This window comes from Neomonachus schauinslandi, chromosome 3, assembly GCF_002201575.2.
Source record: "Neomonachus schauinslandi chromosome 3, ASM220157v2, whole genome shotgun sequence".
In the NCBI taxonomy this organism is placed as follows: domain Eukaryota; kingdom Metazoa; phylum Chordata; class Mammalia; order Carnivora; family Phocidae; genus Neomonachus; species Neomonachus schauinslandi.
In genome coordinates, this window is record NC_058405.1 from 162,136,375 (window position 1) to 162,208,463 (window position 72,089).

Here is a 72,089-nt window from a genome sequence, read left to right on the forward strand (position 1 = left end):
ATGCAATGGAAAAATGTCTCTTCAATAAATGGTGCTGGGAAAATTGGACAGCCACATGCAGAAGAATGAAACTCGACCATTCTCTAACACCGTTCACAAAGATAAACTCAAAGTGGATGAAAGACCTCAATGTGAGACAGGAATCCATCAAAATCCTAGAAGAGAACATAGGCAGTAACCTCTTTGACATCGCCCACAGCAACTTCTTTTAAGATACATCTCCAAAAGCTAGTGAAACAAAAGCAAAAATGAACTTTTGGGACTTCATAAAGATAAAAAGCTTCTGCACAGCAAAGGAAACAGTCAACAAAACAAAGAGGCAACCCACAGAATGGGAGAAGATATTTGCAAATGACACTACAGATAAAGGGCTGGTATCCAAGATCTATAAAGAACTTCTCAAACTCAACACCCCCAAAAAAAATAATCAAGTCAAAAAGTGGGCAGAAGATATGAAAAGACACTTCTCTGAAGAAGACATACAAATGGCTAACAGACGCATGAAAAAATGTTCATCACCATTAGCCATCAGGGAAATCCAAATCAAAACCACACTGAGATACCACCTTACACCAGTTAGAATGGCAAAAATGGACAGGGAAAGAAACAACAAATGTTGGCGAGGTTGTGGAGAAAGGGGAACCCTCTTACACTGTTGGTGGGAATGCAAGTTGATACAGCCACTTTGGAAAATAGTGTGGAGGCTCCCCAAAAATTTAAAAATAGAGCTACCCTATGACCCAGCAATTGCACTACTGGGTATTTACCCCAAAGACACAGATGTAGTGAAAAGAAGGGCCATATGCACCCCAATGTTCATAGCAGCAATGTCCACAATAGCCAAACTGTGGAAAGAGCCGAGATGCCCTTCAACAGATGAATGGATAAAGAAGATGTGGTCCATATATACAATGGAATATCACTCAGCCATCAGAAAAGATGAATACCAACTTTAACATCAACATGGATGGGACTGGCGGAGATTATGCTAAGTGAAATAAGTCAAGCAGAGAAAGTCAATTATCATATGGTTTCACTTATTTGTGGAACATAGAGAATGGCATGGAGGACATTAGGAGAAGGAAGGGAAAAATGGCGGGGGGGGGATTGGAGGGAGAGACGAACCTTGAGAGACTATGGACTCTGAGAAACAAACAGGGTTTTAGAGGGGAGGGGGGAGGGGGGATTGGTTAGCCTGGTGATGGGTATTAAGGAGGGCATGTACTGCATGGAGCACTGGGTGTTATACGAAAACAATGGATCGTGGATCACATCAAAAACCAATGATGTATTGTACGGTGACTAACATAACATAATAAAATTAAAAAAAAAAAAGGACATCAGATTCAAGTAAGGCAGGAACAACCATCAGTTTCTATTACATACAGTTCTGTATTGTTCGAAGATTTTTTACAACAAGCATGTATTATAATTAAGAGATAAGAAACAATAAAAAAATAAATTAGTGGGGGTGGGGGTGGGGAAACTCCACTTGAGCCATGTGGGGAGAGAGAGAGGGGTTAAAATAATAATAATAATAATGATAATGTGAACTCTATTTTAATTGTATAGTTCATTTTACTTTTCCTGCATATACATTCATTCAGCCAATGTTTGTTAAACAAGTACAATGTGCGATATAAAATAGTGAATATAAATCTAAAATGTTTTGGTGGTTTTTATTTGCCAAAATCTAAATTAAGAATTCTTTAAACAGTGAATAACATTACAACCACTCTAAATTTCCATGTGTGTAGTGATCTGTTGCTATTAGTGCTATTGCTGAAGAAATAAATAATTTTTTTTACCATAAGGAAAATAAAGAAAGTGATCCTTATGGGATTTTTAACAAATATTCTTAGTCTATTGTAATATTAAATACTTAGGAAATTATTTTTAGGCTTAAATAGTTATGTTGTACTCTTATCACAGTAACAAGAATGTTTTAAAATGGGTTTTTTTCCGACAAATATGAATTACACATTGTGTTCATAACTCTGAGTTATAGTATTTGAATTTTAATGTCTTAATAAATTTTTTTGAATTTATAGAAAAGATTGTAGTCTGCTGACCTTTTTAATATTCTGCTCTCTCATTGGCTACCTCTCTTAAACCTTTCTTCCATATTAGTAGGAATTGTTACAAGAAGAGGAGGAGTGGAAATGCCAGCCAGTCAGAGACCAGAATATTAAAAAGGTCAACATTGTACGGTTTTCTGTTATAATTCATAAAAAAATATTAAACATCCAATATTTCATCTCAGGACCAAGATGGTAATGAGGACGGAAAATGGCACAACATTAATTCATCTTCGTGACAAATACCATAATGAGAAAGGCAGAATATAAGCTATAAATATTTGGTTACCATTTTAAAAATATCTTCTATGCTTTATAACATAATGAGAGTAAATTTATACTTCCTAAAGTTGAGTCCCCTCACTAAATACTTTTCTGCCTTTTAAATTAATAGGACTCCTTTGGGACTATACTAAAATTAGTCTTTACCCCCAAGAGAGCTGCTACTACCATGAGGTTGTAATAAATAAATATTAAAGATATTCATTATGATAAAACAAATGAGTAGAAATTTTATTTTGGCCAATTTCCACTTTCCCCATTATTAAAGTCTTTGAACGTGACTAATTACAATTTTCTCACCATTTTAAATGGTTACTTCACCACTTTTATATCAACAGGATCTCCAAATACAATAGTATTCCTTCATGATTAATCCTACCACATGACAGACGTTGCATCACATGACTAATAAGAACAGAAATTAGAGATTATATATTCAGTGTCTGAGGGAACTCAGGTGGTAGATCAAATCAGGCAGTAAGCCCCAAAGGCATTCAACACAGTTTTGTGTCTTTCTCTTTCCCTGTGTATACACCTGAGGTGAGAGGGAGGAGAACAAGAGTCCTAGCAGAACTCAAATTCCAGCTGAAATTATTTTACTGAAAGGACTGATCGCAGAGTTGTGAATGGGAGTGAGGCAGCCAGAGACTAGAAACAGCAGAAATTCGTTATTGCCTTTCGGCAGAGGGCAAAGAGAGGAAATCATGTCACCAGAGGCCCGGAAGAGCTGGAATCCTGGATGAGGGGTTGGCAACAGGCGCTGTCGTCACAGAGGGATGAAGCCGCTGCCAACACAATGGTGTTAAGTAGGAAGAGAGGAGAGAAGAAATACTGCTACCTCTCCTTTCTTGTGTCCCATTGACCAAACCCAACCTAACACCAGCTATCAAGGAAGCCTCAGGGACAATCGCATCAGGGTTCAGCTCTGTGGCTCAGAGCAGGGAAAATGATGGGCAGGGGCATTAATGGATAATAAGCAACAGAGATGTTAAGGGGGATACTGAGGAAGCTTTGCTAAAGGCAGTGTTCGAGATCTCTTAACATGAAAAGGAGCACAGTGGAGGGAGGTGAGGATGGTTGGAAGAGAGAATAGACATGGGGATAGACGAAATGAAGGAAAAGGAAACTGAATATAGCTGAGTCTGTCTAGAAGTTAGTGAAGCTATTTCTTTTAGAATATCATTTGAAAAACCACCTTAAATGAATTTAAAAACAAATAAATCTGCCAAACAATTGTATAGAATATCTCCTGGCACATTCATTTTGAGATCAGAGATGATGCTGAGAGACTGTGAATTTTGCTCTTTGGTATTTTTTTTTTCTTTTCTGAGATCTTTGGACATTAAAAAAAAAAAAAAATCCCCTATGAAATCTGCCAGTCCAAGTTCTTTGATATTCAACCAGTTCTTGGTATAGTGAATACAACTAGAGTGTTGAGTGATTTGTTAACAAGAGCATAATCACTGCCTGCCTTTTTACCATAGCTTATTTACTACTAACAAATAACATCTTGCGATGCAAAAGAGTGCCTTTCGCCCACTGGTTCCTGGAGTGCTTTATGAACTAGGAATGCAGGAGTAGCTGAAATAGAGCTCTCTCTGGGGTGGAATAAGACAGCTGTTAGCCTTGCAGAAATGTTGCACAACAACCTGAGTGGAAACCAGGGAGGGTTCTCAATCTAACTGAAACTGCAAGAAGAATTTAAGTTAATGCGCTAATTGCTGAGGTTGGCATTTATTTAAAAAACCAGGGCCTTTTTCTTCACTGGTAGTGATGGGCACAGCAATGTCGTTCCATTTAATAGATCCTGTGGTTTCCATTGAAGAGATGAGGAAACTGAAGTTCATGGCACAAATTCTGCTTGAGAGAACTGGATTGGAGCGCATGCCCTTTGAGTTTCTGGGTGCTAGTTATCTTTTGAGCCACGTGGCCGACAGGAGCATCGGCTGCAAAGTAATGACTTAGTACCAACGTGAGAGAAAGAGCACACCCGTGGTGCACACATTTTTGCAGAAATCGGGCTGCTCTGGGAAGGTCGCCATGTGATCCTGACTCAACTTGACCCTACATAGTTTCTGAAGTCAGTCAAGTTCCAAGAGCCAGAGGTGGTAGAGATGCAAAACACGCCCATGCCTTCAAGAAATGGCAGATTGTGAGTCAAGGAAATTTAAACCAATTAGTTTGCAGTGGGCTCCTCTTGCCTAACACTTCTTTCATGCTGGAATGTCACATTAATTGGTTCTTAATTGAATAATGTGCTTCCAATTTTCAAAACCCAGCACAGTATAAAACAGAGGAAGTCAGATTCTTGCTCTTTGGAGTTGAAAGTCATACGGGGAAAGATACAGTTCATAAGGATGAGACCCTCATGGAGGTGGGAAACTGTCACCCAAGCACTTCTCAGCACTGTGACACACAACTCTTCTGGTTGTTAATTTTAACATAGAAAGCAGTTTAATGCTACGTGTTTGGAAGAGAGAGTGCTCCTGAGGTTGAAGATGAGGACTAAAACTTCCTCAGCTCCTTGATTTCTGGAAAACCAAGATCTCTAAATGTAACTGTGGTTAATTAGCCATTTCTTCTACAAATAAACAACTTGTTTTTAATTTGTGTATTTAAAATAAGCCATTATTTGGTGGTAGCTGGTTAAGTCCTAGATATGACAGCTTCTTATCTGCAATTAGATTTGGACCAAAAGGTCTACTTTCCACCTGAAATTAAAAACCTGTTTGTTCATGTTCTCTCTTTGGAAATGTTCCATGTACAGGCAAGTTTATTTTTTCTATTCTGAAGAAACATTATTTTTAAACAAGGGCTGTGTTCTGAATTCATATGGTGTGAAAAGTAAGATATAGAAGGAAAGTTGGTTTCTTGCAACAAATAAACCTTTTTAAAAAAAACTCGTCAAGTTTCTGAGTTATTTTTTCCTAATACGGATGTGCCTGGGGGGAGAAAAATCAAGCAGAGTTCTTTAGATCACAATACCTAAGAGTTAAGTATTCATTTTCTTTCTGTCATAGCTTTATCATACTTGCTCATCTTAAAAGTGAGAGAAGAGTTTTTCTAATTGCATGCTCAAACACGGATCATTCATCAAACTTGGGCTATTTCTGCCTCTTGCATCAGAAGTAGAAATTACATTCTTTCTCCCCCTTGCATCATGACCTGTGGTCTCAGGTAGCACTTAGCAGTGGATAGTGCAATTGGTAGAGACTTTGCTTCTTCTTTTAGGGATCCACTGGTCCCATGCTTATTGTAAAAGTAGATGGGAAAAGGGAAGCAACAGGCCATGAGACAATGCCATTTTAACCACAATCTCTCCAATTATATTGTGTGTGCTATGATGATAATATATTTTGGATCAGGAAGTAGTGATACTGTGATTTCAAAAAAACAAACCTGCGTATCACCAATAAATCAAATGCACCTATTGCTTCTCATTAATAAAGAATCCTTGTGGGATTGCCTCATTTAAAAACTGAGTCTGGAATAAAGGTCAACCAAAGGTGCATCTAAGAAATGCATAGAGATCTCAAGTGAGCTTCTTCTGAGCATCTCCAGCTGTGGAAGGCCTCTGACTCTCAGTCCTTGTGGGCAATTTACTATGCTGACACCATGATCACACAGCTTCGAGTTAATTACTCTCATTCACTCAAACACTCTCCTTTCTACTCTAACAAGACCTCCTTTAACTTCACTAGGACCAAATCTGGCATCAGAAAAGCAAGCATGGGAGCAATGCTGCCACAGGAGATGAATGTCTCCCTGGGTACAAACTCAATAATAAGTGTAACATTTGACAAAGAAGAATGCCTCTGGCAGCCCTGCTCAATCTCTCTAAGAAATTGACACTGCAGAGTACAGGAGCAAAGCCCAGATAATGACAGCTACACAAAGCTTTTGTAAGCAAAGTAATCAGGCCCTTGTCAGCTGGTGTCTCCTTCCATGATCTCTTGCCTGAACAGCTGGTAAAATCTGATCAATGGGATATTTTTCAGCATCTGTGGCAAATCATCAGTCACTACAAGGTGATGCTCAACAGCAATGACCTGAACAACAACAACAACGAAAGTGAGAAAATGGATCCTGGATTGACGAGAGAGTTGCATTTGGTGGAGTACAACTTTTGGGACCCTTTCTTCACCAGCTGCTCACCCAGCAGAATCCAGGCACTGTTTATGCAAGCAGCTACGCGCAGCTACGCTCAGCTACCTTCTGTACTATATAGGTACCTACCTGCATTTCTAGGCTGCTTCTGGATATGGGGAGAGTCCACGGAGTCTTCTTTGGGTGACTTCTTCCTCCTTCAGTTGCTTTACCTGTAAAATAGAGGTAAACGTTGCAGGTAGAAATTATTGTTATTCAATCCAATGATCCACTCAGTCCATCCATTCATTTAGAAATCTTTTGTTTTCAGTGCATACAACGGCCAGGCTCCATGTTGGCCATTGTGAGGGACTGTCACTGTGAGGGTCGCTGATGAACATGAGGAGTTTGCTGGGGGTGTGGGGTGTGTGAGGATGTTGGCAAGTCATACACATGTCACTGCTGTAGAGTGTGATGAAGTCCATAAAGTTAGTGTAAAGTATGAAGGTGTTCTAAGGAAGGATTAAGCACTTGTGACAGAAATTTATGAAAAGGACTTTACAGATGTGCAGCCGAGCAGGGGTTCAAATATCTCCTGTGCACCAGATTGAGAACCCTCAGTCCAGGCAGGGGGTTCTCAATCTGGTGCACTTCCCTCCCTGGGAATCCTGTGAGACCTCTAAGCGGTCTCTGGGAGGTGATCAGGCTCCCCTTCCACCCCAATGGGGATGGGCCTGCCTGGGTCCTGGGGCCCCAGGCCTTACTGAAATCTGACGTCGGGACCAGGTCCTCACCTGCCAAGTCTCCTGAGTCCAGCGGGAACAGCAGAGCGGGGCCAGCCCAAGGCGACCGGGGCGGGAGACTGCTGAATATTAGGCAGGGCGCGCCTTCTCCGTTAGGATCCCTCATTCCATCACCGCCCCACCGTTGCCCGCAAACTGGTGGCAACAATGGGCCAGCGGGGTTGCGTTTCCTGGTCAGGGAACCAAATGTTAACGAACCTGGACTGGATCTCCCGACAGAAGAACCAAGCGGCACCTGGAGATCTTGGAGGATCTTGGAGGTTTTTTTAACGCTGGCAGGCTTAGGGGAGAGCGGTCTCCAAAGGTCTGAGCCCAGAGCACAAACAAAGGAGGCAATTTATACACGTCTGCTTCCGCATACTTGGCACTTTTGGTGCGTTCAAGAAGCGGGTCAGGGAGAAGAACCCGGAAGAGCCCCGGGGCAAGGACTGGGACTCTCTCGCTGGCTTGGTCAGCCATCTTAGGACACAGATTTTCCTTATCAGAGCTATCTCTGAAAGAGATATTTAAATAAATATGTCAACAGGACTCCCCTTTGCATAAAATGCTTTGCTGGAAACCATCACAGCAAAAGGCAAGTTGTGGAGCCAGTGAAAAACCTAAGTGTTTATGGAGTTGGGGGGGCTCCTCTTGAAAAGAAAATGCCTATGTTCATGAAAAATAAAAGGAAAGAATCACCGGAAACCCTGATCTGCTAAGAGAATCTGGAAAAGCCATCCAGCTGCTGTGAGAGGCAAGAAGGACAGACCTGCTGCTGCGGTGGGGAAAGCCCCCAGCTTTAGACACACACACACACACACACAAAGTTGTCTCTTCCCAACTGCAGCTCAAGGCTACTTCAACTGTCAAAAGTGCTAGAGAAAAATTTGTCTCCTCCTTCCTACAGTTAATTATCGTTCGACCTGTAAATATCACTCACTCCATTGATTGTGCTGTGAGTATACTTTTTCTCTTTAAAAGGCCATTAAATCCGGTATAAAAGACCTATTAACTTTCTACTATAAATAGTCTCATAGACGCTAACTTCTTCATTGTTTGAATCAGGCACTGTAGTTCACGCAGATGAAATCCCATGCGAAGCTGTGACTATATGCCTTCTGCCGTCCACTCTCATCTTCCCCTCAGTCCTGGGAACAATAATTCAGTTTCCAAATACATTAAATGTGTTGTAAATAGTACATGCCTCCACAGCGCCACCTCAATGGACTGATCGACCTTGTTGCGGTGTCATAAATTGGAAGGCATCTAATAAAGCTGCCACAGGCAGCCAGACGTTGTTGTTCTGAGACTTACCAGGCAGTTCAGTAAAGCACCGCACCTTGCTCATTTCTCCCCCACCAGCCCTCCTCTCTTCGCTCCTGGAGATACACCATTGCTGGATCTTAACAACAAGAGGAGTTGTAAAAACAGCATTTGTGTACACTTTCCAACACACAGAGCCCATTTATGAACATTATCTTATTTGTTCCTCATCCCAGTATCATGAGCTTGCAGTGGAAGCTCTTATAAAATGATCCCAGTTTTGTAGATAAGAGAACACAGTACTACCTGTTCGAGTCATATAAAAATCTCAAGAGCTGAGGTTGGCTAAGACAAGCAAGACCTCTGGGACATGTTCTCGTGGTAGTGTACTCTCTGACCTTGACTTCCCATTCAAGCAGAACCTGAGACAGATTCCAGGTTAAGTGGTGTGGGAGATGATCCTAGGAAGTACCAGGAAGGGAGAGGGGACAGAAGACACAAAGGGAGACAGTCAAGGGTGCATTAAGGAGCAGGTACCAGTGTGGACACTTGGGACTTAATTCTGCAGGGGAGCATTGTAGATAGTGTGGGGTGATCCTCCCTGAAGGCAAGAAAGTTAGAGTATGAATGGTCCAACTCCCACCCATTATTGCCGGAACCTGTTCTTTGGGGGACTGAGGGGTTAGCTCTCTGGAACTCTGTCCAGGCTGAGAGGAATTCCCAGACTTTCAGATGCTCGCTTGCTGGAGGACATCAAGACGAGCCAGCGAAAGAGAGCGTGAGTGCACCTAGGGTGGTGCTCCTTTGTCCTCAAACTCATAGATGTCCCCCGTGGTGTTACAGTGCCAGACCTATGCAATGAGAACATACAGCTGGATTGCAGCTTTCTTTTCTATGCAGCTGCGTTCCTGACATCCCTATGATCCTCATCTTTTAACGTACTAGACACTCTCCTCCGACCTTTGAGGCTAAACACCTTCTGACACATTCCTCCCCCATTTACTGGTGGGACACCGCCTTCCCTCTTCAAAGTTTCTTCCCATATTGCAGATTTACTCCAACACATTTGTGACTGATCACTTTAAACATCTCCCTTCTTAGGAGGCAAAACAGATCAAAGTCTTCATTGAAAATGGTCAGCAAATGTGGCCCTGGGTCTATATATTGTTTGGTTTGACTTTTAAAATTATAACTAGCTGTTACAATTTTAAAGTATTACAAGATTTCACCTAAGAATTGGAATTCTCTTCTCCTGAAGCATCAGATGACCTGGCTGCCCCGACCCACGTGAAGACAACACAAGGATCTGCTCCGGGGAAGTGGAGGCTGTCCCCTCTGGACAGGGTGTCCATTCTGCAGTTACCTGCATCCCCATCACCCCTACCCCCAGCCACCTTCACTCATTCCGGCCACCTGCCTGCTTCTCCAGGCTTATGCATTTATGATGCCTGACCTTCAAGATGAGAGAGAAGATTCTTAGAAGTTGTTGTTTTTATTTGTGATCCTCTGTCAGTGTCCTTGAAGTCACACTGTCTAGTGTATAATTATTCTTAGCACTTACCTAACCTTCTAGCTCTGTAAGAGAGGAAGGGTTTTTTGAGATCTTTGTATGAGGGATGATACAGACCATTCTATCAACCTATGTCTAATTTTCATTAGAATTGTCCTAGATAGTGTTTGAACTTTAAATCCTATAAAGTAGAAACAAATCAGTGTTTGGCATAGAAATTGCCAGAAGAAGGAACGAGGAAGGCATTGAGATCATTTCATCTGGATGTGTTGACTCAGCCTTCCATTAGCTGTATGTTGGAGCCACCTGTTCATGAGCGTCTGCTGGTTGGGAAAAGCAGCTCTGAGTTTAATTAAGTTCTATGTGTGGGAGGCACGTGCTTTGCAGCCGCAGCAGTTAGATTATTAATGGGCGCCTATATTGAAGCGTTCACATTTTTGAAAGGCTCATTACAATGTAATTTTGGTTGTAAAATGTTGCTTTGCCAAGGGTGGAAGTTGTATCATGTATTATTATTAAGTTGTACCTTCTTTTTTTCAATCTTGGGGGAACTATTGGTTTGTTTATGGTAATCTTTAATATTCAGTTACTTCTCATGCTTTCTTACTTGAGGCATCTAACTCTTGAAACTGAAAAAAATAGGCTGCAGGCCTGTCAAATACCAAAAAGCTACACTGGAGTTTCCTGGGACTTGCCTGATTTTTCTTATGAAGAAAGTCAAACTGTTCATAGATTGAGTAGACTAAATGTCATGTTTTCCTTTGCTACCTCAGACCCATGATCTTACCAGCTGTACAATTTTAACCCTTCTGGAGGGAAGATTGAAGCTGTTATCTAATGAGCTAATTCTGGAATCCATACTACCATTGCCTGGTTATAGACACACAGGTAGGGCTCCAGTTGATTGTAATGGGAATCACATGATTTTTAGATTCAACGACCTAATTTAGAGTCCTAAGTTCTGTTTACTGCATATTCCAAACCGAAATCAACATACATACCTTCTACCCACATATCCTCCCAATGAAAATCATGGTCACTTCAATGACATTTTAGTTTTACCAAGTCACAGAGAATGAACCTATAGAAAAGAATATGAATAGTGAGTAATTAGTGGTTTCTTTTTTTTTTTTTAAGATTTTATTTATTTATTTATTTGAGAGAAAGAGTACAGAGGGAGAAGCAGACCCCCGCTAAGCGGAGAGCCCGATGCGGGGCTCGATCCCAGGACCCCAGGATCACAGCCCGAGCAGAAGGCAGAGGCTTAACCGACTGAGCCACCCAGGTGCCCCTAGTAATTAGTGTTTTTATATGCACTGGCAAGAGCCTCAGGGAGAAGAGGTGTTTTTCAAGCGGCACCTATTCAGAGCAGTCCTCTGCTGGGCTGGGGCTAGTCTGGTAGCCGTGGCAGGCGAGGGCTGTCACTGGCATTCACGTTGCCCACCAGCCCAGCATCTCCACGTGCCTGTTCAGACAAGCATTGCAGTAGCTGGCTAAGTATCTTGCGATGATAAAAAGACACCATTTCCTCCCATTACATTTTGCTGTATTTGATTTTTTTTTTAAGATTTTATTTATTTATTAGAGAGGGAGACAGGGAGAGAGAGCATAGAGAGAGTGGGAGAGGGAGGAGCAGACTCCCTGCTGAGCAGAGAGCCCGATGTGGGGCTTGTTCCCAAGACCCCAAGATCATGACCTGAGCCGAAGGCAGATGCTTAACTGACGGGGCCACCCAGGCGTCCCTGCTGTATTTGACTTTTTTTTTTTTAATTTTTAAATGGAATTTTTAAAAAGTTACATTTTGCCTACAGGAAGTGCTAGAACAAAGGCCAAAGGCCTCATGTGTCCTGCAAGATGACCAATCCCTTAGGCCAATCACGTCACTCCCTTGCCGGGAGACATGCATCTTCTGCACCATGGGTGGGGAAATTGACATGATTAACCCCTTGCCATGAGCTGGGATGCTGCCACCCAATCCTTTGTGTAGGCAGTTGTACCAAGTCCTATTACCATGGGAACAGAAAGGTGCCCATAGAAACCAAAACAACACAACGTATTCTCTTGTCTGCGTATCCCAAGGCCAAGGATGTTCCCACATCTTTTTGAGCCTATGGCGGAAGTCCAATCCTGCACTCTTTCCTCATTCGCAGCGTGTTCAGATGGATAGAGCTATCAGAGCTAGGGCTATACCATCTGGTGGCAAATATACCCTACCAACTTACCCCAGTCAAGCTCCCCCTCAATAATTGCTTACATATTTTCAGTTCTAACTTGTTGCTGTGAGTCAGGACCTCATCCCAATTTGCTGTTATATTTTATATTTAATCAAAATAGTAAATCCAATTCTCTGCTCCCTCCAGCTACATCTGTTTAATTGCTGAGAGAGGAAGGAAAGAAAATTCTCACCACTTATGCAAATTGTGTTGGTAATATTAAGAGGGTCAGAAAGAATAGGGGGTTAGGGAAATGCCAAGACTCTGGGCTCATAAGAATGGCCAAGACCAGTATGGTTATAATCGTAGAGGAAGGAAAACAGCCCTTGCTGAGCACCAACCATGAACTACACTCTCTGATCTGGTTCTACTTGGGCTTAAAGTTGTCTAGAGTTGGCCACAGTGAAAGAGGAGTCTGTAACCTTGAAAGGGAAGAGAGCCAGATGGTCCAGGTAGAGACCGAACTCTGAACCTTGTATACTAGAGGTTATAGTTTGTACTACCACTAGAAATTCAGGGGAAGTAAATGAGGTCATTTACTCAGGTTGAGGACATATGCAAGTCCATGAAGTGAGTAATAAAGCAAATCATGACTTGGTATTAAGGTTTCTTTGGGATCTTATCAGAGTCGTAGAGTTTTGGGGTGTAGGAAGAAGAGGGAGAGGTAAATTTTCAAAAGGCTTCCCAGTTTCCATTCTGTCTCAGGCATGAAGTATTAGCTGTAAGGACTGCCCAGTTTGTGGGTGACTGAGCCCTCAAGCTCTCTAAAATACAGTGCTCCCAAGGTGAGAACCGCAATGCTTGAGGCTCCTTAAATAACCTTCTTCAGTGCCTCAGGCTCTTGGGATATGTGTCTAAAAGAACCAGGACCTTCCACAAGGACCTCCACACACCCATGCCCGGAAGTTTTACAACCTATGGGTCTGCCATGACAGTAAATGAGTAATGGGGTTCTTCCTTCTCTCTTCCTCTCTCTGGTTTTATTTTATTTTTTTAAGATTTTATTTATTTTTGACAGAGAGAGAGAGTGTACAAGCAGGGGAAGCAGCAGGCAGAGGGAGAGGGAGAAGCAGGCTCCCCGCTGAGCAGGGAGCCCGATGTGGGGCTCGATCCCAGGACCCTGGGATCATGACCCGAGCCAAAGGCAGACGCTTAACCGACTGGACCATCCAGGCACCCCCTCTTTCTGGTTTTAAAATCAGGAAAGAACTGTTTGAGATAATCTCTTCTTCCCTTTCATCATTCCTCACTCCACACCAATCCCACTTATACCCCCCGTGGCAACTCGACCTAAGGTACTAAGGTGCATTAATTATCTCTGGGCAAGGGCAGAGGCCTAGATTTCTGTTGTGCAAAGGCTGGGTGCAGAGGGGAGGCTTTCGGTACTTGTCTGTATGTGGGAACAATGATGCTTTCAACCTTTGCCATCATCTGTTAGTATAATCCTTGCCTTCTGTGGCTAGCATGGAATCTCTTTCCCCTGGGGCTCCACCAATGTTAACACCTAGACAACTTGGAGTTGCTAGGTAATGTCCTCTAATCCACAGAAACCAAGAGGGAGCCATGGCTGGCCTCCACTTGGCACCCTTCTGAATTTGTAGTGAGCCAAGGAATCTGAGTCAAAAGATAAGAGCCTTAGCTCCAGGTGCAAAGGTGTGGCTGTTTGGCTGAGTGAGAAAGAAATGAGGTCAAAGAACGTAAGAGCTCTGTATCAGTTACATATCACTGTGCCCTCTGGACCACCTGCCTGTTTGGCAAATGCCTCGGTCCTCTCAAACTCTCCCCTCAGCGCTTCTGGAAGGACACTGTAGGCCCTGCAGTCCCCTCAGGGGGAGGCTCACATGCCACTCAGTAGGTCCTTCCTCCCTCCCCCACCCCATCACTGTGGATTTTAACCATTTCTCTTTCCTCCTTTAAAAACTGCAGTGCATGGGGCACCTGGGTGGCTCAGTCGGTTAAGCATCTGCCTTCTGCTCAGGTCATGATCCTAGAGTCCTGGGATCGAACCCCACATCAGGCTCCCTGCTCAGTGGAGAGTCTGCTTCTCCCTCTGCCTCTGTCCCCTACTTGTGTACATGCTCTCTCTCTCTCAAATAAATAAATAAAATGTTTAAAAAAAATTTTTTTAAAGAAAAACTGCAGTGCAGATGAAGGCATGACTTTCACCACCCTCTTCAGCTATTCAGCAATCACCACCCTTTGCCCCTACCTTCATTAAGGGCAGCACTCAGCTCGCTGTCTTGCTCGCCAGCTCCACCCAGGCCTTTGTTCATCCTAAGGCCTCATTCAAGACCTGGCATATCTGGGTTTAGGTGTCCCTGTCTCCACCACTTTCTTCCACCTGCCTTGGGCATCTCTTCCCTTGGTTGTGTTCTGACCTAAATTTCCACTTGTTTTACCTCTCCATCTTAGACACCATTCCCTGTCCTTCTACCACTCCTCCCTGTTCTTTTGAACCCTCATGGCAACAATACATTCATATAATGGAAACCTCCAATCTGTTATTTTTAGCTATCCATATTCCCCTATCCTGGCCTTCACTCTCCAATTTATCCAGGTAAATCCCGAGGTCTTCTGCTGAATCATTCTCTTGCAAACAGCAACTTCTGCCTGCTTCGCCTTGGTCATACTAGAAGGAGAACACTTCAACCACCTCTCTTCCTTGGATGTAGACCTGGCCAGCTCGGTGGGACTGGAAAATAGTAAACACATACGCTCGCTACTTTCTCTTCTAATTTGTGGCCCCCCAGTTTTACCCAGAAATAACATTGCTTTGCTTAGGGAGCATAGATCATCGCTTGAGACCATTAAACTTTGTCCTCCTCTTTGACTTCTCCATACAGTTGGCTGATGTCTTTCCCCATTCACAAAATAAATACCACGTGAACCAACCACCCTCCTCCTCCCACTATCAAATATAGAAACCTGAATGCTTCCTTCTGTCGTAAAGGAAAATGGTGTCTTTGCTTATAGCCAAGTGGCCTTCCACCCCTGGGGCCCTGCTACCCATCTCCTCTCACTTCTACCACACACCACTCCTTAGTTACTGTTTCTCTCTCTCTCTTTCTCTGCTTGATCACACAAACATGCCTTAGGAGAGGCTCTTTAATTTTTGGAAAGGTGATGCAATATTGTGAATTATAAGAAATACATATTTGATCTTCAGATGACCAAAATAATATTTCTCTATGTTTTCGGTCTCCCTCCACCATTCCTGGTTCACAGCTCCTAAAACCATTGGAATTTCCTGTGGTAAGGATTTTTTTTATGTTAATGAGGTGGTTTTTGGACCCCATCCAAGGACCTGGGCTGGTTGCCTAGAGGACCAACCATGGGATGAGAGGGTTGGAACTTTTCAGTCCTACCTCCCCACTCCCCACCTGTTTCCTCTGGAAGAGGGAAGATGGGTTAGAGGTTAAATCAGCCAATGGCCAATGATTTAGCCAATCGTGTCTATACAATGAAGCCTCCATCAAAACCCAAAAGGTGGGGCGCCTGGGTGGCTTAGTCGTTAAGTGTCTGCCTTCGGCTCGGGTCATGATCCCAGGGTCCTGGGATCGAGCCCCACATCAGGCTCCCTGCTCCACGGGAGGCCTGCTTCTCCCTCTCCCACTCCTCCTGCTTGTGTTCCCTCTCTCGCTGTGTCTCTCTTTGTCAAATAAATAAATAAAATCTTAAATAAATAAATAAATAAATAACCCCAAAAGGGCTGGGTTCAGAGAGCTTCTGTGCTGGTGGACATGTGCAGAGCAAGGAGACTGGCTCACCTGGAGAGGACAGGGAAGCTCCAGGTCTTTTCCACAGATCTTGCCCGGTACATCTCTTTCATTGGATTGTTAACCTGTATCCTTTATCATATCCTTTAATAAACTGGTCAACACAAGTGTTTCCCTGAGTTCTGTGAGCCTCTCTAGCAAATGTAAAGAATCTAAGGAGGAGGTTGCTAGAGCCTCTGTAGCTGGTAGCTCAGCAGCCAAGGTCACAGCCTGGGGCTCGAGGCTGGTGTCTGAAGTGGGAGATTGTGGCAGAACCCTTAACCTGTGGAATCTGATGCCATCTCCTTATTTCCAGGTAGATAGTGTCAGAATATAGTTGAGTTCTTGGATACCAGCAGAGAACTGCTTGGTGTTGTGGGAGAGGGGAACACCCCCAATGTTGGTGTTGGGTCTGGGAACCCTCAAAGGGTTGGTGTCAGTGAAGTGATGCATTTATATCATTCAAATTTTGGAAGATATAAAAAGGCATACAAAGTAGAGTCTCCCTTTCCCAGTGCATCAGATTACCCTCCTCTCTTCCCTACGGATGGTCAGCTTTTGCACATGCTGGTGTATCCTAGTTGAAATATTCCATGCATATGTGTAGCTACATACAAATATGTAGATTCCTTCTCCCCTTTTAAAAACAAAGCATGCCACACATATTTTTCTACGTTCACCTTTTTCACTTAACAGCACATGTTGGAGGTCATTCCACCTTTGTTCATACAGAGCTTCCTCATTCTGTTTTACAGCTGTAACATTCCATTGTATACATGTATCATAACTTATTTAACCAGTTCGGTATTGAATCTCTTGTTAAAAATGAAGAAAAACTGCAGCCTTTTATGATCTCACATTCCCCCTCCAGCCACGTCCATTTCTCTTCTTCTCTTTGCACTCAGACTCCTCAAATACGTTGCTACGCATGCTACACTATATTTGATCTCTCTTGCATTCTTCACCTAACTTCATTCTGTACTGAAATTGTTCTTGGGCTGGTTACCAAATTCAATGACTATTTCTTTGACTTTGTCTAACTTGAATTCTCACAAGCAATGTTGATCACTTGCCCCCTCTTATTTCCAAACACCATACACACTCATAGCTTTCCATCTTCCAGATTATACCCTTTCTGGAGCTCTCTATCCACCTTTACTTTTTGAAGTACTTTAGGTCTTCTTGTCTATCTACCCACTCTCCCTCGATGTACTCATCCTGAACTTTGGCTTTAAATCCACATACTGATGGTCTCCATAACTTTAGGTCTTCTTGTCTATCTACCCATTCTCCCTAGATGAACTCATCCTGAACTTTGGCTTTAAATCCACATACTGACGGTCTCCATATTTATATTTCAAACACAGGTTTCTCTGAACTCCATATGCAGCTGCCTAGTTAACATCTTTACTTGGATGTTAAATAGGAGTCTCAACCTAGTCTCAAAAACAAAGTTCTTGATCCCTTCTCCCTCCCCCTTCCTCCCTTCCTCCTCCTATTCTCCCTCCCTAAGCCTGTTGCTGAGTCAGACTTCCCATCGCAGTACACAGCACCACTGTCCATCATCACTCAAGCCAAAAACCTATAAGCCATCCCTAATTCTGCTCTGCCAGCTCTTCAGTCCATGTCCTAGTCCTGTTAATTCTACATGGAAACCTACCCTAGGATTTCTACTTCTCTTCCTATTACTTGCCACACTGAGCTACTATCCTCTCTCCCTAGACTGCCCCAATAACCTCCTGGGGTCTCTCTATTCCAGCTCTTGCCCCCTCCAATCCATTTTCCTCAAGGAGCCAAAGTAATGTCTTAAAAATGGTAATGGGATCAAGTAGATCACATCAAATCACTTTCCTGCTCAAAACCTTCCAATGACTTTCTTTTGCACTTAGAAGAAAATCCAAATTACTTATGATGGCCAGAAAGATCCCACAGGAATAGGCCAAGGGCTCTCTAACTGCCTTTATTCTCCTAATTCCAGCTCCAACCACATTGGCCTCTTTTCATTCCCCCCCAACTCACTGTTCCCTCTGCCTGGAATGCTCTTCCTTTCCACTGAGTGTTACCAGCTCATTTTCGTCCTTTGAATCACAGCCCCAATGTCACCACCTCAAAGAGGTCCTCCCTGACTGCTTCCTCTCCCACCCCTGAGCGCCCTTGGCAACACCCTGATTATTGCCTTCCTATGAAGTATTACACTGCAGCATTACCTCATGTATTTATTTACTATTTATTTCCATCTCCCCCACTAGGACATAAGCTCAAGGGGGCAGGACCTAGTGGTTGTCTTTAGCATCTAGCTCCTGGCATCTTGCCCGGAATTTCCTGGAATCTCAATAGTTCTTTGGAGACAAAATTATTTCCTAAATTATAAAGTTACTAAAAGAATTTGGTCAAGTGTTCTGATTTTACCAAAAATCTCATAAATAGTATAGATTTTCATCCTACTTAAAATTTTTTTTGTTTTTTTTTAAAGGTACCAAAATATTTAAGATTAAGACAATAAAATACATTCAGACGTTGTTAAAAAGGGATAGATTTTGCTTCATGTAACAGCTTCATTTTTGGAAACTCCTTAATTTTACCTGTCCTACAATTTCACAGAGCAATTTTAATTTTTAAAGCTCTTGACTCTTGGTTTCACTTATATGTAGAACATAAGGAATAGAATGGTGGACATTAGGAGAAGGAAGGGAAAAATGAAGGGCGGGGGGAATCAGAAGGGGAGAGGAACCACAAGAGACTATGGACTCCGGGAAACAAACAGTGTTTCAGAGGGGAGGGGGGTGGGGTGAAGGGTTAGCCCGGTGATGGGTATTGAGGAGGGCACGTTCTGCATGGAGCACTGGGTGTTATGCACAAACAATGAATCAAGGAACACTGCATCAGAAACTAATGAAGTACTGTGTGGTGACTAACATAACATAACAATAATAAAAAAGAAAATCTCCTGACTCTTTTCTAGTTTAGTTATTTCTGTATGCAGTAATGAAAGAAAGCATTAAATACATTTCATTATGTGATAGGCATATTATTTCTCTGAAAAAGCTCAGAATTCGCAGGAAAAAATATCATTTCGGGGAGTTGTACGGCCAACAGGGTCAGAGGCAAAATTGGTAGAAGTGACACCCAGGACGCTGTATCTCATCCTCAGAGGTGCAGCTATTGTGGGCACGCACAAAGATTTTTAACTTATTTTAAGAAAACTATTGCTCTCCCGGGATTATCAATGTCCAAATCGCGCCTTCCAACCACTTTCTCTCCACCCCTTGTCTGTTCCCATAAAATGTGGTGCCTTCTCCCCAGAGCTTTCTTAATGCAAAGTCATGCATACATATTGGACTTCAGATAAATAAATCCCTGCCTATTCACGGTTTGCTTTTTGTATCACAAAGCTCCCGCTGACCAGCCGGCGCACACAGAGCCTCTAAGGCTTCCGTGGCTTGATTTATGTTGCAGTCTCTTAATTCATACGTATGATGCCACCACTGTATATTATAGGGGCAGGGCCATCTCTTCTATAAATTATGAAATCAGTTGGAAGGCTTGATGGCCTGTTAGTGAATGCGGGCTCCGTGAGCATTAATCTCACACCGGGCAGTCAACAAAGTGCGGGCGTCAGGCCAACCCACCAGCCCTGGAGCCTTTTCGACTGCAAGTCAGGTTCACGGAGTTGAACAAGTGTGGAAGATGGATCGCAGAGCCGCCCACCAGGCTGTGGTAGGATGCAAAGGACAGTGGTGGCTTTAGACTGAAGAAACTTGAGAAAGCCTCCGTGGAATATCCCCAAGTAGGCGAGGACAGTGGGGAAGCTGCAGGAAAGGGGCATCCGAGAGAGAGCGGCCAGGACATCACAAAAGGGGCACCCAGTGGCAAAGCGGCTCCAGCCTACAAAGAATAAGGATCTGGGAGATAGAAACCAGTTGACTAAGGATGCACAGGCTGAACACATGGGACCCAGAGGGGTGTGTGGGTCTGTGCGTGCATGCGCACAGAGACACATACCAGAAACCAGGCTAGCTTCCTTCCACAGTCACCCATTTGTCAGAGGTGTCATTATTTTTAAAGTCCTCTATAAATCTTAGAATTACATTTTAGGGACGCCTGGGTGGCTCAGTCGTTAAGCGTCAGCCTTCGGCTCGGGTCATGATCCCGGGGTCCTGGGATCGAGCCCCGCATCGGGCTCCCTGCTCCGCGGGAAGCCTGCTTCTCCCTCTCCCACTCCCCCTGCTTGTGTTCCCTCTCTCGCTGTGTCTCTCTCTGTCAAATAAATAAATAAAATCTTTTAAAAAAAAGAATTACATTTTAAATTTTCCTATACAAATAATACATGGCCTTTGCCCCTCCCCCAAATCTCTCTCTTTCCCCCTCTCTCTCTCTTACACACGCACACACACAATTGTCCCCAAGTGTATAGTGTAAAACGTGGAATGTCGAGTCTCCATATACACCTCCCAACCCTATTCCCTAGATGTAACCACCATGAACTGAAGGTTTCAAGTTCTTTCTAACCTTCTTTGAAGCTTTCCCGAATCAAGTTCAGCTTCGTTCTCTTTCTGCAAGAAAACAACATGCTTGGAACTCACCCCCTCATGAGTGAGGGGAGTAGCTCTCCAGGCTCATTCTCTGCACTCACCACCCCACCCCCCAGCCAATACTAGACTCCTTCCCGGAGCCCTGTTTGCTCTTAGGAAAACCGCAGTGGTTCTCCCCAGTGCCTACCACATGGCGTGCAGACCTGTCATCCGTTCTCAGCCCTCCTTATCCAACCACATTCCCTCCAGAGTCTTCCATCCAGCAAGAGCTGTCCCCCACATTCACCTTATCCATTCTGCCCTTGGTTTCTGCCCAGGCCCTCCTCTGCCTGGTGCACTGTCACTGTGTCCTCCGCCCACCTATCTCCCCTCCCTTGTTTGTTCGTCTCTTTCTTCCTATTCTTCAATGGCCACCTCACACTCTACTTCTTCTGCAGAGCATACCTGCTCCTCCAGCCCAGCAGCTCTCTCTTTTCCCTAAATACCTATTGAATCACATGGCTTAGCATGTATTGTTTTCTAATTATGTGTGGGGTGTTAATTTTCTCTCTTCCAATTAAAAGGAAATCTCCTGAGGTTAGGCAACTCACCTAAACAGTTCTGTTGGTCCCACAGAACCTGGTCTCATGTTGAACATTGAACAATTGGGAAAAGTCACAGTGTTCAGGAAATGACCAGACAACAGAGAAAGTTTGCTTTTCACGTACTTATCTCCCCCACTATTTTGTACGCAGGGCCAGCTTTCACTTTTTTGCTTTTGGTTTATGACCCTATAATCATTCCCTTTTATGTGGTCATTAAGATAGAGGTGAAATTACCTTCAGGGCAAGGCAACTAATAGGATCGGTGGATTAATTGCACTCTTCCTTTCAGGGATAAGAATGTGTGTGTGTGTGTGTGTGTGTGTGTGTGTGTGTCCTAGAAATTTGGAAAGATGCTTTCACTCTCAAAAAAGCCAGCCCTTGGAGGTACAGCAGGTAGTTAAGCCCTACCTACGATGTGAGACCCACTTGATTTTAACTTTAAACATTTAATCCATATGCCATTTTAACAACTTGTGAAATGCTTTCTTTTTTCTCATTTTAGTGGAGAAGAAAATTTTAAAGTAAAGGGTAAATCTACTGGTGTATGACATATGGAGGTCAAGATCTTACATAGATTTTCAGCATTAAAGCAGAACGAGTAGACTGCAGGATTACAAAGAAAACAAATTCAGAGCAGTAACCTTTTGAGAACTGCCAAATTGCTGGCAAGATGAAAATGGGGTTGCATTTGAGAAATTATGCAGCGTTGTGCTTTGCTTCTTGGAGAAATATACAGCACAGAGAAGTATATGTGTTTTCGTTTGAAACTATTTTTAATATTCATAATGACACCAACTGAAGCAAATCTGACTATGTGTAGAACATGCAGTAAATGGTAAGTGGTCGTCGTGAGGAGGGGGGAAGTTACATGGAAACAGAGGCTCGGGTGAACCAAGTATATTTTTGAAATATCAGACACATTCAGCCTGGATGCTGAAGATCACTGTGCAGGGTGAGAAAGAAGTCGAAAATTTGCCCAGAAAAAGTCTGAAATCATAACACACAGAGGGCCGGATTCTCAGAAATAGGGAGGAAGGGGATATATAGAAGAAAATGTCTCTCTGCATATCATAAATATAGCAAAATTTCCAGTATATGCTGCTATTTTACTTCTTTATTTTGGCAGACCGTTTGTGACTAGTGATGGGTGGGGCTGTTCTTGCATGTATGTTGCAGCCAAGTATGATGAATGCTCAGACTATTTTTCCTGACCTTACATGAATTTATTTCTGTTTTTTTTTTTCTCCCTCATGTGCCTTTTCCTGGTGTTTTCTCTCAGACGGGGTTTCTGGGCAGCTCCATCCAGGATCATATCAGAGATATATGGAGTAATTCCATTTAGATATAAAATAGACCCATTTCTGAAATGTGTTCCCTTATTTCCTTCATTTATTTTGACATACACAAGAGAGCAAGCCAATGAGAATTTAAGTAACCTAAGATTAATAAAGAAGCAAACACATACTAATAAAGATTTAACTCCTACATCCATCACTTTTTTCCAGGCTTTAAACAAATGTTACTAGGTTTTTCCATAGTTCAATCAGTGTATCAGATCTTTGAGTCTATTTTATTTTCAGATTTATTTTCCTACTCATATATTTCTACATATTGATAAAGCACACACATTTCTTATTTATAATACCTATTTGATATTCTGTGTTCTTAACATACCATAGTTTGTTTAGCTGTTTCCCTTTGGTACTGCATCTGAGTTATTGTCAAATTTTTACTATTACATACACCAGTGATTCAACCATCTTTGTAAGATATCACTTATTTATTTCTTCTTTAGATTTTTTTTAATTTTATTTATTTATTTGACAGAGAGAGACAAGCAAGAAAAGGAACACAAGCAGCGGGAGTGGGAGAGGGAGAAGCTGGCCTCCCACCGAGCAGGGAGCCCCCGATATGGGGTTCGGTCCCAGGACCCTGGGATCATGACCTGAGCCGAAGGCAGACGTTTAGGGACTGAGCCACCCAGGCGCCCCTCTTCTTTAGATTATTTTTAAGGTATTTACAAAACTGGAATTCCTGCATGAAAAGGAAGTGAACTATGGTTCCAAAACTCCCATAACCTCCATCCAAATTGTCCTCCTGGAAGTTTCCATCAATTTGTTGTGCCAACAGCCACTGAAAGTGTGTCGTTTTCCAATACCCCCTATAAAATTGAACTTTCTCACATTTAGTCGTTTTTGCTAATTTGAGAAATTCATTGAATGACCTTTTATTTATATTTCTCTAATTTCAAAAAAGGCTGATTTTTTTTTAAAGATTTTATTTATTTGACAGAGAAAGACACAGCGAGAGAGGGAACACAAAACGGGGAGTGGGAGAGGGAGAAGCAGACTCCCCGCCGAGCAGGGAGCCCGATGCAGGACTCGATCCCGGGACTCCAGGATCATGACCTGAGCCGAAGGCAGTCGCTTAACCAACTGAGCCACCCAGGCGCCCAAAAAAGGCTGATTTTTTAATGTAATTATGTATAGACTGTATTTCTTCATATACCATGTCTGTTCATCTCTTTTGAACATTTACTCACTTATATGTTTGTATGAATTTTTGTATGTTTTTATAATAGAAACGGTAGAGAACAGGGGTTGAGAGCATGGCTCTGAGGCCAAACTCCCGCATTTGAATTCAGTCTCCTCCACTATCAGCAAGTAAACTGCAGCAAGTTAATCAATCATCCTGTGTCTCAATTTTCTCCTCTGTAGAATGGTAATGATAATAGCATCTACCTCACCAAGTTCCTTTGAAGTTTAAACGGGTCTTTACATGTAAAGTGCTAGAACAGCAGCAGGCAGATAGTAAGTCTGTGTAAATGTTTGTTTACTATTATAAATAAGCCTTTGAGTTAAAGTACTTTTAACTTATTATTCCATTATTTTTCCATTCTGTTACTTTCATTCTGATGTTTATTCTATGACATTTAATTGAATATAAAAAAAATCCCAGTATGCCTTTTTATTGCTAGAAGCAGTGTCATTTTATAACCACTCCTTGATGATTTGGATTTTGTTGACTGCATGGTATTAGAATCTGGCTTCAAGTGAGGGCAATATTCAAAATACTTTATAATTGTTTTAGAAAACAATCGAAATATTTAATAATTCACAACATTTAACAATGATTAACAATTGTTTCAGGAGTCAATCAAAATATTTAACAGTGATAGAAGTGAATCAACCAAGGGGCACCTGGGTGGCTCTGTTGGTTAAGTGTCTGCCTTCAGTTCAGGTCACGATCCCAGGGTCCTGGGATCGAGCCCCGCATCGGGCTCCCTGCTCAGCGGGGAGCCTGCTTCTCCCTCTCCCTCTACCGCTCCCCCTACTTGTGCTCTCTCTCTCTCTCTTTCTCTGAAATAAATAAATAAAATCTTAAAAAAAATAAATTAATCAACTAGAGCAAGGCACCCACCAATCCGAACAGAGCTCACCAAATCAGAAGTTGGCATCAGCCTGTGAGAATCTACTAGATAAATGTTATCTGTGTGCTCCAGGAAACTCTTTTCTGTACTGTTAGGCCATTGTTCAGTTAACACGCATTTGATAGCAAATCCTTTCCAAACCATGGTATTACTTCTGATTTGCAATGCCGTCATTTCTCCTTTTAAGAGGGATATTTAGGTGTAATTGCGTTCAAAACACCTGTCCTTCACCTTTTACTTCTAGTTACTTAAAATATCTAGCTACAGCTACTTTCATTAGTACCATACTAATTGCGACATAACGTCAGGGATAAGCGAAGTTCAGCTTGTGATGGAGACTTCACATGGAATATTCATTGTATGCAAACCACTTAAGCCACACAATACAGATTAAGAGATTGCTAAATCACAGTGCTAAAATTTGCCAATAAAATGTGAGGAAGACAGTAAGAAATCGTACTTTCCACACATTATAATACATATCGAGATGTTTGGAGCCCTTGGCTGTTGGGAATGAGGTTGTTACTTGCCTTCGTGTAGGCATGGCTACAGCTCCTCGGTTATCCAAAGGGTATTGACGAGCGGATAGAGTACACTCTGTCGATGGGTGCTGCAGAATCCTATCATTGCAAGTGTCTACTCCATTGATATTTGCTATTTTTTTTTCCTCAGAGAAGTGAAGATATAATTATAAGCTGTCTCTTTGGCTTATATATGCTTTGTACCCCCATTTCTTTTTCCACCTCCTAGTTCTCAAGTTGCAGGAACCGCTTCTTAGTAGCAGCCCAGTGTGCTGCTGGGCATGGCACTCCGAAAAAGGTAAATAAAAAGAGAGCTGCAGGGCTCCTGGGTGGCTCAGATGGTTAAGCATCTGCCTTCGGCTCAGGTCATGATCCCGGAGTCCCGGGATCGAGCCCCACGTCTGGCTCCTGACTCGGCGGGGAGTCTGCTTCTCCCTTGCCCTCTGCCTCTCCCCTGCTCATGCTCTCGCTCTCTCTCTGTATCACTCTGTTTCAAATGAATAAATAAAATCTTTAAAAAAAAAAAAAAGAGAGCTGCATTTTCCAATCATATTAGCACAGCTCCCAGGGGTACATCTTACGAGGAATATTATGACTTTGTTCATCACATTTTCTTCATTCTGTCTCTCCCCTTTCAAATTTTAACTGATGCATTTCATTGTGTGTGCATTTTCCTAACACTTTTGAATTTATCTGTTGGGAATACAGGGTGGCCCGTACTGGTAGAGAGACACCCCCTAGTATGCTGAGAGGCAGCCTAATAAAGTTGGCACATGATACGTGAGATCAAATACATGCAAAAGTTACCTTAAGAGATATGGCCCAGGCTAAAAGCGGCAAGATCAGGCCTTGACAATGGCTGATCAACGGGGTTAAGATATTCTAAAAGCATGTGTCAATCCTGTGGAATCAGCAACTTGGAAATCCGGAAAGTGAGTGTGAGGAGCAACATGTCAGGGTTCGTGTTAGTCATCTGGGGGGGAGGTGCCCACTGAGCAGAGTGAAAGGGTATTAGATGCGTCCCCAAGGAGCAGAGGAGTATATTAGGTAAAACCAAAGCAGAAGCCTGTGTTCAAATCCCAATGCCACCACTTACCAGTGACTTAACGCCTCTGGACTGGTTTTCTCATCTGGAAAATGGAGATGATGATACTACTACTTACCTCCTGGGTACTGAAATAAGGTCGTATATAAAAGCATTTAGAACGCTGGCACATGCATAAGGAGTATAGAAGTTGATACTGAGTAGAGCCTTTAGACTGTACCCAATATGTAGCAAGTACTCGATGTTAGCTGTTATTTTGATGATACTGATAATAAATGTCATGGTGCTTTAATAACATAATCACAAAAGGGACCCCCTAATTATCAAGTGTCTTCCCATGCAGACTTGCCTAGTGGAGAGCATGTGCTGATCTAAGAAAATGACTATCCAGTTCAATGATGTGGTTCGAGCTGTCATGGAAATTAATCTTCTGCTGTCGACATCATTTTATTATGAATTTGATTAGCATGACTCCTTCTGAGGAAATAACAATGATCTGCTTTGTGGAACTGCAATGCTGAAAGCCAGCCTTTATTTTTTTTATTTTTTTTTTTTAAGATTTTATTTATTTATTTGACAGAGAGAAACACACTGAGAGAGGGAACACAAGCAGGGGGAGTGGGAGAGGGAGAAGCAGGCTTCCCGCTGAGCAAGGAGCCCAATGCGGGGCTCGATCCCAGGACCCTGGGATCATGACCTGAGCCGAACGCAGACGCCCAACGACTGAGCCACCCAGGCGCCCAAAGCCAGCCTTTAGATAGAGGTGAATCCATTAAGGTACCACCCCTTTGCAGCCTTCTGCCTGAGTGACAGGAAGACTGCAGCACGTCACAATCACATCCTCTGGGAAACCACTCATGACATGACACCTGTTGAGCTTGCATGAGAAAGTTGTAGCAGAGACAAAAAGTTTAGTTGACTTGTGAGCCCTACCCCCCTCCCCGCTCCTCCGGCCAGCACTTGTGGACCATGAGAGTCTCAAGCTACACTGTAACTGTGAACCTGAAAATCAGAAACACCTACAGAATTATGTGTAGCCAAAGAGCTTGTCTGTTAGCATTAGTTGCTACTCAAGGAACTACATATTCCAGCAGAGATGGGGCATCCACAAGAATTTTGTTCTACTGATAGTATTTAAATAATTTATTTTGTGTATCATCTGTTACATTCACCTAGTGGCAATGCTTTGACAAGCATGGCAGTTAAATATCTGCCAAGCACTCCGCGGGTGGCAGGGCATCTGACCAAAGGTCACGGAGTCTGCTGGAGGTTTGCTGGAAGAGTGAGGCAGGCCTTTACTGAAACTTTGGCTGGAAGCCCCCACTGGGCAGATACATTTTCTATGGTCTTATTCGTTTAAAATTTAATAATATTCCAGCATTTATTGCTTCAACCACAAGCTCCCCATAGCAAAGGGGGAAAAAAAGTAAAGACCTTCCCTCTTGCTTTAACCTGTAGTACTTTTATAGAATGCTATTGTCTGAAACCAAATGCCAGGACAATGATGCTGGAACTGGGTGAAAGCTACTGGCTGGACTCCAGGGCAAGGGCTGAACAGCAACCTCGCTCCTCCATCCCAGAGCCCAGGCCCATGCATGAGTAATGGGAATCGGCTCCGGGGGCTGAAGATGCTGTCATGATCCAGAGAGCCAGGGTGCTGTCCTCATCCCAGGTATAGCAACACCCGGCGTTCTTCCCAACCCTTGAAGATAAATAGTAGGTCCCCTATTGAAACTTTTTTGCTCTCTAGTGAAATATCCATAATTCATTCATCATTCCTCTTAAGAGATGGTTTGGATGCCATCATGAGCTTGGTAAGATTCACCCAGAAGACCCTTCAGGAGGGCCAGATCCTCTGTAGGTTTTAATCCTCAAATATGACCCATAGCTTTTAAGCTATCTTGGGCCTAGCCGAGATCATATAAGAGCTGCTATGGATTCTCAGACCAAGACCAGACCCTAGACCCAGAAAACATGGGATCTTGACCTCAGGAACTGAAGGGAGGGCTGTATTGCTTCAGCTCACCTATCAAAGGTGTCAGGTGACTACCTTTCTATGTTGGCTCCAGAAGGTTCTCAGAAAGGGATCCATGTGCTTGTATGACCCAGCTTTGATAAAACAGTCAAAATTCGCCTTGAACTTGTCATTCTTGGGACAGAGCAAAGTCTTAAGAACATTTTTTTTTTAACTGTCAAAATACAGGAGTTAAACTTAAGAGGCTAATAAAAATAAGAAAAGAGTAATAAAACTGTCAACTCCTCTTTTCTCTCCAAGCTGTATTTAGGAAAAATTATATTTGTTCTCTTATGGAAAGAAAAGACTGTCAGTTTTAAGGGCCCAAGCAAACAAGAAATAGGGCATGTTAATTGAAAGAATTATTGTAATCAAAGTCTGAGTGCAAAATTACATCCTTCATAATTTTACACTTAAGTGAAGTGTATTTCTGTCCATGCCTGGAAAGAAAGAATTTTCCTCATGTCTGACATATCAAATACCAAAAACCTTGCCATGCAGTAACCAGAGAATAAAGTTGGATGGTTTTAAAAGCTTTTTTATTGTCGTGAACACAAGGATGTGAAAAATGCATTGTCATTCCTTTATGGAGGCATCTAGGTGTGCGATCATTGATCAACACCGCAGAAAGTGTGACTGGAGACAACAAAGCAGAGAAAAAGAAATGCTATAGTTCTAAAAAAGTTTAAATATATACATATGTATTTATATTTCTACATACATATTTCAGAATTCAAGTACTGTGACCTAAAATATTCTTACAAAATAAATATCAGCTAAATGAATCCAGGCACAACTTGATGAAAGTCACTATACCATATGCATTTATGACACAAGCAAAACTAGGGGTCAGAAGAATATGACACTGATGCTTAATCATTTTTAACGCCTCTTTCTTCAAAAGTCAGTGGTAGATACAATCTAAATCTAATATGAGGACTGCTTAGGATCCGTCCTTCAAGCATTAGGCCCGATTAATACAATAAAGGACAGAGCTCTCGAATGAGCCAAGTGGAAGAGGAGGGCCAGGAGCCTTAATTCAACTCTGCTCTACTGATCGGTGCATATCGAGCATCACGTGGCCGATGTTCCAACTGATCCTGAATCATTTCTCTGTAACAGCAAGCAGCTTTTCCTGAGCCATCCCTACACTTTCCCTCTGTTTCTTTTCTTTCTTTCTTTTTTTTTAAAGATTTTATTTATTTGTTGGAAAGAGAGAGAGAGAGCACGAGCAGGGGGAACAGCAGGCAGAGGGGGAGGGAGAAGCAGGCTCCCCGCTGAGCAGGGAGCCCGATGCGGGGCTCGATCCCAGGACCCCGGGATCATGACCTGAGCCGAAGGCAGACACTTAAGCGACTGAGCCACCCAGGCGTCCCTCCCTCAGTTTCTTTTATGACAAATGGCTTCTTAAAATTAAAAATACAGAGATGGTATTGTAATCAGAACGTAACAAGAATGTGCCGTTTCTCAGGGTCAAGCTAAACCCTCTTGAAGTCAGTGTTCCTCAAAGTGGGGTTCCAGACCACTGACGTGGGGATTCCCTGAAGGGTACCTTGCTTACCAGCAGGATTCCTAATTCCTATGCAAGACCTAATGAATCAGTCTTTCCCAATATGGGGCCTGGGCCTGGGCCTTTTCCATAAGCCCGGCAGGTGATGCTCTTACACACTAAATCTTGAGAAATAACCCTTAAAGGAATTGCACTTGGGACTTGAACTTAATTAGCCTTATATAAATCAGAGGTTCACTGGTGCACAATAGAATCCCTTGGGGAGGTTTAAAGCCACACAACCATGACTGCTCCTCAGCCCCAGAATGTCTCATTTGGATGGCCTTAGGTGAGGCCTGGGAAGGAGCAATTTTTTTTTTAAGTTACACATGTTATTTTAATATACAACTAAGATAGGATGTTCATAAGCAGTGTTATTCACAATAGCCAAAGGTAGAAAACAACACAAGTGTCTTTCAACAAATGAATGGATAAACAAATTGTGGTATATACATACAGTGATAAACCTTTTAGCCATAAAAAGGGAGTGAAATCCTGATATATATATTACAGTATGGATGAACCTTGAAAATATTATGTTGGGTGAAATAAGTCAGACAAAACAGGACAAATATTGCATGAGTCCACTTATATGAGGTATCCAGAAGAGACAAATTCATAGAGACAGGAAGTAGAAGAGAGATTACCAGCACCTGGAGGCAGAGGGAAATGGAGAATTAGTGGCCACTAGTTACAGACTTTCTGTTTGAGGTGATAGGGAAGTTTTGGAAATATATAATAGTGATAGCTACACAGCATTGTGAATGTCTAATGCCACTAAATTGTACACTTAAAAATGGTTGCACTTGTAAACTTCATGTTATGTATATTTCACCACAATAAAAAAGTTTTTAAAAGGCAAAAACATGGGGCACCTGGGTTGCTCAGTTGGTTAAGCGACTGCTTTCTGTTCAGGTCACGATCCCAGAGTCCCAGGATCGAGTACAGCATCGGGCTCCCTGATCAGCGGGGAGTCTGCTTCTCCCTCTGACCCTATCCCCTCTTGTGCTCTCTCTCTCTCACTCTCTCTCTTTCTCAAATAAATAAAATAAAATCTTTTTTAAAAAGGCAAAAACATATCTATGATCTTAACTAGGATTGAAAACCTTTGTACCTAACGCATGCAGGTGAAGCAAACAGCCTGCCACAGGAAAAAATTGAGCTTCTCACTCCATTAATAAAAGGCGTTTACCAACTCCCCATTGACCCTTGAAAAAAGGGGAAGTCCTTAGCATAGCCTAAAAGCCCTCCATGATTTGGCCATGGACTACCCACCCAATCTCATTTCTGATCACCACCCTCCATCCTTTGCTTCAGCAACAACTCCAAACTGAATGACAAGTAATTGTCTGACTATACCATTTGGGAGCACACATCCATGTTTTTCCCACATGCTGTTCTTCCTTTCTGCAAATCATCTCCTTGCCAGAGACCGCTGGTCCAACTCACCAATTAAGGCCGTGATGTCAACCCTGGCTGCATATTAAAATTTCCTACAGAGCCTTTTAAAACTAAGCATGCCTGGGCCACTCCTTAGACCAATGAAATCAGTCAATGTCAGGAGTGGGAACTGAGCATCAGTCATTGTCTTAAATGCTCCCCAGGTGATTCTAATGTATGAGTGTGACTGAGAACCACTTCTTTGTTACTCAATGTGTGGTCCGCTGACCAGCAGCCTTGACATCATCTTGGAGCTTGTTAGAAATGCAGAATCTCAGGACTCATCTTAGACCCACTGATACAGAATCCTCACTGTAACAAGATCTGCAGGTGATTTCTTTGCTCATTAAAATTTGAGAAACTCTCTTAAAGCTCATCTCAGGACTTTAAGTAGCCTTTCCGGGCCACTCTGCCCTGTTGACCACTTGTGCCTAGAACTTACTTCTATATGTGCATTTCTCTTATTGTACTAAGATTTTGAGATCTTGTAGACAACATTTTATCTTTATATTTCCAGTAGCTAGCAGGATATCTAACTTCCATAAATAATTACTTGAATTATATTAAATTTTAAAAGCAACAACCTTATCATCAGCATTTCAAAAATAATGATAACACCCCAAAACCAAAGACTAAGGCATAACAGAGTAAAAGAGCCCACTGATGGAGCAACTATTATGGGCCAAGACCTTCAAACATGGAACGTGCACCCTTAGAAGAGCCCCACGGGATAAGTGTTAGCATCTCAGTTTTATAGATAGAGTCACTGGAGCTCAGAGATGAGAAGAAAGTTGGTCGCGAGCTGGTGCGTGATAGGGATTTGAATCTAGCTCTGCCTTGTTCCACAGCCAGTTGTTCTGAGCTGCTAGCAATTTAAAAAAAAACAGCTCATGTTTCAGAACATCCTGAGTATACCTCTATTCTCTCCTGTATTCCTCTCCCTACCTGCCCTCATCATCTCTTCTTATCAGTGAGTGTGACCTTCCTTTAGCCAAATTCCTCTCCCCACTGGCTCTTTTCTCTCAGTCTTTATTTTCCTCCCCTTCAATGACTTACCTTGTCCCTCCACAGGGATTGAAGTACATTTTGGACTCTTGTTTTAGTTGTTAAATGTATTTTCTCTTTCTAAAATTCACTATCAGGTCAATTAAATTCCTCAGTAAGTAGTTAAGATTTCTGGTAAGTCCTCTTCTGATAGGACGTGAAGTAGGTTATAGATTTAAATACGATCTGAAGCTAATTTTAACTGAAAGTAAGAAACTTCACCGTTGCTTCTCTTTGGCTTGATTTTATGCAACAGATAGAAATTATAAGTCTAAATTCAGTTGCTTTTTGTTGGAAAGTAAGGCTCCAAGGAAAACTCTTATCTTTCTTTACCCTTCAACAGAAAAGGAACACAACTCGGCTTCACTTCTTTTTCTTCCGTGGATCAAACTCCAGCTTGGGTGGAAACATTTATTTGAGAAACTAAATGGTTTATTATTTATCTAGGTGTCATGTGTAAATATCCATCTTCACTGAAAACTATAACAAATTTTGCAATCTAATCCACAAATACATATTTTTCTTTGAAAGAATTAAAAAAAATAGAACATTTCAAAAACTTCCTAAGAAAAAACAATGGCAACATTCAGTTAAGCAAAATGTCAAGGCTGAAAACCCCCAAATTTAATATAGAACAATAATTCCTTTGCTGGAATAGAATTTGAACAGAAAAGAAATAGCACTGTGATATATAGCCTGGGATACCCAAATAAAGATTACCACGATATTTTATGATAGCACTGTAAGGCCAAATGAAATAAAATTACTGCAGGGGTGAGTTTCCACAATGTCAAAATAACAAACCAGCTATGGCAATTCAACCCCAAACAGCATTACATATGATGTGCAATATACCCTCTTCGGGTGTCTTCTCCCCTACACTTCTTGGTGAGAACTGTATCCACTGTGAAGAGTCGGCCATCACCGTAGGGGGACCAACATTCCTCGTGTGTACAGAACTCCCCCAGTGTTAGCTCTTCCCCCTGCCCTAAAACCCCCTCAGTCCCGGGCAAACTGTAATCTTTGGCCACCCCACCTGGCAGTCATGTTTGTGCCTGACCACACCCTCTCATTTGCATGTTCAGGGGTGATAGTCTGACTGAAACTGAGTCAGATGCATACTCTCGCCTGGTAAATCTTTCTTTGCTGCAGCAGGTTTGGACTGGAAGAGATGTAAACCAGGTCCAGAGGAGCCAGGCCACTGCAAGATAGAGCTGGTTGTATGTCCTCTACTACGCCTCACATCTATGTGCGGTATCCTTCACATTGTAGATGTTAGGATTCTCTATGCTCATTTAACACCTTTTTTAGCAGTAAAAAGTTTTCTGACTGCAAAATCAATATATTATGACAATTTTCTGACTGATGGCATTCGAGCGTATTGAGGAAGGAAGCCTATTTCTAATGACACACAAGTACCATATGGGCTGGTGGCTTTGCTGGAGGCGACTGTGTTCGGTGATACGCATTAGGGGAATCCAAGAATGCCACTCTGTGAAGAGAAGGGAAGACAAAAGAAGCCATGCAGCACAAGCAAAGGGCAGAGCCCTCGCGTGTAAAGGCAGGGGAGTCAGCCCCAGCTCCTCATTCTAGTCTTCTGCTCCTGAGCCTGACTACCTCCTTAGGAAGGTACTCAGACACCTGATAATAAAATCTTCCTTTTTGTTTACATCGAATGAATGAATTCTAAAACTTAGAATCAACAGAGCTAATTCCATGATTTGCATCCAAAAGTTAAAGATGTGAAAATAAAGCAACCATGTTATCTGACAAAATTGCTCATTTTATTTATTCTCTGAAATGATCAGACATTTTAATAAAAATAATTCATCCTCTCTATGTAGACAGCCTCTGCAAAAAAAAATTATTAGAGAAATCATAACTGGGAAGAACATTTTAAGTGTATGTTGCCAATACACTTAGCAAATAATAATAAAGACATCTGGGAGTACAGTATTAATAGTAAGTACCCTTTGGATGTCTGTAAATAGATATTATTAAGTTTTAGTAATCTAACAAATTCTGTATGAGGACTTAGCCTGATGGGTAAAGATGTTGTTACTGGCAAAGAGATTAAAAACGAGCATCAAATTTGTTTATCTCTCCCTTTTAGGGATGGGCATATAATGCCATCCTTGGAATAGTGAAATGCAGTCTTCAATTAAATCCTTGATAAGAAACTGCAGAATATCCATTCCACTTCAAATTCTTCTTCTAATTGTAAGTCTTGATATTTTTCAAAGCATATTGTTTGTGTCAATCACATGTAATATCTAGAGTCTATCACATGAAATGTAATTCAGTCGTGGGATTACAAGGTTTCTGTTCTGTAGCATCACTAATAATGGTAATACTATGCATTTCTAGGGGGCTTTTCTTTAAAAGTAGTTTGGAGAATTGTCTTGTTGACTTGCACCTTGAGATAGAGGCAGCACCAATGTTGTGCATAGGAAAAAGAGATCTTTCTAATGTGTTCTAAAGAAAGCCACTTTCTTCAAACCTTTACTTACCAACATTATACATTCTGTAGCAAAACAAAATGAGCTCTGCATCTCCTGGCATAATTGAAAAGCTTATTTTTAAATGCCATATGTTACTATGATTCATGCTGTGTTTTTAATGATTATCGCACATGCAAGCAAAATGCTATATTAGCTTTATATTCATGTAATTCCTGATAATCACAAATACACACAATGAAAGACAGGAACAATATCAGGGTGCCAGAGATGCAAAGAATCTCAAAAAGTTCTCTAATCTTGCATCTCATCTTTATAGACGATTGAACTTAAGTCATCCAAGACAAATGGTAGCATTTCCTTTTCAATTTAATAAGTGCTTTATGGAAGTCCACAATGCCACCCAAACTACAGAGAATAAAAGAAAAGTTGGACCTGATTCTATCCCATTTTTAAGGAATATACAATATTTTTTTTGAAAAGGTATAAAATAAATAGAAAATAAACAATAGTATGTATATCTTGGGATGCATACAGTAAAGGCTCTCAAATTTTAGCATACATCAGAATCCCTTGGCAGGTTTGTGAAAACACAGATTTCTGGGCTCCTACCTCCCATTTCTGCTTCAGTAGGTCTGGGGCGGGACTCAAGAATTTGCATTTTCAAAAGCTTCCAAAGGATGCTGATGTTGCTGGTTCCCAGACCTTATTCTGGGACCCAAGGCAGTAAAATATAGGGCTTAAAAAGGCAGGCTATGGAGTTCAAGTGAAGAATTTGAATTCCACCTGCATAATATTGCATAAGTTGTTCATCCTCATTGCCTCAGTTTATTTGCCTGTAAAATGGAAACAAGTATTTTTATGGGAATTAAATGAGATAATGCTTGTAAAGCAATAGCACAGTGCCTGGCACATAGTAAGCACACAACAAGTGTTCATTATTAAGGCTATTTTAGATAAGTAGTTCCTAAGTACTAGTTAGGAACTAACTACCCGTTCTCAAACCAGTACTGGTATGTGAAACACAGACACACACACACACACATACACACACACACTACTACTACTACTCCTACTCTATGGTAGTATGAAGTTATAAAATGTCTTTTCTTAGGAACCATTTTTCTGTTATCCTAGGATAACATATTTCCTAATTTTTGGTCCTGACATATATTTATGTATATGAAAATAATGGTAATAGGAACTGGCATTTTCTTATTTGAATAATAAAAGCTTGATAATAGCACAACTGTTACCCTCCCCCACTATAATTTGAGGTTGAAATAGGAAAAAATAAAGGAGAGGTAGGATTGGGGGCTTCCCAAGAGGGCCACCATGACTGTGTCATCCAGAGTATAATACTAGGAAGCCCACAAATCTCCGAAAGAAGAAAAGGAGTTCATATAGGACTGATGCTGAGTTGTGGCAAGAGTAGCAGACATAGGAAGGGGTCAGGAGGGCACTGTGCAAGAATGGAGTGCACAAAACACAGTGCTGGCTCTGACCCACTCAGTGTAACAAGGCAAGGAACTGAGAAGTGCCTGGGTGGCCTCCATGTGACCTCCCCTAATAGGTCAATATACAGCACAATACACACATCCGTGTTGCCATGGCAACTTTAAGGCAACCGTATCTCAGGGTCTAACCTGAGAAGTCAGAGACTAGATCCTGCCCTGACCACCTGACTGATGATTTTTCTGACAGAGGGTTCAATAAAGCAGGACTTCAACTCGAAATTCATTCTATTCTGCCAGAGTGGGGATGCAGGTTATCCCCTGGGGTTAAAGGATAGGCCCTGGGTGGCAGTCAAATGTTTCTGTCCTTGCTATCCCGGTCCATATCTAACCATCAGGCAAAAGACACACCATGAGAAGCTCTCAAAGGTAAAATATAATTTCTGTCGATATTTTGGTGTAATTGTTTTGGCTCTAATTAACCACATTCTCATGCTATTAGACTAGAAAAAACAATTCTAAGCAAAGATTTTGAAGAAATATTTTGTTAAGGTCCATTCAAACCTCTTTAGGTGGAGGTCAGGAATTGGAATCAGGGAGATGGTAGGATTCAGGAGAGGGGTAAAAGTTAGTGATATCTTTGGGGCTCACTATAATAGGTAATAACCAACTGTTTTGATGATTCAATGTTTTGAGCAAAGAAATATCTACCCAAACCAGCCATAACAAAAGGACCTGCTGCATGATAGACAGTGTCAGTAACTAAGGGTCATTGAAAAGCATTGTCTTAGGGGATGGGAAAAAAATATCTGCAAACCATATATCTCAGAAGGGGTTAATATTCAAAATATATAAGCAATTCATCTAACTCAATAGCAAAAACACAAGTAACCCAATTAAAGAATGGGCAAAGGACTTGAATAGATAATTCTTCAACATACAAATGACCAACAGGTGTATAAGAAGGTAATCAACATCACTAATCGGCAGGGAAATGCAAATCAAAACTACAATGAGATATCACTTTACACCTGTCATAATGGCTATTAGTAAAAAAAAATAGTAAGCGTTGGCAGTGATGGGGAGAAAAGGGAATCCTGGTACACTGTTGGTGGGAATGCAAATTGGTGCAGCTATTATTCAAAACAGTGTGGAAGTTTTAAAAATATTTTAAAAAGGAACTGTTGGGGCACCTGGGTGGCTCAGTCAGTTAAGCATCTGCCTTCAGCTCAGGTCATGATCTTGGAGTCCTGGGATTGAGCCCCACATCAGGCTCCCTGCTCAGAACGGAGTCTGCTTCTCCCTCTCCCTCTGTCCCCCTACCCTCCACTCAGGCTCTCTCTCTCTTGCTCTTTCTCTTTCTCAAATAAATAAATAAAATCTTGAGGAAAAAAAGGAACTGCCATATGATCTAGCATTCAGGAATTTGAAATCAGAATCTGGAAGAGATACTTGGACTCCATGTTCACGGCAGCATGATTCAAAATAGCCAAGATATAGAAACAATCGAAATGCTCAGCTACAAAACAAAAGGAGGGCGTGCCTGGATGACTCAGTCAATTGAGCACTTCACTCTTGATTTACGTTTAGGTCACAATCTCAGGGTTGTGAGACCGAGGCCCATGTTGGGCTCCTCCACGGGTGTGGAGCCTGCTTGAGATTTTCTCTCTCCCTCTCCCTCTGCCCTCCCCTCTCTCTCAAATAAATAACCAAATAAATGCCCATCTACAGATGAATGGGTAAAGAAAATATGGTAGGTATATACAGTGGAATATTATTCAGCCTTTAAAAAGAAGGAAATCCTGCCAATTGCAGGAAGATGGAGGGGCCTGGAGGACATAAGCCAGTCCCAGAAGAACAAATACTGAACGATCTCACTTATATGTGGAATCTAAAATAGTCAAATTCATAGAAGCAGGGAGTAGAATGGAGGTTATCAGAGGCTGGGGGGAGGGAGGAATGGACAGGTGATGGTCAAGGGGTCCAGAGTCAGTTGTGCAAGATCAATTCTGGACATCTACTCTACAGCATAATGCCTAAAGCTAACAATAATACCTTATTGTATATTTAATATTTGCTAAGGTGGCACATCTTATGTTAAGTGTTCTTACTATAAAAAAGAAAATATTAGGAGGGGGAGAAAACTTTGAGAGGTAAATGGGTATGTCTCCGACCTTAATGATAATGATGGTGTATATGTATCACCAAACAAGTTGTATACATCATATACATATAGTTTCTTACATGTCAATCATACTTCAAAAACGTGGTTAAAAAAAAAAAAGAAAAAGAATGAGCGAAAAGCATGGTCTCGGTTTGAGTTTCTCCAAAAGCCAACCCTGAGACAAAGATCTCGGTGCAAGTAGTTTGTTTGGGAGATGACCCAGGAAGCATGGCGAGAGCGTGGAGAAGGGGGACAAAGAAAGGAGGGGAGCCAATCAACTTAATTTACTGCAAGGGCAACTGGGGCTCAGGCCTGCTGGGCACCTATTGAGGAACTGTGTGGAACACACCTCAGAACTGTTCCCTCACAGTAGCTGAGTTTGTATCCACCACCATCGCAGCCGGGAGAATGCACCCGGCACACCAGCTAATTGGCTAAGGGCCTGTGGCCAAGCTTTGAAATCCCTGGCCTCATTTGAGCTGGGGCCACACCACCCACGGCCCCACTCCCACCAATGACTGCGTATGGCCAGGATACTAAGCAGACATGTTCCCGAGAGACAGGAGACTCCTTTCTTGGGGACTTCAGCGCAAGGACTTCCTGTGGGCTTTGCTAAACCTTCCCTAGGCTTCATTGCCCTGTAGGATACATCCACCCAACTTTCTCGTCATCTACTCTGACAGGGTCAGACTTGTATCCTGGACTCACAGTTTTCTCAGCCTTCCCTGGGCCCCTCCCTCTTTCTTCCCACAGAGCATTTCCCCTACATGCCTTTTTAATACCCCCTTAGCATCTGCTTCCTGGAAATCCGAACCAAACACATGCACAGCTGCCCATCCTTCCCTGATTGACGGTCACTCCTGGGGGAACTAACTTTCCAGCATTCCCAGTCTGCCCTGTGCACTGGCTCCAGCAGCTCCCAGGACCAGCAGACCCCCTCAGGCCGGGAGAGGCAGGAAGCATCCTGGCAGGGCACTGTCAGTTTGTGGCCCCTGGCTGAGCAGAGGGGCAAGGCATCCATAGTGGCCATACCTGCTCCTAGCATTATGGTTTGGCTATCTGCTCGAGTATGCATATAGATTGTTGTGCTCTATACACATGGCCAGGAGATAAAAAGGACTTTAGGCAGTAATATTTCCAGGCCTCTGTTAGGAAAAAAAAATATTCTCCACAATAAGGGTTACTCTGCTTTTCCTCTCTCAAGGTATCTAGAGTTTGTTTCATTTTCTTCCTGCTACTTCTCTTCTGACTTCCCAATTTGATTGCTTGTTATTGATTAAAATGGGAATGTTTTATGCTCAGAACATTTACATCTTCTGGTAACAAAAAGACATAAAAAGACTCTGAAGAGGAGCTCTTAGCAACGAGTCTTAGAGCAGGCATTTAATAGTGTTTGTTTTCGTCCTACTTAGTCCCCTGGGGATAAAGGGCCATATGTATAATACGTAAGGTGCTGAGAGTCATATTCCTTGTGTGGTCATAAACAGAATCAAAATGATATAATTATATGAAAGCACTGCTATAAACTGTAAAGGGCAAAGAGGAGTTACTTTGAGATCTTTGTAATTCATTATTGCACTGGCTCAGGTGAGCCGTGGGTCAAGGCAAATCCTCAGAAGCAGGACACTTGCAACGAGGAAAAGCTTCCTAGAACATGGTTAGTATATAATATAATATGTCCTACCAAATGTGTGTTCGACTCTATCGGCTTACTTTAAACACAACTTAAAGCTCCTTCATGATATTCAGACAATAAAAGCAATTTTTAGCTATTGAGAAAACATTCTGTTCCATATGTTAGACAACGTAACATGTGTTGTAATTCCAGCCTCCCTGAATGTTCTACATTTATTTGTAATTTAGTAGAATCAGTCTTCCGCCTTTGGGATATTAGAGTGCAATTTCACGCGTACCATTAAAAACATAGTTGATCTATTCTACAGCCTGCCTTAGCTGCAAATGTTGAGAAATTATTGACGCTGCACAATAAAGATGAAGAAACATGAAACCTTAAGAAAAATGAAGAATCTAATTTAAAAGAATGGAAAAGGCAGAGATAAAAATCAGGACAGTGACTGATCCAGCCCGATGCACTAATACATCTTTTATACTTTCTCAAGCTGAATAATGGGGAGGTAGGTCAGAATTTGCATTGGTGTGAATCACTCAGATCAAGAGATAGGAAGAAGGAGATACATACATTATCTGGTCAATTTTACCAGATACAGTTCAATTGCTCAATGGTTCATCTGTCTTTTCCGAGCCAGATTTGAACAAAGGTGACCCTCAGAACTCGTTACAAAATCTTGTTATTTGAAAAACATTTTATTTTTGTATTTTCTTGAGACAGCCTCAAAGATTAATGTCTAAAATAAACTTGGCTGTTGAAAAATTTTAAAGATACAATCAGAAAAGTAATTCAACATGTCCCCAATGCTTTTAACTCCAGTGATGAAATTCTAATCTGCAGCAAACTTGGAAAAAGCAACAACAATACTCTTGGGTTTTCATACCTCCTTATGTATGTCTTTCAGTCAACAATTTTAGCTCCAATTTCATCCAAGGCAAATTAGATTAAACTTCACTAGAATTTTGTAGGCACATTCCTTCTCCCCTTATCATCCCAAGGAGTATGGTTGGCAAAAATTAAAATATTAAAGATGTCACAGATTTATTAGAACAAAGCAATGCTATATAAGCAAAAACAAAAAGGGGATGAGGGATGCTTAACGAAGAGGCAGTTCTATTCCTTCTGGGCTATGCTGTTCATTTGATAATGACCTTTCTTAACCTCAACTTATTAGCTGTAAAATGAGAGGGTTCAACTACCCTTGAGTTCTAAAATCCTATGTTTGTGTACATTCATCTTGTCCTGTAACTGCTTATTATCTGTGTCATCGTTAGATTTTTTTTATTCTTATAGCTAGCCCAATACCTAATACACAGGAGGGACTCAAGAAATATTTATCCGGTGAACGAACAATCATATGTAAATAAATATAAATCTCTCCCTCTCTCTACTCAAGTGGATATGTTCACAGAGGCTATATATTCATGGACTAAAGGTGATACCTCGTCTAACTGCTGGTCACAGATATCCAACATGCCCGAAAGCTCAGGAAACAGCATGACAACATGAAATAAAAGGCCTATGTGGGTGTCTGGGTATCTGGGTATTCGATCCTTTCCTTACATCGGCAACAAAGTAAGGGACAGATAGAAAAATAACATAAGAATTAAATGCTTCCATGTTTCTGGGGCAGAAATTCTTCCTACTGAGTATTAATTTACAATACTTTAAAACTTGAAGGACTAACTCATTCCATTGAATTCATCAAATATTTAGAAATAGTACAATGCTCCCTAGGAAAGAACTGTTTAGATGCTATGTCTTCAATATTTAATTTGACATCTTGTTGTAGCATCAGAATATTGTGCTAAGCTACCACCATGTGCTCTTCTGGAATCATAAATTGACAATGGCATTGAGCAGCCCAGATGAATTTCCAAGTTTTATAAGTGTCTATGGAAAATGACACTGAAGTCTCACAAAAATATATATATTCTAAACTAGGAAAGGAATACTGGCCATATGCTAAATTAAAATATTTGGCCATATTTGGGGGCCCTCATGCATTATAAAATTTTTTTTCAAACATGAGTGAGAAAGCCTCACACAAGGTATCAAAATGTGATAAAAATACTATTGAGGCTATGTCACCTAAAGCCAGAGCAGTGAAACTATTCTGTATAAAACCATAATGGTGGACACATGACATTATGCATTTGGCAAAACCCATTGAACTGTATGGCACAAAGGGTGAATCCTAATGGAAGCTATGGACATTAGTTAACAATAGCCAATCGTGGCTTATGAGTTGTGATAAATGTACTACACTAATTCAATATGCTCAAAGAGGGGAAACTGTGGGTGAGGGAGAGAGGGAGTATACGGGAGCTCTATCCATCTTCAAATTTCTGTAAACCTAAAACTGCTCTAAAATTAAAATTTATTAATAAAAACACACACACACAAAACCACTGTTGGAGCTATTCCATCTAAATCCATCAGCTCAGCAAATTGCTCTATTAACAATGAACATAATGGTTCATTTATGACATGAGAGGTGATTATACCCAAAGATGATGATGATTGAAGATGTAGTATTTTGATATGAAAAGTCCTTTACTGGATCCAGACCCTGAATATAGATTAGAAGGAGTCTTTATAAAGACCTACACTAATCTTTAAGGAGAGTTCTTCTCATTTTGTACCTTATACTTAGCTCTGCCAAATTCTACATAACTAAAAAATAAGATCAGAAGAATATGCCCACAGTCCATGTCTTATCAGATGATATTTGGGAAGTTATAAAACAAACAAAACATTATCATAATAATAAAGCAAAATGTCAGAGAACAAAAAGCTAAAAGGAGCCCAGGAAAAGATCCATTTCAACCCCCTCTTCCTAGGTAAGAAAAAATAAGGCACAAACACAAGACCCTTGTGATCTGAAAAGCTCTATGGAAAAAAATTAATCTCTGGTCAAATTATAGGGATACTGGAGTTATTTCCCGAGCAAGTGATTAATATTTAACTTGTGATCGCTATGAAGTTTATACCTAATTGTAGTTCCATTTTCATTTGGCTGCAAGAAAGCTTAGCACAAAATTTGTGGCACATTTTCATCAAATGTGTAGGTTGAACCTTACTCCTGCCTAATCTTGCTTTCTGATGCATCTACGCAATTTTTTGACTTGGTTGTTATCTTGCTGTATTGAGTGTGATGCAGATGACCTTAAACAGTCCCTCTCCCAGCTCATTTCCTAATTCCCTTCACTCCAATCAGGAATAAATGTGTGGATTAAAAGAAAACATTTCAAAAAATGGTGATCAAATAGAAATTATTTTAGAATAGTGCTATTCATCTTACATGACCCAGAAGGAGGTCCATGTGGCTTTTCATCAAGGAGTTAGATGTGGCCAGGAGTGTTATCTTGCAAAAAGTAGGATCAGAGTGATGCCAATTGTGGAATATTTATTCCTCTTGAAATGAAAGGAGGGGGCATATACCCCCAGGTTGTGCACAAGATGATCTATTGGGCCATGGAAGGAAAATACTATAATTTTTATTTAAGCTCTACCATTAATTTAATACAAGGATGACCATGGCAACATTCATTTGGTCCATATATCAAGATTGGTATCAAAGAAGGATTCATGAGGAATAATGAGAAGAAAGTGGGAGTTCCACAATGCATTCTTCATTCTTACTGCAGTTTATATAAGCCCTGCTAATTCACTAACCCTCACAAAAGGGACAACATCTATAATGTATGCAGTCTATTTATATTGACAAGAAAAAGACCCAAGATCCAAGAGCAAATGGGCCAAAGATATGAATAGGCAATTACCAAACAGTGAAGTCCAAATGGCAAATAAGACATAAGAAAGAAGCTTAAAATCACAAACAAGTGATTGGAATGCGAACTGAAGCAACAATGAGAAACCATGCATTGGTTTGACAAAGGAATAAAAAAGTACCATAACACCTTGGGCAAAAGAATATTCTTCTGCATTGCAAGTGGAAATGGCAACTCTTATAGGCAAAAGGCAGGAAATTATTTATAATGCGATTCCACATTCATAAACTAACACCAAAAACACCCCTCTATGTGGATATGTTTAGTACACATGTGTTTAGTTGTATACGAGCATGGAGAGACATATGGCAGGATATATTTATTGGATTGGTAACATAAGTAACATTTTGGGGTGAGGAGATCTATTGTGGATAGAGTAGGAAAAAGAAGGAGATCAAAAATATGAAGAAAAAAATTACGCAGAAAATGGCATGTATGACATGAACACGTTTGGAATTTTTGCATAATTTTATAAAAAGTAACTTAAAAATAAAAATAAAATGGAAAATAAAACTTCTTAAAACTTTCAAAAGCACAGTGTATATTTGCTCTGGAGACCAGCCATTTAGATGTTATTCAGAATAGGGCAGCTTATTTCTTTGTTGATTTTCTCCAAGTAGCAGACATCTTCCGGAAGAGTGACCATCCTCCACAGGCCAGGGTAAGAGGTTAGACCCTCACCCACATTGCAAATGCATTTTATAAAAATCATTAAGCCCTTCTGGTATTGAATTTAAGGTATGAATAAAGTACATGGATAGTCCGGCTACCAGGGTCATTCCTACCACCTAACACCAACACCAAAACTGGGTTCAAATGCCTTGAATGATAGTTGTAAAGATCTCTTGAGTTTTGTAGTCTCACCTCTCATCAGGGGTAATAGTCTCTTCTAGAGTTTTGCTGAGTGTTCGTACAATCTCCAGAGCTGCCTCCCAAAGATCCTAGTTCTGTCCCATGCAACAAAACAGAACAAATCCTCTAGCACTCTTGCGCTATAACTCTTCACAGAGCTGGAGACAGCAAAACTATTTTCACTGGTCTTTCTTGCTCTGGACCAAAGAGCCCCAGATGCTTAAATGATGCTTCACTATGTTTCCAGCTGTGGTCTGACCTATCCAGAAAACAGCAGGGAGAGAGTGACTACTTCCATAAATGCAGCCCAGGACTACTCAAACATTGATTTTTTTTTTTTTTTTTTAAGAATCACATTTTTAGCTCAATTTGAAGTTGTGATCAGTTGCAGTTATTTTTAAATTAACTGCTCCCATATTAGCAATTGAACTTGTGTGATTGAAGTATCTAAAGTAATAACTGTTTTAAACTTTTCTTATTGATTTTGGCCTAGAATTCCAAACTATTGTGATCGCTTTACATACCAACTCTGCTATCCATTTTATTAGCTGGTGTCTTGCTGCATAATCAAACACCCCAAATTTTAGCAGCTTAAAAGGACAATTAACATGTATAATCTCAGAGAGTTTCGGTGGGTCAGGAATTTGAGAGCAGCTTAGGTAGGTGGTTCTGGCTCAGGATCTTTCATGGGGTTGTCAAGATGTCAGCCAACAGGGCACTTGGGTGGCTCAGTCGTTAAATGTCTGCCTTCAGCTCGGGTCATGATCCCAGGGTCCTGGGATCGAGCCCCACATCGGGCTCCCTGCTCGGCAGGAAGCCTGCTTCTCCCTCTCCCGCTCCCCCTGCTTGTGTTCCTGCTCTCGCTATCTCTCTCTCTGTCAAATAAATAAATAAAATCTTTAAAAAAAAAAATTTGTCAGCCAGCACTGCAGTCCTCTGAAGACCTCAGTGACTGGAGGATCCACTTCTAGGCTGGCTTAGTCACATGACAAGTAGTTGGTGCTAGTTGTTGGCAGAAGTCTTCAGGCCGTGTGGACCTCTCCAGAAGGCTAACTGAGAGTCCTCCTGCTTGGTGGCTGGCTGACCCCACAGTGAGTGAACCAAGCAAGGAGGAAGCTGCAGTGATTTGATGTGTCTTAGAAGCCACACAATCATTCTACCAAATCCTATAGAGAGAACTGTCTTCACCTTTTGAAGGGAGAGGCATCAGAGAATTATGGACATATTTCAAGCCACCATAGTTGATTTATCTGCAAACAGAAAAAAAAGGAGGAAAGGTGTGAAAAGACCACTGAACAGGCTTGGTTTTGAATACTGCCTCTGCTACTTAGTAGCTCTATGAACTTGGGAATGTTATTACCCTCTCTGAGCCTATTTTCTCATCTGTGAAATGGAAATAGTTCTAGTATATACCTCTCTTCAGGCTATAGTGACAGTTAAAGGAGATGAAACATGCAAAATATCTGGTACAGCATCTGCTGTATAGTAGGTGTTCACCAACCTGCTGTTATTTCTTCCATGAATTCATAAAAATGTTAAAAGACAGAATACTGGTTTGAACAAAAGCCTGGTTTGAACAAAAGGCTGCTTTGCCATGCGCCATAGAAGGTCATTGGTGTAAGATTGTGGAACCCCATCTTTCCATGGCTGGGGTCCTGGGCATAAAGAAATATGACAGAAACCTGGTAATCAAAACTAGGTAATTAAATGAGATAAAAGGCATGAAAGCCAGATAAAAAGATATACCCTGAATTTCCATACTGAGTGATTTTTGTGTGTACCAAGTAATTTATGTTTTAAATCCTAAATGTCCTTTACATTTTTGCTGAAAAAGAATTATCTTTGAAAGTAGAATATTGAAAAGTCATTTATGTTCTTTAAACACATAAAAAACTAGCATAAAATAACGTGATGATTTTAGACATGGCAAGTATTTTATTATCTTTAGCACTCATTAAGATACATAAGAGCTGCTATAATCCCTAAATTATATGAGACATTTGGTAGCATAAGTTTAGTGTTCTTTTTTTTTAATATGAAAAAAATGTAAGCAAGGGTATTGAATAAAATAAACTGATAATTGAGCTTTATAGAATCAAAATGAAAAATCTAAATTTATATATCCTATCACTAGTTTTCCTCACTTCCATAGAGTGATTTGCATTTCCAAAGTTCCATTTTGAACATGAACTAATGCTTACAAATTCCAGGACACAGAGACTATTACGATCTCCATTTTATAGATGGAGAAGTTGAGACCCTAAGACCAACGACATCCCAGTTCCTCAGGAAATTAGAATTTGGGGTCCGTTCAGAAATATGGCTTGTGTCCTGCCATGTTGACTGGGAAGATAATATAATGGCAAGCATTGTGAAGTAATTTTGTATACTCTCAGCCACTTGACAAATGGAAATGAAGACAATAACTCTCGCATGCTTTGCAATACCCGAACTTACAGGCTATTATCTAACAAACAGTTTCTTCTTAAAAAAAAAGGCTCTGCCACCAGATTTATGAAGTCTTCCTTGAATATATGAAAATATAGCTTGTATTCCAACCCAGGTAAAAGTGCTGTGATTTTCTTCTATGCAAGACCAATTTTAAGAGAGTCCGAGTCTACTTCAGAGGTATGACAGAGGCCTGCTAGCCCTCTTGGTTTTCATACACTCTCTCTTATTCATTTATGGCTTGCCATTTACTGTTGTAACAGATCATCAGGCACTCATGACAATATTTGGCAGTTCACAGTTCACAGCAGCAATGTGCGCTGAGTGATGGGGTTTACAGTATCTGCATGGTTATGATTATAAAATTGTGCATGGGCCAGGGAAAGAAAATAGCCCAGCAGATTATATTTCAATGCACCCATTAGAGGATCAGCATGAGACACCATCAGTAGCACAGGAATTCATCAACTTCACAGGCACCCAAGCAGTGTTAAAAGCTTTAACTTTACTAGAAATATAACAAGTAATAAAAACAGACAAGACCTGAAATGGTCTAATGGACCTAGCACAAATGTGGCAGAAGATTAGTAACACTAAATTTTTCAGGCATCGAAACTTTCCCCAAATTCAGTAAGCAGTTTCTCAAAATTCGGGGCCTTCAGTACAAATCTTTGGTTCAGCATAAATGGGTTCCTAGACAGACAAACAGCCTTGGTCTATAGAGTCGCACTGAGGTCATATTCTTAAAAACTGTGTTCAAGGTCTTACCTGAATGCATTTTACCTTAATGCACTGCTGTAAATTTTTTTCAATCTATTTGTCACCTTTTTAGCTACTATTGATGAAAGTATTTTCTTTCTTATAGATCACACTTGAATCTAGGGGCATCTTCCAGGGTCTTCTAGAACTTTCTTTTCTTAATTACAATGAATTTGAGATATATAGAAAGCTATAAAAATAATATAATAAATTCTATCTCACTCACCATCCAATAAAAGAATTATATATATTGTCAATACATTTGACATCCTCTGTAAACTCTTCCCCAAATGCACTCTACCTTTACTCTCAGTAATAAGCCTTCTGCTGAATTGGGCATTCATTATTCCTAATGCCCAGCGAATGTATACATAGTGAAGAGCGAGTGTATCGATACACCATATCTATTTACTATATGTGTATCTCTAAGCAATATTTACTATTATTTTGCACGTTTTTAAGCTTTATTCAAATGGAATCACTTAAGCGTGCTATAGGTATACTTTTGCAATTTGCTCTCTTGCTCAACATTATTTTTGTAAGACTCATTCATGTTGATACCTGTGGAGTGAGTTCATTCATTTTCATCATTATATAGCATTCCTTTGTATGGTTATATCACAATTTATTTATCCATTCCCCTAAAGATGTTTTCTATTAAACAGCTTGTGATTATCACATAAACTACAAGCAAATTTTTGTAATTTACAGTCTGTGCTAAAGTCATTGAAGAAAGTGAATATGTGGATATCAGTGGGATATGTCCCTGGTGGTAGACTCTGAAGCACTCATACTACCTGCTTTTGAATGTTTGGGGTTACACCTTTTTTTTTTTTTTTTTGGCCAAGCATATGATACCTGCGATCATCAGACTTATTTTCTATTACTGTTATTATTATTTTGTTCTGGTAGCCTATGTGTCAAAGGCCAGTTGAATTGCCTTTTTCTTCTATAGATTCTTAACACCTAATTTAGTTCCTTATTATATCTATAAACATTCGTGAGTGGGCTTCATTTGAGAGTAGCATTAATGCTTCATGAACACATTCCTCTTGACCAAAGATAGCTGTAGAAAGGGAAGGAAGCTCCCTCTCCACAGCATAAACCTTAACAAGTACAATGGCCTGAAATATGAGGGAAGAGGAGACCAAGACCAAAGGTGAAAGATTATAGGTGAATGGTCTGGATCTAGTTTTCTTCCAATACGTCAAACATTGGCAATTACATTATGTTTCAATATTTTAGTATTATAGAAAGTGACGATACTATTGTAATCTGCCTTCTCTTAGGTGTTTCAAAGTTAAAACACAGCAAGTGGGTAGGCAAATGGCAAGGGAATAGTATACATAAAAAATATTTAGTTAGAGACCGAGAATAGCCATTATTCTAATTTACAATAAATAACTTAAACAAGAGTGATACAACTGATGCATAGCTACATAGCCATAAATGATTCCTGTTCAACAAGTTACTCATTTGCAATAAAATGCATTTGCAATCAATAGGTGAAGTACACATTATCTTACAACGCCTCTGGGAGGACAGAGAAAAAAATGGAAAGCAAGAATCAACAAACCATGGTATATATGATGATTGCTGCTACCCTATTTCTTTCCCACATTTTTTTAAAAAGATAAATTATTCTATTTTGTATGAAACAATTTTGTATTACAAAAGTACTACAAGATCATTTTGGAAAACTTAAGTTATCCCAAAAAAATTACAAATAAAAACATAAAGGGGCACCTGGGTGGCTCAGTAAGTTGGGCAACCGGCTCAGGTCATGATCTCCCAGTCCTGTGATGGAGCCCCAAGTTGGGCTCTGTGTTCAGCGAGGAGTCTGCCTCAGAATTCTTTCTCTCTCTCCCTCACGTTCTGCCCCTCCCGCCTGCTCATACATGTGCCCTCTCTCTCTCTCAAATAAATAAATAAATCTTAAAAAAATAACAAAAATTCAATACGAATTTTATTTTTTAGATAACCACTGTTAATGTTTTATTTTATATGCATTCTCTTATCTATGTATATATACATTTTTAATAAAACATGAATATGTTACAATTTTAAAGCTATTTTATGACCTTTTCCATTATGTAATATATCATGCATATTTTTCGTCAACATTATTCTTCTTTACCCTCATTTATAATGGCTCCATCTTATTCCACCTTTTGGATGGGCTGTAAGTTATTTACCATGCCTCTGTATTTGAACATTTGTTTCTAATTGTTTACCTTTATCAGCAATGCTGAAGTAAGTATCCTAACTGATAAATCTTTGTATACATTCATGATGATTCCCCTAGGATAAATGCTTAGAAATGTAATAGCTGAGTAGAAAGCTACACACACATATAATATTCTTCCTATGTGCCACCAAATTGATGTCCAAAGACGTCAGACTCTCACCGCCACAGTTTGAGAATGTTCATTCCCTCAAACAATAGTTTTAGTGCATTGCCTCAATGACCCCATGTCTCTACTACTCCCTGTATCCCTTGCCATGTGACTTTGCAGCCACCTTCTGCTTTGGCTATAGCATAATTCCCTTCTCTTGACTTCGACCATGTGAATTTTCTCTGGCCAATGGGACAGTGGCGGTAATGATGCATGGACAATCTTCAAAAGCGCTTACGTGCTTAGGGTTGCTCTCTTTTGCCCCTGTCATCACCATGAAAGGTATTGTCCACTGGTCTCCAAAAGAGAAGAGAGACAAGAACAGCAAAACCACCCTTTAGGCAGCCACAAAGTGTGTGACTGAGTCTAGCAGAGATCAGAAAATCCACTCAATTGAGCCCAGTCACGATTAGCCAAACACCCAACTGAGCTGAACACTTGTGAAAAATAATAAATGGTAAATTCTTGTTACACTTAGCCACTGGATTTTGGGAGTGGTTTGTTATACAGCAATAGCTAACTGATATGTGCTACTTTCCCTACAAATGGAATTTGAATAAAACTTTACAGATTACAAAGTAGTTCCATTATGTCTCATCATTAACACAATTTTCTAGATCAGAAAACCAGAGTTCAGAAACATTATGATTTGCCCAAGCTTTCCTAGTTATTAAGTGGTAGAGTCAGGGTTCAAACAAAGATCTTATAACCGTAGCTTTTCTCTATTCCAAACTTTTTCTGTAAAAAATCCAGTTAGTAAATTATTTTACTTTTTGCAGGCCAAATGGTCTCTTGTTGCAACTATTCAACTCTGCCATTTTGGCACATAAGCAGCCATAGACAACACATAAATGAATGGCCATGGCTGTGTTCCAATAAAACTTTATTTACAAAAAACTATCTCGGCCACCTCACAGAGAATAACTGTGGCTGGCACTTCCACCCCTCAACTTATGGTTAACTACTTCCCATCAGTGCTAAGGAAGGTGCCAAAAGTTTGGCATCTTGTCTTCCAAAGTGTGCAGATCACCTATCTAAATTATACATATATCCCTAATTACTAGTATACTAATTACTTAATAAACAACTAGAATACTAATTACTTAATATGCTAGGCAGTACACAAATTACTAGTATACTAATTACCTAATTATATATATATACATACACATATATATACCTAAATACTAGTATCTATCTAAATACCATGTATATGCTATATCTATACTAAATATGAAATAACTAGCTAGCTAGATTGATAGATATACATCCATATGTATAAAGATTTCACAGATTCAGAAGTGACAAAGATTCATCTTGTTCAATTTCATTTCAATTTCATTTGAAAACTGAAGCTACCAGGAAACCACAGTCAAAAAACAGCTAGTGGTAATATACGTCCTTGAAAGCAATCACAGGTCAAAGGCCCACTGGTACAAAAGAGATGACGGCTGGAAAAATGTATAAACGGCTGCTGGTCAATCATGAAAATAGAAAATAACCAAGAAGAATCCATCAAAATAGGTGATGTGTGAAAATGAGAATTTCCCAACTTGGTTCACAAAGGAGCGATTTGAAATGAAAACCCATGAATGCATGAATGAATGAATGAGTGATTGAAGAGGTGCTCAGGGAGCTAATGTCAACCCAGCTCGATCTCAGTAAAGGTTAATTGAGACAAGGCAGCTGTCTCATCTGCTGGGGGGTAGAGCCCATATTGAGAGGCTTGGCAGCGGTGATATTTTGCACAATTTAAAAGTGAACAGAGTACTTTTCAGTGATCTCTAGTTTTAGAAGATCTCAGCTATGGGCCACACAGTGTAGATAGGAGCCGGGGTCTCACAGATCTTAGGACTGACTGCAGCTCGGCCCTTTACTAGGCGGGTGCCTTTAGGGGAGGTACTTAGCACCTCTTCCCCACCTTGAGTCTCTATTAAATAATTTGTAAATGAACACAGTAATAGATGCTGTCTCATAGGACATCTTCTTTATCCACTCATCTGTCAGTGGACATCTGGGTTCTTTCTATAGTTTGGCTATTGTGGACATTGCTGCTACAAACATTGGGGTGCATGTGCCCCTTCGAATCACTATGTTTGTATCCTTTGGATAAATACCTAGTAGTGCAATTGCTGGGTCATAGGGTAGCACTAATTTTAACTTTTTGAGTAACCTCCATACCAGTTTGCATTCCTACCAACAGTGTAAGAGCTTCCCCTTTCTCTGCATCCTCGCCAATATCTGTTGTTTCCTGAGTTGTTAATTTTAGCCATTCTGAGTGGTGTGAGGTGGTATCTTATTGTGGTTTTGATTTGTATTTACCTGATGCTGAGTGATGTTTTGCATTTTTTCATGTGGATGTTGGCCATTTGTATGTCTTCTTTGGAGAAATCAGACAGAGAGAATTATGAATGTTGTTCAGTTGCTACAATAATAAATTACAATCACTGGACTGTAATCTTCTTGAGGGTAAGAATTAAAGACCACACCTATACCTAGCACAGCCCTTGAAGTTCAGTCATGGTTTGATGAATATTTGTTGATTTATAGATTATAATAAAGAAAATCTTGAGTTTAGCAAAGAAAAAATTTAATTTAATAATTCAGTGTTTGAAGAGGGGAAGCAATCTAGTCTCTGGTCTTCTTATGGTCAAGTTCCACATTTTCAAGGCTCCATCGAGTTTATATGGTGTTATTGTTAGGAGTTCAGGAATGAGTCTAATATGAGTTTGCATTTCCATTCAGCCCCAATTTATTGACTGTGAGACCTGAAGTAAGTGATTTATCATTTCTTTGGGATGTTTCTTTGTGTGGAAAATGTTTGGTTTAAGGGTAAAGAGCATCAGCTTTGCAGCTGGACTGTCTGGGTCCAAATCTGGGCTTTGCCACCAGTTAGCTGCATGATGGTGAACAACTTAGTTTGAGTTACACACAAAGCAGACCCTGCAACAAAGACTTGGGTGCAGGTAACTAATTTGGGAAGCAATCCCAAGAAGCACAAGTGAATGAGTGGGAAGAGAGGTGCCAGGAAGGGGGGAAAATACCCTTAACATGTGCTAATGGGCAGGATACTGCTGGGTAGGGCCCAGCTTCCATAAGGTAGTATGAAGAGCAAGTCTCGGAGTTGTTTCACTAAGGGAAGGGGAAGCTGAGATATTCATGCACCAGCTTGTGAACTTCATCTTTTATTGAAATGTATTTGACATATAGCAAAGTGTAAATTTAAGGTTACAGTATGTTGATATGATACATTTATATATTGTAATAATAATTGCCATTGTAGCAGACAGTTAGCACCTCTATCACATAACTATTATTCGTTATTTCTCTTTGGTACATCATTAAGATCTAGTCTCTTAGCAGGTTTGATGATTATAATACAATGTTGTTGTCTATATTCATATACTGTACATTAGATCACCAGGACATATTTATCTACTAGTTTCAACTTTGTGCCCTTAAACAACATCTCTGCTACTCTGCCACTCCTGAGTTCCTCAAAGCTACCATTTTACTCTCTGTTTTTATGAGTTTAGCTTTTTTAGATTCCACATACAAGTCATACATTATTTGTCTTTCTCTGTCTAACTTACCTTGCTTAACATAATGGCCTCAAGTTCCATTTATGTTGTTGCAAATGGCAGTATTTCCTTCTTTCTCATGACTAAATAATAGTCCATTGTAGAAATACATCACATCTCCTTTAACCGTTCACCTATTGGTGGGCACTTAGGTTGTTTCCACATCTTGGCTATTGGGCATAATGCTGCAATAAACATGGGAGTGGAGACATCTCTTCAGTATCCTATTTTTATTTCCAGAAGTGGAACTATTGGATCACATGGTGAACTTCATTGATTGTGCATTGTCCTGGCAGGGATGAAACACTCTGCTCTTCTATGTTGCTCTACCTACAGGCTGGAGGAAGCTCCCATGGCTCTGGAGAAAACCCCATGGCAGAGAACCTGAGACTGTGGGCACATAAAGCCAGGAGCTGTCTCTGCACAGAAAATGGCCAGGGGCTGCTGAGGTAACATTGCAGCTTCGGGTGAGCTGTGGGGATATGAGGCAGGGCATGGACAGTGTCTGCTGCATACTCTACACCTTTTTGTTTTTGTTTTTGTCTGGATATTAGAAACAAAAATAGAATCTATAGAGGAGACTTTATAAATGACAACTAGATGCAACACATGGTCTTTGATTAGATCTGAGATTTTTTAAATATAGCTATAAAGGACATTATTAGGATGATTGAGAAAATTTAAATATGGTCTGCCTATTAGGTAACGTTATTGTATCACTATTAAAATTTGTGGGTATGATAATGACATTGTGGCTATTTAGGAGATGATCCCTGTTCTTAGGAGACACACGCTGGTGTATTTATGGGTAAAGTGGAATGATGTCGGCAACTTCCAGTTGTTTCAGAGAAAGATTACACACACACACATGCATATGCAGAGAGAAAGCACATGTGGCAAAATTTTAATGATTAGCTAATCTAGGGAAGAGTACACAGGTGGGCATTATACTATTCTTGCATGACTTTTATGTAGGCTTCCTCTTTTTCAAAATAGAGTATGAAAAATGTAAACAGTCGAATCTGTCTCCTAGAACTGCTGCGGGGATACACTGAGAGCTAAGAGCAAAGACGTGGTTCAGGCTGCCTGGGCTCAAACGATGCCTCTCCCACCCGCCAGCTAGGTGGTCTTAGGCAAAGGAACTTTGGGTGCACAAATATCCTCACCTGCCGCCTGGAACTAATAAAAATACCTTCTTCGTGAGAGGGTTGTGAGGATCAAATGGGATCATGCATACAGAGCACTGAGAACAGTGCCTGGCCTATGGTGACTATATAGCCAATATTATATGTCATCATCTCCATGATCGTCATGGCTACAGGTGACCATACACCCTAGTTTCCTATTGTTCCCTCAGGGGAGTCCCATTTGGGCAATAAAGGACATGATCATCCTATCATTCTCTCATTTAAGTGCTAGAGGGCCATTAAATAAAATTACATAGAATAGTAATGCCTTTAGAGCTGGTGCTGGTCCCTTCCTCATCTTCCCCTGGACCCTCACCCTATCTAGGTTAGGAGTGGGCCAGTGTGGACTAGGTAGCAGGCTGGGAGCCACTGAGGAGATGAAAGCACAGTGGGATCCGGCACCAGGTATGATAAGTAGGGACAGATGCCCAACAAAAGTCAGAGAAGGGGGATCCAGCCATGGGACAACAGGTCCCGGGAGAACCAAAAATATGCCAGACCTCTAGGCAGACCCCAGGCATATGGTGCAGGAGGAAAGTTGGGGCTTCGTTACTGGAAATGTGACCAGAAGGTAAGGGTTGGTCGAAGAAGAGCAAGGCAGCTAGTGCAGCTCATGGAAAGCCAGAGAAGAACCAGAGAAGAGTTACCACCATGTTTAAGTTCCCAAGGCTGACATGAGCCCTGCCTAGTGCCTTGGGCGGGGGGCGGGCAGGTTGTTCCAAAAGCTGGTGTAGCGTATTCCAGAGGCAGTGTGGTGAAGGAGTGAACACTCAAGTCAGGCAAACTAACTTTCAGTCCTAGCTCTGCTGTAATTGATGAGAGACTTTCGGCAGCTGGCATTCACTCTCTAAGCCTTGATTTCCTGACTATAAAAATGAAACATCTATCCCAGGTTCCTTCTAACCCTGTAGAGAGAGTGGTTAAGAGCACAGATTCTAGAATCGGACAAAACTGGTTTCACACCATAGCTATGTGATAATGGGCAAATCGCTGGACCCCTTTAAGCCTTGATTTCCTCTCTTGTTACATGGAAGAAGCAATCATACTGATACCTTAGAGATGTTATCAAGTTAAAAGAGGTAAAGCATCGGTTAAGCACCTATAATAGAGAACCTCTTATAATATTTAGAATCAGGTTCAAATGCAAGTAACTGAAACACCCCAAATAGCGATGACTTAAAAAGATAGAAGCTTATTTCTCTCCAATATTCAAGAAGTCTGCAGGGGTCAGACCAGGGTTGTATGACATTCCACTGTGTTGGGGACTCAAGGGCTCTCCATCTTGTCACTCTGTGCTGAATGGCTGCCTTTCCCAAGGTCAGTCAGTGGTCCAGGATGGATGCCGGAAAATGTTATCTTTATTTTGAGTGGCCATCAATTAAAAACCCGGGGATTTATGGGGCGCAAACAAAACAACAAAAACCAGGAGATTTATTATTATGGAAAAAGAAATAGATCTTGAGAACAATTAGTAGTCTCTGTCACAACCCTCAGTAAGTGTTAATTGCTATTTGTATTATTATTGTAGTATTGTATATGTTTGTATATGTATATGCAGTATTTTGTATATGTTTGTTATTAATGTTCCAATGATTCTACACGTAGGAATCAAATAGCTCTAGCAGCTCAAATTAAAGGGGTTAAAGATAATGGTCAAGGAGATTGTTATTAAAACTGATTTCCATTAGAGTTTTACTTTTACCTCAGATATTAGAGAGTTTAAAGATAGAGAAATAAGTGTCACTCTGGCACTTGATTTCATATTCATAACAATGTTGAAAAAAATGGATTATGTCCTAAAATGATTGAGAAACTGGTTTGGCTGATAAACTAAAGATGATAAAGAAGAGAAATCAAACAACCATAAGGCTCCTAAATATCTGGGAATAGTACATATATTTTAATAGCACAAGATGGAAATCAATTCCAATTTCAAATGAAGAATATATATGTGCTGGAATTAAATGCTTTTAAAAGGTTTATGTTCCATTTTGGCTCTAAGAGGAAGAAAAACATCAAGAAGAGTATGTGATATATGAACAGCTATATTAAAAAATAGGAATCCATCCTTCAGTGTGGATTTTTTTTAATTGGCACCATATAGGCCAATAAGACACATGAAGCATAATAAACTAGACTTTAGAAAACTGAGAAATAAACAATAAAAATACATTTTTAAATGATGGCAAAGTGTGGAATGTATATATCCAGATTTCCTTCTCTCAAGCTATGTTCAATGTTATTTGAAACTTTCATTTGCTAACATGTGCGTGAAAACCTAAACACAAGATGGAAACTCTGATAGCAAAAGTCTCCAGAGATGGAGCTTATCTCTAAACTTTATTTTTTACCTTTTATTTTCCTAATCTTTAATCATCATGATATAATTTTTCAGTGCGTTCAATAATAATTTCTCATCAATCTCTTCTTCCGTGGGATCTGGCTGAATATTTGCAGGAAGCCACTCCGTTCTATGCGGTCACATGCCCCCTACACAGTCAACCTGGCAAGATATCCACCCTCCCCCCCCCCCCCCCCCCCCCCCCCCGGAGAACAGGGAGCACAGGGGGAGAGCAGCATGATTGACTGAGGCCATCCATCCGCCTCAGAAGTTCTCTCCCAACTGTGCTTCCATGTGAAGGTGCTTTTCAGTATAGATCACCTAGGGGTCTCATGTGCAAATCTAACTTTTCTCCCTTAAATTCCACTGGAAGAGCTAAAATAGGATGTAGCATCTGCAAGGCAGAGATCCTAGTTACGTCCTCTAATTCAATCATTTCAAGCTCATTTTGCAAAAATACCCAGCTACCATTTATGTCTATGTGATGTTAAATATCTATTTGGAAAGTGGAAAATGTATATAAATGAGTTGAGTACTGAGCCTCATCACCTGTTAGGAGTCAAACATTTGGTGTCTGCCTTGAGCAGATAGAGTGCATGGTCCTGCTTGACCCTGTGCTCCTGTGACAGCCCATTTCAACCAAACCTTCTCTTTCCTGGTTTCCTCTGCTTGTCAGTTCAACACAGTCTACACACACACCTCTAACAGATTCGTATCTCAAGTGCTTTCTGTCATGCTAGATCTTTTAATTTCAGATTTCCTTTGTTTTTTAATGGCTTGTATTTTAATATCCATAGATGGCCTTGCTGCCTTTTCCACTATTTTCTCTTCCTTTTACTGATTTTTTTCCTCCCTCTTTTTCACCTTTTGGCTCTGTCCTTCTCAGGTCTCTGTCCCTTTGCACTCATCCCTCCCCCCCCCCCCCCCCCCCAACACCCGGTGTCGTCTACTTCTTCGGTAAATACAAGATTAGTAATAATCTCTCTTGCATTGTTTTTCCTTAATTTCAGGGCAAACTGTTGAAGCACGTGCCTTGTCATTTGATTCCTCTGCAGCTGGCAGAACTCAAGGGACATGGGCCGCAGTCTGTCCCATAGGAGGAGATGAGCCGTGGTCCTATTTTGTAGAAGGGGTAATAAGAGGCCAGAATTATTTTCAGAAGAAAAAGAGGGAGTGCTTTTGCATGGGGAGGAAAAGCATCTTCCCAGATAATTTCATTTTCTCCTCCTATATTGAAATGTTGAGTTGTGGGTATCAGTCAAGGTTCTGGCAGGAAGCAGGGGTCAAACTTAACAGAGGTCACTGAAAAGGGTTTGGTTAAGGCACTTTCTACAAAGGTATAGGTGTGGTTGAGGGAACTCACCAAGGAGTGGTGAAGCATCCTGAGACTGGAAAACAGTGGGAAGCCATTACCACCCTAGGCCTAAAGAGGCAAGGTGTAGAAAGAGTTACTCAAGTTGGAGAAATCTGTACCAGCAGGAGAGAGTCTCCTGAAGGAAGCTGTACTCTTTGTTGCAGACACCAAGCCCAACTAGAGTAACCTAAGAGAAAGACGCTGACAAAGGAAATGAGGAAGTAAATACACTGACCTCTTTCTCCTCCTGCTCTCCAATCTCCTGCTGGCCCTTCCATTGGCCAAACCCAACAAGAAGCCAGGGGCAATGAAGATGAAGTAAGCTTGGAGGATAGTTCTGGAGTGCAAAGAATATGTGCTACAATAATCTAGTTTTTGTCAGTTTGACTTGAGTGTGTAGGTCTATGCAATGACACTAATGATGTGAAAATATTGATGAGAATGAGGACAAATACGATGATTGTAGTAGTATTGGTTGACAGTAGTAGTGGTGATATCACCTTACTTTCATAAAATACTTTATACTTCCAACATGCCCCACACACATATCTGATTGGCCTGGAGTAGATGGACAAACTATGAAGTGCTGAGACTGTTCTGTGAATAACCATGTCTTGGCTTAATTGTTGGTCTATTAAGGGGAATCTTTTATTCACTTATTTATTTTTGAGGTGGGGGGCAGAGGGAGACAGAGAATCTTAAGCAGGCTCCATGCCCAGTGTGGACCCCAACGTGGGGCTTGATCTCACAACCCTGAGATCCTGACCTGAACTTAAATCAAGAGTCAGATGCTTAACTGACTGAGCCACCCAGGCACCCCTTATTCACTTATTTTAATAATATATGTTGAAAGCCTACTATGTGCCACACTCTGTATTAGCTGTGAGCAAGAGAAAAGATCTCTTTTCCCCTTGAGTCTATACCCTATACCTAGCTTTGAATTTTAGACAGCTTCCCTGGTGAAAAGCAGATCTGGCTCGAGTAATATCACCATACAGATCTCTTGCTCAAATTTAGGGTTTGGTATGAGGTCTGCAAGGATGCTCTAGGAGCTTGGTCTACCTTATACGTTTGGATTCTACTGAAACCTCAGTTGGATTTCCAGTTCCTTGTCTTATCTTGTTTGATGTTGAATGATGGGAAATGTGGAAACACCAAGTTAAAAGCAAATAGAGTCATTGTATTCTCATATCAATCCCTGGCAAAGAACAGTAGCATGATTGTTTTGTTTTATTTCCTGTGTTCAATTTGTTAAAGACCTATGCTATCTCTCCACTGAGGAACTGGTGAAATAAAAAGAACATGGGATGTACAGCCAGAAGATCAGAGTTTTGAGACCTGAATCTGCCACAGATTAGCTCTGGGATGTCAGACAAGTCATTTGCTTTTTCTGAGCCTTCACTTCTTCATCTATAAAATAGGAGTAGTAATCAAGAGATCCAGATGGTTACGTGTATTAAATGAAGTAATATATGTGAAAGTTTTTTTTAAAACTACAAAGGCTTACCCAAATTTTAGTAATTATTATAAGAATTGGCTCATGAATTCAATGAAATGTTCAAATATTTTGCTATTAAAAATCTGGATGTTGAGAAAATCCACTTAATTTTAGTTTTCATCTAAATATTTGGTATCATGCTGTCATAACCATAAGTACTTTTATAAAATTTCTGTACAGATGCATTTCCCTATAAATGAAATGCTTTCAATATATAAAATTATTATTTCTCAGTGCCTTGGTGTGAACATAACTGGTTTTCTTTGTGAATTTAGCTTCAACTTCTGCCATGGGCTCTCCTTATCTGAATTCCTTCCCTTTTTGTACTGTGAAGCAAAAGGATTTCAGCATATGCTTACCCTACTAACCTGCTTTCCTGTAGAACCTTCCAGAGGCTGTGGTTTTGGACTAAATAGGTATGAATGTACACATCCTGGCCCCACCACTTTCTAGCCATGTGACCTTGAGACAGTACTTAACCTCTTTAAGGCTCAATTTCCTCACCTGCAAAACGGAGGATAGTTGTCTATTCTTTATTCAGCCCTAACCCCCAAACAAAGCTCTCTTCCCTGGGAGTCCAACCTTCTCCAGATAGCACCAGTAAGACTCATGTGGGACTAGCCAATAGGAGATCAGCATGCGGAGGAGAGAGAGGTTGGAAGAGTTCTTAATCTTCTCCGGTTTCTCAGTGTTGCAGATCTGACAGGGGCCATATGCCTCCAAAACCACCTTTGGCAGTGACTCTTCCTCCATGTGCTAGCCATCCCTGAGCTCTGGTAACACTGTTCCTTCCTCTTCTCCTTCTGTCTTAGGGCAGCTCACCCTTTAGCTAGTTCCCGGTACCTCCCCACCCCTATCAGTTCTGTGACCCTACCCACACCCCTGTAAATAGTCTCTTCACTAAACTGTCTTCTTGATCCTATCTGCATGAACTTTCCATATCCTGCTGGGTACTAGGTACTTTCTAGGACTGTGGGTTAAGCAAATAATGTACATAAAGACTTAGAATAGGGACTGAGGTATCAGAGCTCAATAAACATCAGCAATTATCATCTTTCTCTCCACCTGTCCCTGAAGGCTGTATTCTGACTTGCTTTCCATCTCAGCTTAGAACTCTTTCAGCTTTCCTTCAGCTTACCTCTACCCCATGCCTAGCCTGGTTCCCACTCTTACCTCGGCCCAGCTGCTTAGACCCCTTTTTCTAGATGACCCAGTAGGGAGATTGGACAAGATCAAACATTCTTAAAAACAACTTATTCACACTGCTAAACAAAATCAATCTAAAAAATTACCCACATAATTAGAAAATACATTGAGTGACCATATCATTAACTCTCATTCATGAATTATAGCTTTAGCATATGTAAACAGCAGAGTAATTTGTGGGGAAATAGATGAAAAAGTAATTGTTAACCTCTTAACAGGAGATCCACCCTCAGTAAATCATAAAGGGAGGAACGGACTGAGATAATAACACAGACTAGTAATGGTAATAGTAGTAAATTTTAGTATATCAGATTAATTGAAGAGGCTCATAAAATACCAATGAAGTCCAGTTTTAAAAATAGTTATTAGATGTTTGAGGCTTTTCATAGATGGATAGACAAATATAAAATGTTCATTTGGACAGGGTGTTAAATCTGCCTTTAAAAAATAGTAAAGAAGTTTAGGATGTTATAGAGAAATAGAACAAAAATAACTTTCTTTTTTTTTTTTTAAACTAAAGAGTTAATGTTTCAGTGAAATTATTTCTAAACATGTGTGGTATGATTTTAGGGATGACTTCCATAGAGACATTCGGGTACTGTACCATTCTAGGTGTGGTCAAGAAAACAGCCACCTGAAGCTGTGGGAAAGAGGAGCTGGAAGCCTACAATTAAAGGTCTCAAGGAACAGTCACAAACCACACTCTGAAGGATTGGCATGGGTGTCATTATCAGAACACTCAGGAGAGTCTAGAAGTCCTAGAGCATCTAGCCACCAAAGTAGCACCATAAACAGCAATGCAGGCCACAGAGAAGAACCATAAACTGCAAAGGGCCACATGGAAGAAGCTGCCATATCTGATCCTCATTAACAAACTGTAACCCGAATAGGGGTGCTTGGGTGGTTCAGTCCATTAAGCGTCTGCCTTCGGCTCAGGTCATGATCTCAGGGTCCTGGGATTGAGCCCCATGTCAGGCTTCCTGCTCAGCGGGGAATCTGCTTCTCCCTCTGCCTCTGCCCCTCCCCCCAGCTCATGCTCTCTCTCTCTCTCTCTCTCTCAAACAAATAAATAAAATCTTTAAAAACAAACTGTAACCCAAAACCATGCTAAGAAGGAGGTCCTGGGAAATATACTCCCCATACTTCCAAGGGAGTGGTGATGGTAGTGATGAGTCAACAGCAGACAATCCACCCGAAGTACCACGAGGCATCATCCTAGGTACTTGAGACACTGTTTTATTTAATCCTAATGAGAATCATATGCAATAGGTATAGGTACTCCCATTTTACAGATAAGTACACAGAGAGTCAGAGAGATGTAGTAATTTGCACATAGTTGTACAAAGAAACAAGATTTATACTCACATTGTCTAGCTTTCCATAACATTCTCCTTCCTTATATAAATTATGAAAGACCATGCTCCTTTTATCTGAAGAATCCAAATCACTATCAGCATAAGAATAATACTTTCTATGATAGAGAATAACGTATATAAGAATGATAAGTTGGGTTAGGTTGAACGAGTTTGCAAATGAATGACAATAATTTCCAAGTTCTCTTTTTGCAGATTATTACCCACTGTGATCTCAAACCCTGTAGAGCCTCAGAGTGCAAAATAAATCCTACTCCCTTGACTTGACTTAGTACTGTGTCCTAGTGAAATAATGCCTTATTTTTCAGCTGCAGGAAGGTGATTTGGTTCTCTCAATGGAGAAGAGCAATGAATAAAAATTAGGCCAGCAGAAGTCAACCATCAGGAAATCTAAGGCTGGCAAAGAGTGAGGGTGTGCTCTTAATCAGAACCAGGATTTGATTTCCACCTGCTTACCCCAAGGTCCACTCAGGAACAGATTCAAACACTGGGACTTGCTCCAGAATTTAACTAGTCATTCAGAACCAGAATTTTTTCAAATAGTATGAATCTCCCCAAGCAGCTGCAACCCAGACATTCATTCTCAAACTGTATGTTTTTGCTGTGAGGAAAATGTGGGGAAGAAAAAGGATGCCAATTTCTCCTTGGTACTCACAGAAATATCTGAGTGGAAATGTGCAAAGGCTAAACACAGAGTATAAGCTGGCCAGGAAAGCATATTAATTCAAAGAAAAGATGAGAGATTGAGAGACTGAGGGTCAAGTGGACAGGAGTAGGAGGGGTGAAGAGTGTATGAATCATGGTTAGAGGAGAATCTCAGAGACTAAGGTTTGAGAGGGAGCAGTTGTAAATGAAGTGGAGGTGAGTGACTAAGTGTCAAAGGTCAAGTTCAGTAGAAGGCTACCAGCAACTAGGAAAATCAGGAATGGTATGGACGGTCAAGGAATGTTGATGGTGAAGTAACTGGGATCCTATGTTATTAACCACACCCTTACCAAGACCTTCCATTCTTTGGTTCCCCTAACTCCTCCTGCCCACCTTGCTAATTCTCAGCTTGCTGTTCCAAGAAAACCATATAACCCCGTTTGTGGATTCCATTGGAAATGCAGTTTTTGAACTCTATTGAGACCCCGGTAATGCTGAGCAATCTTCAGGTAAACCTAGTTGATTCACATTGTTATTTAAAGGAATGGCTCTTTCAACTCAAAGCCACCTCCTCTTCCTGCAGGCACCCTCATTCTGAATTGAAAACCTTATCTCCAACATCACAGAAAAAAATAGAAGCAATCAGGTGGGAATTTCCTTAAAATCTCCACCCTCTTTTATATTCAGACTCATCCATCACTTTATCTGTCCTTACCTGGGTCCATTGTTTGCTAATCTAACTTCCATCCAACCCCTCTTAAGAATATGCTCCAAGAATTAGCACCCCAGGCTTTGTATCAATAATATCAGCTTTCCTGCTGGCTCTTTCACTGGGGCCTATAAACACAGAGAAGTCTTCCTCACCTTAAAACAAATAGTTCCTTGCCCATCATGACCAATTCACCTGCCACCACATCTTTTTCTTTAACAGCCACGTTCTATGAAGCCTCACTTGTTTCTCCATTCCTCACCATTCACTCCACAATTCATTAAAACATGCAACAAATATTTGTGACAGCTCAAATCTGCTTTATGTACCTACTGCTAAACTGAAATTCTACCTAAAAAGACCACTGCTAACTTACTTGCCAAGTTCAGTCTTCATCCATTCTGGTCCCTTCTAGAACTTTGTTACCACACGTCTCCTCATTGGAATGCCCTCCTGTTTTAGCCTGAAAGGCATGTCCCTCTTGGTGAACTTCTACTTCTCTATCCATTTATTCATAGTCTCCTTGGAGATTCCTCTCCTTCCTTCTCCTTAAATGTTGATTCTCCCAGGATCCATCTTCAATCTTGCTCCCTCCTTTTTTTATACACCTTCTCTCATCAGTTACATCAAATCCTGTGAATTCTACTATTTTCCTGATTCCAAAATCTATATTCAGCCTCAGTATTTCCTCTGAGCCAATTTCTCAGTTGCCTGCTAAACATTTTCCATCCGTTTGCCCTGCAAGCATTTCAAACTCAACACATTCAAAACAGAACTCATTAATTTCCCCTATATCAGATCCTCTTTTGTGAAATTCCTCCCCAGAAAGGAGGAGAGGGAAGGAGATTGGATAAATTGAACAAATTAAGAGAGTCTACAACATGAGGAAGAGGAAGGGAGGAGAGAAAAGGGTTAGCACAAATTATAACCAACATTTATTGCCTGTTTCTTATAGGTCAGGTGCTGTGTTGGGCAGTTTTCACAGATAACTTATTTGATTTTTATCGTTTATTATTTCACAAGAAAATAAGGCAAATAATGGCTTCCCAGCCATGCCCATGTCCTAATCCATGGAACCTGTGAATGTGTTACCTTTTATGGCAAAATGGACTTTGTAGGTGTGATTAAGTTAAGGATCTCAAGAGAGGAAGATTATCCTGGATTATCTGAGTGGGCGCAATGTAATCAGAGGGTCCTTATAAGAAGGAGGCAGGAGGGTCAGAGGCAGAGAAGGGGAGGTGAAAATGGAGGCAGAGGTTGAAGTGATGAAGTGCTGAGCCAAGGAATGTGGGACCTCTTAGAAGTTGCAAAAGGATAGGAAGGAATTTTCCCCTACTATCTCCAGAAGAAATATAGTCCAGCCAGTACCTTGAATTTTGTCGTGAAGAGTGATTTCAGACCTTTGACCCTCAGACTGTAAACTAAAAACCTGTGTTGTTTGAAACCACTAAGTTTGTGGTAATTTATGATAGCATTATGGATACTGTCATTAGACCCAGTTACACAAAAGGAAATTGAAACCTAGGGCATTGAAATAGCTGCTCTAAGGTCACATAACTAGTAAGTGGCAGAACTGGGATTCGAACTCAGGTGGTTTTGGCTAACCACCCCATGGTCTTAATTCAATGCTGAACCCAAAGGGGTTGTCTAAACTAATGATCCAAACATGGTAGGAGTCCAAAAGCAGACACTGAGAGCTAAGCATGAGTGAGGGAAATAAAAGCAAGGTGAGGTGGTTCAAGAGCGACCTTGTATAAACAGCCCTGTTGCCCGGCATGGACTCAAGCTCACTCAGTGTTTGTAGTGCTAGGAGGGCTAGCTTTGTTTACAAGATAGGGCCCGGGTGGACTCTTGTTTTTCTCTCAATTTAGAGCATCCCCACTAGCCAGTGCGCAAGTTAGAAACTTTGGATTTCTTTGTTCCACCATCTTAATGAGCACGTTCTTTGTGCTAGATGATGTACCAGATCCCAGAGACACGAACTGAAGTCATCAGTGTTCTTGCCTCCTTTCTACACTCTCTCCCATAGTCAACATTTCTTCTTCTGGCCTGCTCTGCGACAAAATTTATGTATCTACTATTGTACAATTCATTACCATTGAGCTACCTGATTGTAGCAAGCAAAATTAAATGTGAGACTGATTCTCCAGGAGCTGAGGGCTTGGGGAGATGGGTATTCCTCTATACTGTTGGCAGAGTATAATTTGACAATATACATAAAGAGCCCTGAACTGTTTATAAAAGGTGATACTCAGTAATTCCATTCCTAGCACTTCTAAGAAAATAATCATATTGACATATGAGGGTAGTTGCTTCAATATTATGTATAATAGTAAAGAAATAGAAATAATCTAAATGCTAACATTAATAGAACGGGTACACAAATCTTGGTGAACCCAAAAGATGGAAATCTATGCAGCCACTAAAAAAATAATGTTTTAAAATAATATTTAGTGACATAGGTGAAATGCGCATAATATCTTGTTAAATATAAAAAAGTAGAACCCAAATGATACAGATATTATGTAAATAGTGGTTGGCTTTGGGTAACAGAATTATGGGTTGCTCTTATTTTCTTATATGTACTTTTTTGTATGTTAGAGTTGTTCTATATGAACATATATTATTTTTTTAAAGATTTTATTTATTTATTTCAGAGAGAGAGCATGCATGGGGGGAGGAGTGGAGGGGGACGGAGAGGGAGGAGGGGAAAGAATCTCAAGCAGAGTCCCTGCTGAGACCATGACCTGAGCGAAACCAAGAGTTAGATGCTCAACCAGCTGAGCCACCCAGGTGCCCTAAACATATATTACTTTTATAATCAAGAGAGAGAAAACCAGTCAATATTATTTAAAAAGAATGGTAGAGGAGTATGTTTGTGACAATGAGTCTGTGTTTACTTTCCTAGGTCCTTTGCCACCCTTGGAGAAACCCACCAGGGACTGCATCACTAAGGCTTCCTTGCCCATGTTTTCAAGTTGGATTCAGCTAATAAGAACCCCTGGCAAATGGAGAAGAGAAGAAGAGAGATCGGCTATCTCTAGAAGCTGGCAGCCGCCCTCTCATCTTGCATCTTCAGGCCTCTAGCCAGTGGGCTTCTTGCTTGTTAAATTTCTCAACAACATTCCTGGTCAGCTCCCTTCACCCTGCCCACATCTGCAAGAGGCCCTACATTAAACTCTTTTCAGTGAACCCCATGAGTGTACCATCTGTCTCCCGCCAGGCCCCTGGCTGGTCCCACGTTTAAGGTGAGGATACAACAGCTGCAGGATGCAAAGAGGGTGGCATAAACAGATGGCTGGTGTTCACAGAGCAGAGCTAGCTACACCTTGGCAGGATCATTGTCTGGGAAAAGCAATGAGACCTGAGTCTGAGTAAAGAGCGATGTGGTGGGAGCCTTCTTCAAGAAAAGTGATGGTGTTATTCAGGTCAGAGTTCAGGTGGAGTAGACAGAGCATACAGAAGCAGTTGAGCTGACGGCTTCCCCAATATGAACTTTACTGGTAGTTTTGTGACTTCTGGTGGGAAATTTGAAGAGCGTGCACTGAGAGTTCTAGTTCAGAGGAGTTCATTTATAGAACTTATGGATGGCGAGGTGCATTCACGGATACAGCATGATTACTATTTCAAAAGTTGTTGTATGGATTTGTTTGGACTCAAAGAACCACACTGCAAAGAGTATCTTGTCATCTCTCTAGTGCTAGGTGATTCTGCTTTAGAAGGAACCCTTAACCTTTGCTCTTTGCTCCTGCTTATGCTAGATGACAGACACACCTCCGAAACTAGACTTCCTCAAAAGCTGTACATTAGCCTTGGAGCCTGAGCCCTTGGGCAAAGTGATTTGAGCAATGAAATCTTGCATGCGCACAGTGTACTTTTCCCAAGGACTTTCAGCTCTACCTCATTTGAGTCTGGATTTTCCCTACCAAGATGAAAGGATGGGGGAAAAAGCAGGTAAAGAGGCTGGGAAGCTGTCCCACAGCCAGATTCCATTCCCTTATTGCCTCCAGACTGGAAGTTATGTGGCAGCGTGTTCTTTGGCCATAGAGTTGTAGGAATCAGACTTAGGTAAGCAACTCGCACCTCCCCCTGTCCCGTTCTCACCCACCACACAACAGAAAGGTGGTATTGTCCGGAGGTGATTTCCAGGGATTCTATCATTGGGTAGTCACAGGCCTGCTTCTTAGTCTGTGTGTCTGGCTAATAGAGAGCCATTCAGAGCCCCCAAATGATAAAGTGTTGGGGAACTGACTCAAACCAACTGAATTCACAAAAATTGTAGTTTAAATTAAAACGAAACAAAACAAAACCTCTGCTCTAAATTCTTTCATCTCATATCAATTCTCTCTCTTTTTTCTTTTTAAGTAGGCTCCATGCCCAGCGTGGGGCTTGAACTCACGACTCTGAGATCAAGACCTGAGCTGAGATCAAGAGTTGGACACTTAGCTGGCTGACAGGCACCCCTCGTGTCAATTCTCATAACAATTCTATAAGGTACATATGTTCTACTATTAATTCCCTTTACAACAAAGAAATGAAGACACAGAAAGGTTGAGTAACTTGCCCAAGATCCCACAGAGGGTAAGTGGCAGAGCCCAGCTCAGGACCCAGACATCTGGCTCAGCCGCCTGTGCCCTTAACCGATGCACCCGGCTTCAAGGTGGCACTTGGACTAGACATTCATGAAGTGGTGTTTGGATCTCACATTTTCTCCCTGAGGCAACCAGATGGAAATGTAACCTACAGTCGAGATTGCTTGGTGAATATTAAGTACAAACAAATGGGAATTAGGTTTTCTTAATGAAGGGTTCTTCAGCTAAGAGTGCTTGAAATAGATTCTCCTCCCACTGAGGAAAGCGCCACCCACAGAGAGGACTGGAATCTCCTGGTGGGGGCGCTTCTTTCTTGGTCTGAGTTAGGGACTGACAGGCCAAGTTCTCAGTCCCTCCTCTTTTCCTCAGGGAACTTTGAGAGAGTTTTCTGGTAACACAATTTTCTCTTAGATATGTTAATGTTATTGTCTTTGCCACAGTTTTCAACATGCTAATTGCCAGGCTTTGACTACTGCCTTCCTCCTAATCTCTTGATTGGAATTTAATCTGGAAACTCATTAGCCAGCCCTTCACGAGTTACAGTTCTGGTTTAGCTTTCACTGACTCTAGCCTCACCCTTGTGAGCAGATCGGCTTAGTTGAACTCTGAGTTCTGAGGTGTGTCACTGTATTGCTGCATTTATTCCCCCAGTGCCCTTCCTGCCACATGGCTGCCTCGGCTCACAGTCATGTCAAATGGCCCTTTCCATTACGCTCCGCAGACGGGTGGTCATTTGTTCCCATCTTGCCAACTCTGAAGTATTGCTCTTTCCACTGTTGGTTTACATAAAGCTGCCCACACCTGTAAAGTGCCCTTTATTAAAGTCTCGTCACTTAACCCAATTTAAGCAGGCTTCCTAGAACCCTGACTGATTAAAACTAAAAATTCCCAAATCCAGTGGTTTTAGGTGAGGTCACTGGTAATAAAATGAGAAGCAATTTTGAAAACTTAGCCAACTACCCAGGTGCACATTAATTGGGTAGGAAAAGGTACAGGACTGACTTCCTCAAGATTGAATTTTTATTTTACCTCATAAAGAGAGAGGGAGTGGGAGGGAGATTGAGAGAAAGAGAGAGAGAGAGAAGATTAGGACTAGGGGTAAAATCTTAGGAGAATGAATTCATTGTTCCCCTTAAGTGTAAATTAAGGAGTAGCTAAAAAATTTGGTTTAGTAGCAGATTTTTTTTTTTTTAATTTTGACGGTTCTTACCATCAGTGTCTACAAGGCAAAACTGTGGAAGCTCTCATTGCACATGACAAAATGGTTGTAATGAAAACAAAGTTTGAGAGTTGGCTAAAGAAAGTTGATTCTACGGATCACCACTCTTAGTTCTTAAATTTGATGAAAATTATAGATTGAGAAATAAACAGTCCTCTCATCAGTTGTCTTTCATCACTTAAAATATCCTTTCAGTATTTCTCCAAGGCACATATGAAACGGACAAGTAGATCAAAATCACTTATCTGCCACTATACGTCAGAAGTGACACAATCTCACAGGAGAAAGACTTTACTGAAATTTTCACCAATAGTAGAATGAAAATTTTCACTAATTCCCTCTTGGCCACATTCTGCTGATCTCAGTATCTTCTCAATAACATGTAACCTCCGGGCGAGCAGAGGGATTACATCTCATGTTTACAACCGTGTCTTTGTCTGTTTGGGCTGTTATAACAGGATATCATTGACTGAGTGGCTTATAAGCAACAGAAATTTATACCTCACAGTTCCAGAGAAGCTAAAGATCAAGGTAGCAGCAGATTCCATGTCTGGTAAGAGTATGCCTCTTAGTTTATAGATGGCCATCTTCTCAAGTGTTTTCACCTGGTGGAAGGGGTGACTGAGCCCTCCAGGGTTTCTTTTAGAAGGGCACTAAGTCCATTCATGAAGGCTCCATCCTCATGATCACCCCCAAAGCTCCACTTCCAAATACCATCACACTGGGGATTAGGATTTCACTATATGAATTTGGAGGGGACACAAACATTCAGCCTATAGCACACTGCATATCCTAAAACAGAACCTGATCTATGGTAGTCACTTGATAAATATTTGCTGAATGACTGAATGGGCATTTCCTCAGTGATTACTCTGGTCTAGCTCATAAAGCTGCAAAGAATCTATTACTGTTTTTAGACGCATATTTAGATGATTGACTTCACAAAACGTTATAAACCTAAGGCAGAGATGAGAAATTGCCTGGATGAAGTTGAAAGACTAATTGAAATAGCATCTTATCCTCTAGCCAAAGAGGTGGGGAGAAATTTTTTTCCTGATAGGAAGTAATCCAAAACATATTTTTTATTAAAATAATATGGATATACTATGAGTTCTAATGCAAAATTCAAATTATATTTTTAGATAGAATATGAGACATCAGAGGTGTGTTTTTCTTGTAGTGACTGCCTTCCCCAGACTGACTCTTCTATGCCTCTAGGAGCCCTGCCCAAAGGCATTCAGATAATGGAAGTTTAGGCCATTGTATCTGGACCAATTGTGAACCACCACTACTGATTATCATAAACTAAGTATCTTTGGCTGTATTCTCTGCTAGTCTGTCTTTTTTTTTTTTTTTTTTTTAACAACTGGGAGCATTTACAATATATTCTCTAATTTATTTATCCATTTATTTGTACCTTTAAGTTCGTTAATTAGTCATCCTAAGCCCTCATTTATGTGCAAAGCATTGTGCTTGTGAATTCTTAACAGAGTTTTTTTATTACAGTGTGTCTTAGGTTGGATTATCTGGAAAATAGACTCTGAGTTGGAGACTCACATGTAGACATTCACTGGGGAGTATGCTCAAAATAATTCTTGTGTGGAAGTAAACGAAGTAGGGTAGTGCAGAGAAAGGAACTGCATGCAGAGGCATTTTCAACAAAAGTCCACTGTAACTGAGATGACCATTCAGAGGTGACCAGTCCTAAGGCAAGGGACCTGGACCTTTAGCCTCCTCACTCTAGTAGATCATTCAATGTATGTCAGCATGTGGGCTGCCCTGTGAATAAGGTATGATTTGGGGTAGGTTCTGTTGGATCTATTCCACTGAGGGAGATTGGATGGTATTTCAGCTGAAAACCTCAGCTACCACAATTCTGGCACCAGGAGAATGAGTGTCCAGTCCTCAAGGTGGACCTACGTGATGTATCACAGCATACACTGTTGCTATAGGGGGGTGCAAATGCTCTTCCAAGGAGTTCCTCCTAACATGTTGTTTCTCAAGAATGGAATTTCATTGCTTCTGTATGTGTCCGCCATAGTGCAATGTTCAAATACAGTTATTTAGGACTTAGAGGGAAACATCCATCCCTCTATTCTGGAAGGCAAAAAAGTCACATTCCTTGACTCGGGCTGGATCTTCCCACTCCTGACATCCTTAGCAACTCCTAAAAATCAGTGTTCAAATTCCTTTCCTCAAGAAATGTTATTCAAGTATCCATGAACTGCCAGGTTACTTCAGTTCTAATCCAGTTCATTGCTAACAGACCCTGGGTTCATACTGACAACAATATATTTTAA